At 38.2% G+C, this 72089-nt stretch overlaps 1 long non-coding RNA gene across 1 annotated transcript; it reads right to left on the bottom strand.

Annotated features, from left to right (window-relative positions):
- Positions 1 to 61317: 61317 nt before the first annotated feature.
- Positions 61318 to 63082, bottom strand: LOC131279212 (uncharacterized). The gene is made up of 2 exons (XR_009186592.1): positions 62120 to 63082; positions 61318 to 62002 (listed from the first exon to the last, which is right to left on the bottom strand). It is a non-coding gene; the product is annotated as an uncharacterized lncRNA (long non-coding RNA).
- Positions 63083 to 72089: the final 9007 nt, after the last annotated feature.

Raw genomic sequence — 72089 nt, 5'->3', positions numbered from 1 at the left:
AGTAAAGTTCCTTACATTTTGGCTCTAATTGAGAGTGATGCTTGTTTTCTTGCCAAATTTTGATCAAAATTTGGTTCCAGGTCCTGGATGAGGAAAGGTTTTCCATGGACCATCTCAAAGGTGCTAAGCTGAGGTGGATCCTAGCACCTTGTTTGCTGCTTCCCTTCTGTTAAGTAAATGCTTAGCCCTAGTAGGATGGCATGTGGGTTTGCCAGTCCATCCCAGGGTATGAGTGGGACAGATTCTGGAACAAGGGCTAGGAGGGAGACCAGGGGTAAGCATGTCCTCCACCCCCCCTGCTCCCCGGTGTGGGGTTAAGACTGAGAGGTCAACCCCAGGTCAATGTGGTGGCTTTTCAAACTAAAAGGACTGTTGCCCAGCTGTTCTTAGGCAAGGTGGCTATTCCTTTATCTTATAACCACATTCATTAACTACTTAGAAAATGAAGTTTACCAGGACTTTTAACATGGTTGATGTTTCTCTGAATATGATCTAGAATATAATAGGATATAGGTACGGTATTTAATACTAATTAATGCACTATTTAATGCATAAATTTCTTTTCAAGCTGCAATGAATAAATTTAAGTTCTAGGTTTGCAATACCATACATGTTATCTCTCAATGGGAGCAGGCCATAATGCCAATTGTGTTTAAGTTCTACTCACAGTACTCCGGTGATCATTGTTCCACTTGATATATCCTTCACACAGTCAGCATGCTGCAGCACCGTTGACCCTAGAGAGAAGTTAGGAAGGTAGGTTCCAGTATTCTACTGGCCTGATGCATAGCACACTCCAGCACTATGAAACAGTGCCAGTCTGGAGGCAATATCCATTTTACAGTTGACTATATCAAGCCATCATTGGCTGCTGCAGGAATTTGAAACTGCAAAGTAGTCTCCATCGACTTCAGGAGCACAACCAGTGATGTAGTAGATACTTTTATTGTTTTAGGGGTCAGTGACCAACCTAGACAATAATTCAAATGGAGAGGCAACGTGCAGTGTATTGAAGACCTGATTTGAATGCACAGGAGAGTTTGACAAGGCTGAAGTCTATCTCTTGATTTTAATATACTTTTTAAACACTATCGGATGAACTTTTTAGTACTCTGATTCTTACTTCTACACTTTTATCATGAAGACATAAATTACCAGGTATTTAACTTTAACAGTAGAGGAAAAACTACTTCTTCCATTTTTAAAAAAAGGGAAACTGAAGATTCCCAGTGGAATCAAGGTAACTTCTTATTACCACCACTTGAATATGCACGTTGAAGTGGCTTCCAGACAGGTTTCACTGCTATGAAGTTACTTTTGCCATTAATATCAATTTAGGTTTCTAATTAAAAATGGCTTCTTAGAACTAGCCATTTAAATGCCTCAGTTTAGAATATGCTTTTACAGACTCTTTATAATTGACCATAATCACATAGACTGGTTAATTTATCTTTGATTACAATTAGCAACCAATGGAATTTACTTTATGTATTTAAAAGAGGGCAGCTCTACATTTCTTTAAACTAAATTTCATTAGATATGAAACTAACTTTCATCACCTTAAAGATTAAAAAAATTTGTATTCTTGGTATTTGTGATCATTAGGCTATTGTGCCCAGTTGTTTGGTCAAGCAAGCACTGGGCTAACTATAATACAAGGGCATTTATGGACTTTAGTCACCATTGACTTTACTGCAGTGGTAAATCGTAGATAGCTGCTTATAATGACATCAGTCAGGGAGATTGCCATCAGCAATGAGTGATGCTTAACCCACTCAGCTGAATCCCTTAAAAAGGAAAGTGATTCCAGCATTGAGAGAGAATTTCCCAGCCCATCTTTGAAAAGCCAACATCTCCCAGAACCTGTCTAGAATCTCATTGTCTTTCATCAGCACTTCTGGTTGTAGCTTGCCTGTGGAACCTGGACTTGTGCATCCCCACAGCTGTGTGAGAGACTGATAAATCTCTTACTATCAACGGATATCCCTTGTTGATTCTGTTTCTCTAGAGAACCCGGACTAATACAGTATTTCATAAACCTAGAGAGATAACACCCAAGCTAAATAAAATAGAAACTGTTACAGTTTATGCAAGGAATGTTTGTTCTTCTTAAGGTTGTTAAAAGTTTAAATTGAAGGATTACAGGACAAACTATGACTTTTAACTCCCCAGTTTAGAAGGTAGTTTCAATCTGCCACACTTGTCTTTCCCCCACAGCTTTTGCAAAGAGAAGGGGGTAGGGTAGGTTAAAGACCTTAAGGAAAACTTTTTCCTTTCCTTAGTTTCTATATTTAGATTTCTATATTACCGTTCCGTCCTGCTCAGCCTAATTTGGGCTCCAGTAATACTTATTCACATGTATAACTGCACATTTGATTTTTCAACTTGAATAGAGCTTATCTAAGAATTTTCATTTGTTAATTTGATATCCTGATGTATGAAGTTATGTATTGAACAAGTGGGCAGACGCAGAGTTTGACACAGAAACACAGGACTCACTGTTATAATTTTCATTCTCTTATGAAATAAGTTTAACTGTAAGAAAACATTTAAAAGATTTTTTGGAGACTCCTTGTAGTTAATCTGCTTTGCACTGTGACCATGCAATTTTGTGCAAGAATTTCATTCCTTAATTAATGACTAATAACCAAAATGTCCCCAATGCTTTAATACAATTTTCCTTTGCTTCAGAATTTGTTTATTTCACTTTAGCTTTAGCAGACCTTGCATGAGCAAGACTAATTCTAATGTATACTCGCTGGTGCTATTGAAGCCTCAAGGAAACTGGTTTCTTTCATGAATTCCTGCTTTTGGGAACCCCAACAGTCAAAGCAGGAGGCCTCCTTCACTTTCCAGTCCTCAGAGATAACAGGACTCCATTGGATGCTGGACTGGAAGAGTGGACTGCGAATTCCACCAGGCAGCGATGAGAGAAAGCAGGATTACTAATACCAATAGGACAGAAGACAGGGATGTCTCAAGTTTACTTTCCTCTGAGCCACAGGAGCAGAAGCTGTGATGAAATAACCATAAGGAAAGGCAAGAGTTGAGGCTAGGCTTGAAGTGACCATGAATGAAGGTAAGTTCAGTTTAAGGTGTACACATACAATAATAGGTTTAGGCTAAATCTACCCAGTTATAATTTCAATTATTATCCTTCTGCTGTTTTATAATATAAAGGCATCTATAAATGATCTTAACTCTTAGTTACAGTTTCTAGTAAGTTTTTACCTTAAGGTGAATTGGGTATCTTTATTAACTAAGCCACAAGAATTCTATTAGTAACAACTTTGCAAAGTTTCTCTGCTTTTTTTTTAGCAGTTGAATTAATTCCACTTGTGATTTATATGTTAACTCCACTAGCAAGACAGTATTGACATTAACATTTAAAGACTTGTTTTGAGGTTACCTTTCACTGTTATCCAGTGGTAAACCCCAAATCTGATTTCCTAGGCACAAGCAAACTGACAAAATTAAACCCAAATAAGAAAGAAGAAAGAATTTTATATCCTTAGCATTTCTAGGAACGTTTTGATTTTAATTGATGGCACATGAGGCTTCTTATTTTCCAGGAGAGGTTAAGTAACTTCTCTGGATCTTAATCTCTATTTACACTTTTTATAGGCTTTATAGGCACAACTGAGTTTAAATTGAGAAGGTTGTTTCTAAAAGGGTGTTACTCAGACTTTAAGGTTTATTTTCTCATTTTTTTAAGGAGCCGTGACATGAGATTTCTGGGCCTCAAATCTATCTGTCCTCTTTTCTTACACTGATTTAACTGGAATTCAGGGTTTCATACAGAGGCTGCTCTTTGCTACACTGTGGCTATGTGGACTAGCAATATGCAGAATTTCCTGATTCTTGAGAAGACACTCCTATGGGGAGTTTGCTGGTATGCTAGAGGCTGTGTCCATTATTCTAAGAAGAATGAAGAAGCACTTTTTACTCAATCCTCTGGTGTCCCAGAGTCCTAGTCTGACTAAAACATTCACCACTTCACATAATTTGGAGCTGATGCTCTGTTCTCAGCATTCTGAGAATTTAAAAAATTTCAGAGCCTGGCCTACAGGCATCCCTGTGGTCCCGGTTCCCCTAGGTCCCTGGGGGCCGGGGGATGGGGGGAGGGCGTCTGATAATGCCAGAGATCAGACCAATGCACACAAGATGAATTGGTGGGAGACGTTTTGAGCAGTTACCCCAAATCAAAGCCCTGAGATAAGTCTCAGGGGATATTTGGCTGCTCTCTGAATGGAAGGGCTCAAGGAATGGGGGCCATTCAGAGTTTACTGTTGTGGTTCTCAGCACCCCTGACATTCCAGGGTCTGAGACTGACTGCAGTAATACCCAAACAGAAGGGGCTGAAATCTCAGGGAACATTTGGCTGCTCTCTGATTCCTGCCACCCCAGGAATCACAGAGTCCTTGACGCTGGGCATTTCCAGGGCCATTCTGGACTTGGAAGATAGATCAAATGCCTTTCAATCTGAATATTGCTCCCTCCTCCTATTCTTCCAGAGTTTTAGACGCTGTCCTAGTTTTATGATTCACTGTCTATCCCCAGTTAGGCCAGCCATCAAAAGGTCATTGAGTGATTAGAGATCAATTGTTCTAGCTAACAGGCCTTGGGGCCCTGAGGCAATCACTTCCTCACTAGCAAAGGCATTTTTAGTTTCAAAGTTTTAAGACATTCCAAAGCATTTAACACAAACCAGTAAAGAGAAATTCAGTAGAGGAGGTAGGAAGGTTAAATGTGGGTGAAAGTTAATTATACAAGGGTATTCTGGCCTGTGACCCTCCTGGGGAAGGCAACTCCCACCGCGTCCATCTTTGGCCCTGCCCGCTGCCTTCATACCACTGGTATGGTGGATAGAAAGGTGGGCCTGCAAAGGCGTGGACCCACGAAGCTCCTGGCTCTTCACCATTGCTGAGTGGCTGCTAAGGGGAGAGGGTGGAAGAAGGCAATGCCAGCCAGGCCTGAGGGCAAAGCTACCGGCTGCTAAAACGGCTTGAAAAAGAAGTTTCCAAGCACCTGGAGCTCTGCCAGGGAGCCTCTGTCTTGGCATGGTGGTGCTTTGAGCCACTGCCTTATGACCCAGCTGTCCCAGCTAGAGTCAGATCTCATAAGCCTGGGTGTGCGGCGTGGACACAGAGTTCCCACATCCTGGCCTCTTCCAGGATGACTGTGGGGACTTGTAGGTGAATCCATTTAAAATGGAGAACCAAAGAAAGAAATTAAACAGGCTGTAGGCCATGGTTTCACTCACCAATAACCTCCTGGCTCACCAAATATGTTATCGGATTTTGTCTAGGTTCTTATCTACACTGCAGAAATGAATTTCAAGAGCATGTTGAGTGAGTTAAGCCAGTAATTTATTAAGGTAGGGAGGGAAGAGAAATGGGAAAAAATAACAGATCATGGGTCCCAGGTAGAGAGGAAGGTTACAGAAAAAATCATGTAAAAATACAGAGTTCCCATATTACCTTCTACCCCATTATTAACATTTTATATTCGTCTGGTACATCGGTTGCAACTGGTGAAAGGATATTTTAATTGTACTGTTAACTCTCATCCATAATTTATATTAGGGTGTATTTTTTCCCATATACCATCCTATTAAAATCTTACTTTAGTGTGGTACATTTGCTATAATACATAAAAGAATATTTTTAATAATTGTACTATTAACTATAATCCATTGTTTTCAATAGGCTGCACTGTGTTGTACAGTTTTATGCTTTATTTTTTAATTTCTACTCTAGTAACTTATACATGATCTAAAATTTCCCCTTTTAACCACAGTCACATATATAATTCAGAGTGTTAATTAGACTCACGTTATAAAAGTTTACAATCAAACTAAATGGAAATTCTGTACAAATTAACTCTGCATTCCCTACCCCCAACCCTGTCCCTGGTAACCTATATTCTAGATTCCAGCACTATGAGTTTGTTCTAATTTTTTCATATCAATGAGATCATACAATATTTTTCCTTTAGTGTCCAGTTTATTTCACTCAACATAGTGTTTTCAGGTTCATCCATGTTGTTGTGTGAACCAGAATGCTATTCCTTTGTAATACTGAATTATATTCCATTGTAGTGTATTTACCACAGCATAGTTATCTATATATCAACTGACAGACACTTGGGCTGCTTTCATCTTTTGGCAATTGTGAATAATGCCACTGTGAACACTGGTGAGCAAATATCTGTTCAAGGTCCTGCTTTCAGTTCTTTTGGGTATATATCTAGAAGTAGGATTGCTGGGTCATATGGTAATTCTATACTTAGGTTTTTGAGGAACTGCCAAACTGTCTTCTACAGAGGCTGCACCATTTTACATTACCACCAACAATGAATGAGTGTTCCTATTTCTCCACATCTTTACCAAAACTTGTAATCATGTTTTTAATAGTAGCCATTCTAGTGGGTATGAAATGGTATCATATTGTGGTTTTGGTTTGCATTGCCCTATAGCTAATGATGTTGAGCATCATTTCATGTGCTTGTTAGCCATTTGAATATCCTCTTTGGAGACATGTCCATTCAAGTCTTTTGCCCAATTTTTAATTAGATTGTTTGTTTTTACTGTTGAGTTATAGGATTTTTTTTTACATATTCTGGATATTAAATCCTTTCTGGCTGTGTGGTTTCTTTCATTGATTAGGTTGTCTTTTCACTTTCATGATAATGTCCTTTTGATGCACAAATGTTTTGATTTTGGTGAGGTTCCATTTATCTATTTTTTTCATTTGTTGCTTGTGCTTGGATATAAAGTTTAAGATACCATTACCTAACACAAGATCTTGAAGATGCTTCCCTACATTTTTTTTTTTTTTTTGGAGTTTTATAGCCATTTCTTCTATGTAGGTCTTTGATCCATTTTGAGGTAATTTTTGTACATGGTATGAAATAGGGTCCTTCTTCATTCTTTTGCATACATATATCCAGTTCTTACAGCACCATTTGTTGCAGAGACTATTCTTTCCCAATTGAGTGCATTTGGAAGCTGTGTCAAAAATCAGTTAGCATTGATGTGAGGGTCTATTTCAGAACTTGCAATTCAATTCCTTTGGTTTATATGTCTATCCTTGTGCCAGTCCCATGCTATTTTGACCTCTATAGCTTTGTAATAAGCTTTAAGTTCAGAAAGTATGAGTCTTTAAACTTTGGTCTTCTTTTTCAAAATGGTTTTGTCTATTTAGGGCCCTTTACCCTTCCAAATAAATTTGATAATTGGCTTTTACATTTCTGCAAAGTAGGCTGTTGGAATTTGATTGGGATTGCATTAAACTTGTAAATAATTTTGAGTAGAATTGACATCTGAACAATATTTAATCTTCCAGTCCTTGAGCATGGGCTGTCCTTGAATTTATTTAGCTTTACTTTGATTTCTTTTAGCAAAATTTTGTAGTTTTCCATAAATAAGTCCCTTATATTCTTTGTTAAATTTAGTCCTAAATATTTGATTCCTTTAGTTGCTATTATAAATGGATTTTTTTCCCTTGGTCTTCTCATATTGTTCATTCCTAGTGTATAAAAGACTACTGATCTTTGCATGTTGATCTTGTACCCAACCACTTTGCTGAATTCCTTTTTTAGCTCTAGTAGCTTTGTTGTAGATTTTTCAGGACTTTCTATACATAAGGTCATGTAATCTGCAAATAGTGAACGTTTTAATTCTTCCTTTCCAATTTAGATGCCTTTTATTCCTTTTTCTTGCCTAACTGCTTTGGGTAGAAATTTCAGTAAAAAGTTGAATAACGGTGGTGACAGTGGGCATCCTTGTCTTGTTCCAGAACTTAGACAGAAAGTTTTGGTCTTTTGCCACTGAATATGACACAGGCAGTGGGTTTTCCATATACGCCTTTTATCATACTGAGGAAGTTTTCTTCCATTCCTTTTTTCTTAGTGTTTTTTTTTTTAAAGATTTATTTATTTATTTAATTCCCCTCCCCTCCCCCAGTTGTCTGTTTTCTGTGTCTATTTGCTGCGTCTTGTTTCTTTGTCCGCTTCTGTTGTCGTCAGCGGCACGGGAAGTGTGGGTGGTGCCATTCCTCGGCAGGCTGCTCTTTCTTTTCACGCTGGGCGGCTTTCCTCACGGGCGCACTCCTTGCGCGTGGGGCTCCCCCACGCAGGGGACACCCTTGCGTGGCACGGCACTCCTTGCGCGCATTAGCACTGCACATGGCCAGCTCCACACGGGTCAAGGAGGCCCGGGGTTTGAACCGCGGACCTCCCATATGGTAGACGGACGCCCTAACCACTGGGCCAAAGTCCGTTTCCCTTTTCTTAGTGTTTTGATCAATAGAGAATGCTGGATTTTGTCAAATGCCTTTTCTGCATCAATGGAGATGAAAATGGCTTTCCTTTTGTTTTGTTAATTAGTGTATTACATTAATTTACGTTCTTGTTTTGAAATTCCCTTACATACCTGGGATAAAACACACTTGATCATAGTGTATAATTCTTTTAATGTGCTGTTGGATTCAATTTGCACATATTTTTTAGGAGTTCTGTATCTATATTTATAAGAGGAATTTGCCTGTAATTTTCTTTTCTTGGAGTATCTTTATCTGGCTTTGGTATGAGGGTGATATTAGCCTAATAGTAAAAATTAGGTAGTGTTTCTTCTCTTCAATTTTGGAAGAGTTTGAGCAGGATTTGTATGAATTTTTCTCAGAAGGATTGGTAGAATTAATATGTGAAGCCACTGGGTGCTGGACTTTCCTTTCTGGGAGGTTTTGATGACCAGTTCAGTCTCTTTACTTGTAATTGGTCTGCTGAGATCTCTTTTTCTAGAGTCAGTGTAGGTTGTTTATGTGTTTCTAGGAATTTGTCATTTCATCTAAGTTGTCTGATTTGCTGGCATACAGTTATTCTTACTATCCTTTTATAATCCTTTTTATTCCTGTGGGGTCAATTTTAATGATCACCCCCCCATTTCTGATTTTTTTTTTTTTTGCATCTCCTCTCTTTTTATCTTTGTCAGTGTAGCTAAGGGTTTATCAATTTTATTGATCTTTTCAAATAACCACATTTTGGTTTTGTTATTTTTTTTTTATTGTCTATTTCATTGATCTCTGTTCATTGATCTTTGTTATTTCTTTCTTTATGCTCCCTTTGGGTTTAGTTTGCTATTCATTTTCTACTTCCTCCAAGTGTATAGTTATGTCTTTGTTTTGAGCTCTTTCTTCTTTTTTTTTTTTATATATATAATTTCTTTTTATTTTTATTTATTTATTTTTAATTATTTATTTATTTTTTAAAATTACATTATGAAAAATATGAGGTCCCATTCAACCCCACCGCCCCCACCCCCCACTCCCCCCACAGCAACACTCTCTCCCATCATCATGACACATCCATTGCACCTGGTAAGTTCATCTCTGAGCATCACTGCACCCCATAGTCAATTGTCCGCATCATAGCCCAGACTCTCTCACGTTCCATCCAGTGGGTCCTGGGGGGATCTATAATGTCCCGTAATTGTCCGTGAAGCACTATCCAGGACAACTCCACGTCCCGAAAACGCCTCCACATCTCATCTCTTCCTCCCGTTCCCCACACCCAGCAGCCACCATGGCTACCGTTCCCACACCCATTCCACATTTTCTCTGTGGACATTGGATTGGTTGTGTCCATTGCACATCTATGTCAAGTGAGGGCTTAGATTCCATATGGGTACTGGATGCACTCCTCCCGCTTCCAGTTGTAGACACTCTAGGCTCCATGTTGTGGTGGTTGACCTTCTTCAACTCCATGTTAGCTGAGTGGAGTAAGTCCAATAAATCAAAGTGTAAGAGCTGAAGTCTGTTGAGGCTCTGGGCCTGGGTGTCATATTATCAGTCCAGAGATTCAAATCCCCTACATATATCTTAAACCCAGCACCGACTACAATTCCAATAAGGTAGCATGCAAGTCTTGTGAAAAGAGATCCCCTCTGATTCCAATTCCATCACGCAGAAACACCAGGTCCAAAGAAAGGCTATCTGTCATGGCAGTGAACCCTTTCTGCCATGACCAGAGAACCCATGGCTCTCTTTATCCTTCAAAAGAACCAATACCTGGGGTTGTATCTACCTTATCTGTCTCTTAGACTCTGTTCAGTTGTACATAGGAGTATTCCTTCTGACAACCTCCAGACTCTTTTTTAGAGACTCACAGCCTTATAATCTCATTTCTCCTTTCCATTTCCCCCTTACATTAGGTCAAACAGCTTCCCGAAGTCATGTTATTATATGTAGACAGGTATATTCTGCTGTTCCGCATTGAATCTTTAATTCAAGGTCATTTTATAGTTGCTTCTTCAGCTGGTATGTGGTAGTGATCCCTCGGTGCCAGGGAGGCTCATCCCCAGGTGTCATGTCCCACGCTGGGGGGAATGCATCGCATCTACACGCTGAGTTTGGCTGTGAGAGTGGCCACATTTGAGTAACATGCAGGCTATCAGGAGGACCCCCAGGCACAATGCTACTCTAGGCCTTGTTCTTATTGCAGGTGTATAGGCTCAAAAGTGTAACCATTAGTATCATGAGCTCACTGTTGGGCCCTCCTTCCTTCTTGGTTCTTGCCCTTGCACCTGGAGGATTGCCGCTGCTCTCCCAGGGCCCACAACAGTGACCCCCCGGCCAGGAGCCCAGTACCCCACCAGCTGTTGTTTTTGTTTCCACTATGAGTATATATAGACATTACCATATACCCTGGGCATATGCCCTGTATAACTCCCTGTCAACCATATATATCCTGTCAATAACATCCCATATCAGTATTCCTCCGCTGCCATTGTTGAACCACTCTGTGATCCAAAACTTTCTGTAAAGTGAATCCCAACATAATGTCAGCTTCAGAAGAGTCTTAGATCACTGAAATTCATATATACAATATACAGTATTTCCCCAGATCCACCATAAAACCTTTTCCCTTGCACAGCAATAATCTTTTAACTTATTCATATCATATTTCCTGAAACTGATGTACAGATTCCAACACTATAGTTTTCAAACAAGGTGACATTTGTGCTTACTATGTGGTCCATATTTTAGGCTGTACAGTTTTCTAAATTTTTTAGTTATCCTATGTTTTGTCTTATGGTTTTCATTATTAGTCTGTCGTCCCCTATATGTTTTTGGTGTAATATTAGCTGTTTTATATTCATCCTCGTGTACTCTCACATAACTCCTCTTTTGCCCCCTTATTTACCTTTGTTCCATCCATTCCACATCCATTTTCCCCTCCCCTTAGGGCCCACAATGCCTGCCAATCTAATACCCTGGGAGCCGTCCTTTCTCACGAGAGATACAGTTCTCTCTATTCGATGGCATTAGTCTTCCCCAGGATATGGGTCCACCCCACCCAATGGTAGAACCCACCTTGGCAAAATGAGCCTTCAGCTATTCCCTCCGGAGTCCGTCACGCATCAGACCATACCCCCTGAGCGTCCTAACCAGGTAACCCTCCTACTTATACTTTGATACGTTTTACTCAACATTTAGTTCTCAACGAACTTCTGACACTCTCCCATATTCGTATGTTGCCCCTCCCTCCCACCTATTTCTTAGACAATATTACCCCTCTTCCCATCCCCAGCCCCCCTCAAACCCAGAAAACCCCACCCAAAGGTAACCCCTTGCCCCCATTTTGTCCCTTCTTTGTGCTCATACTTACCACCAGCTCATCACAGATTCCACCCCTGCAGACATTAACTCACATCCTTCCCCCACCCCCCGATTTCCTGTAAGCCACTTTTCCAGACTCTAGCTCTCTGAGGCAGTTAACTTATTTCATATCATTGAGGTCATATAGTATTTGTCCTTCAATGCCTGGGTTGCTTCACTCAACATAAGATTCTCAAGGTTCATCCATGTTATCACGTGTGATTGTAGTGTATTGGTTCTTACAGCTGAGTAGTACTCCATTGTGTGTATATACCACATTTTATTGATCCACTCATCTGTTGATGGACATTTGGATTAATTCCAACTTTTGGCGATAGTGAACAATGCTGCTATGAACATTGGTATACATATATCGGTTTGTGTCCTTGTTTTCAGATCTGATGGGTATATACCCGGCAGTGGTATTGCTGGGTCATATGGCAAATCTATGGATAATTTTTTGAGAAACCGCCAAACTGTCCTCCAGAATGGTTGGATCCTTCTGCATGCCCACCAGCAATGGATGAGTGTTCCCCTTTCTTCACATCCTCTCCAGCATTTGTATTCTACTGTTTTTTTCATGGCTGCCAATCTTATGGGAGTAAGATGGTATCTCATTGTAGTTTTGATTTGCATTTCCCTGATAGCTAGAGATTTGGAGCATTTTTTCATGTGCTTTTTAGCCATTTGTATTTCTTCTTTGGAGAAGTGTCTGTTTAATTCTTTTTCCCATTTTTTAAATGGGTTGTTTATCTTTTTGTTTTCAAGATATATGAGTTCTTTATATATGCAAGTTATAAGTCTCTTATCAGATATATGGTTGCCAAATATTTTCTCCCATTGTGTGGGTTCCCTTTTTACTTTCTTGACAAACTCCTTTGAGGTGCAGAAGGCTTTAATTCTGAGGTAGTCCCATTTATCTATTTGTTCTTTTGCTGCTCGTGCTTTTGGTGTGATATTCATGAAGCCATTTCCTATTACAAGGTCCTGTAGATGTTTCCCTACACTGCTTTCTAAGGTCTTTATGGTCTTGGCTCTTATATTTAGGTCTTTGATCCATCTTGAGTTGATCTTTGTATAAGGTGTGAGATGGTAATCCTCTTTCATTCTTCTACATATGGCTATCCAGTTCTCCAGGCACCATTTGTTGAATAGGCCATTCTCTCCCAGTTGAGAGGGTTTGGTGGCTTTATCGAATATTATATGGCTATATACATGAGGTTCTATATCTGAACTTTCAATTCGATTCCATTGGTCTGTGTGTCTCTCCTTATGCCAGTACCATGCTGTTTTCACTACTGTGGCTTTGTAGTATGTTTTGAAGTCAGGAAGTGTGATTCCTCCTATTTCGTTTTTCTTTTTCAATATGTCTTTGGCCTATTCAGGGCCTCTATCTATTCCAAATAAATTTCATAGTTAGTTTTTCTAGTTCCTTAAAGAAGGCTGTGTTGATTTTTATTGGGATTGCATTGAATGTGTAGATCAGTTTTGGTAGGATAGACATCTTAATAATATTCAGTCTTCCTATCCATGAACAGGGAATATTCTTCCATTTATTTAGGTCTTCTTTGATTTCCTTGAACAATCTTGTATAGTTCTCGATGTATAAGTTTTTTACCTCTTTAGTTAAATTTATTCCTAAGTATTTGATTTTTTTATTTACTATTGTGAATGGTATTTGTTTCTTGATTTCCTCCTGATCATGCTCATTATTGGTGTACAGAAATGCTACTGATTTTTGCGCATTGATCTTATAACCTGCGACTTTGCTAAACTCATTTATGAGTTCTAGGAGCTTTGTTGTAGATCTCTCAGGGTTTTCTATATATAGGATCATGTCATCTGCAAATAATGAAATTTTGACTTCTTCCCTTCCAATTTGAATGCCTTTTATATCTGGTTCTTGTCTCAGTGCTCGAGCAAGTACTTCCAAGACAATGTTAAATAGGAGCAGAGACAATGGGCATCCTTGTCTTGTTCCTGAGTTTAGAGGGAAGGATTTCAGGATTTCGCCATTGTAAACAATGTTGGCTTTCGGTTTTTCATATATACTCTTTATCATGTTCAAAAAGTTTCCTTGTATTCTGATCTTTTGGAGTGTTTTTATCAGGAAGGGGTGCTGTATTTTGTCAAATGCCTTTTCTGCATCTATAGATATAATCATGTGTTTTTTTTCTCTCAATCTGTTTATATGGTGTATTACATTGATTGATTTTCTTATGTTGAACCATCCTTGCATACCTGGAATAAATCCCACTTGGTCATGGTGTATAATTTGTTTAATGTGTTGTTGAATACGATTAGCAAGTATTTTGTTAAGTATTTTTGCGTCTAGGTTCATTAGAGAAATTGGTCTGTAATTTTCCTTTCTTGTGGTGTCTTTGTTTGGCTTTGGTACTAGGGTAATGTTGGCATCATAGAAGGAATTAGGCAGTGTTCCTTCTGTTTCGATTTTTTGGAATAGTTTCAACAGGTTTGGTGTTAGTTCTTTCCGGAATGTTTTGTAGAATTCACCTGTGAAGCCGTCTGGCCCTGGGCTCTTCTTAGTTGGGAGATTTTTAATTACTGATTCTATCTCTTTGCTTGTGATTGGTTTGTTAAGATCATCAATTTCTTCTTTCGTCAGTATGGGCTGCTTATGAGTTTCTAGGAATTTGTCCATTTCCTCTAAATTGTCATTTTTGTTGGAATATAGTTTTTCAAAGTATCCTCTTATGATAGTCTTTATTTCTGTGGGGTCAGTGGTGATATCACCTTTCTCATTTCTTATTTTGTGTATTTGCATCTTTTCTCTTTTTTTCTTTGTTAGTCTCGCTAAAGGTTTGTCAATTTTGTTGATCTTCTCAAAAAACCAGCTCTTGGTCTTGTTTATTTTTTCAAGCCTGGATATGTATGGGGTTCTAATTTACTGCTGTGAGTGGCTTTACAGTCTGTGTCTGTGGCTGGACAGACTGAGTGCTTGCTTCTGTACAACTCCCAAGCTGTGTGGGACCAAGTGAGGGGGAGGTGTCTGGACTGTTGTGTCCAGGATGAAAATATCTTACCTGATTTTGGAGATAATTTCCTTTTTTCTTTGATTCAGCATTTGCAGAATGCTTCTCCAGTCTCTATTATCTTCCAAAGTTCCTTTCAAGTAGATTTTGTCCTTTTACTAGTTGATTCTGAGGGGAGATTTTTCTAGGGTTCCAAGGAATGTTTTATATCACCATGCTGATGATGTCCCAAGTTTTATTATATTAAGTTTGATTTTACCTTAAAATATTGCTTTCTTGGTTGCCGATATTTTTGGTACCCTCTGAGATTTTGTGCCCAAGGTACAAAACATGCTTCACCCAAATTTTGGCCCTGCATACAATGGTTTGTGGAAAAAAACCCCACCAAAGTTGTTAAATGAATGATGGTGAATGAACAAATGGTATTTCAGTCACTGTAAGGGTTTTTCTGTTTCTCTCTCTAATTCTTCTCTAAGAGTGCTTTACTGGAGGGCACAGAAATGGATGATCTGTTCCAGTTTTCTTATTTTGACACAGCCATTTTTTTCAATGTTTTAAAATAATAGGCTGCATATCACAAAAAAATTTTTTCTATTGCTTAAATGATCCCATAAACATTAATTAATTGCCCTCTGGAATGAAAATTATGCATGAGGATTTCCACTATGAAATAAAGAGACCCTTTAGCCTATTTCTACTTCATTCATTTTTTTTTAAGGTTTATTTATTTATTTCCCCTTGCTCCCCCCCTTGTCTGCTCTCTGGGTCCATTTGCTGTGTGCTCTTCTGTGTCTGCTTATATTCTCATTAGGTGGCTCTGAGAACTGATCCTGGGACCTTCCAGAGTGTGAGAGGGGCGATCATTTTCTTGTGCCACCTCAGTCCCTTGCCTGCTGCATCTCTCATCGTCTCTTCTCTATGTCTCTTTTTGTTGTGTCATCTTGCTGCATCACCTCTCCGTGTGGGCCAGCACTCCTGTGCAGGGCAGCACTCCTGCACGGGCCAGCTCACCACACAGACCAGCTTGCCTGCACCAGGAAGCCCTGGGTTTTGAACCCTGGACCTCCTATATGGTAGACAGGAGCCCAATTGCTGGAGCCACATCCACTTCCCTTTACTTCATTCTTATGACAATAGTCTCTACCAGTAGCATTAGGAGCCATCAGGTGGATGATGTTGAAGACCCTAGTTTATCAAGGGCCCTCAAATAAGAGTCCATGAAGATAAAGCAGTGTCAGGAAGAACGGCATGGGGCCTGGTAGGACACTAGAAAGAAAGGGGATGAGGGAAGCGGAGCAAGTGTACGACTCCATTTTAGTTTGTATGTGTTTGAAGGAAGAATCTTCAATTTCAGCTGTGTCACCATCCACATAAGAGAAATGCTAAACCTTAAATCTTATATTTAGAGCTAAAATGATTTTCCCCTCAACTCTTTGAATTATTCAACCAAAATTCCCACTTCTCGAATTGGCTTCCTTATGAACTGCAGGGCGGGGAAATAGAAGTGTGAACTGGAAAGGCTCTGTGCTTCCCGGAAGGATAAGGGAGGCAAGTTCAGTGTGAACTCAGTGCTTATATGGTGAGAGAGGAAAACATGTTCCAGTGTGAACTGAAATCAGAATGGCAGCTTCTCCTTTTGCATTGAGAACAGAGCTCCAGGGGACAGGAAAGGGGTGCTTTCTAAACTCCAAGGAATATTCTTCCCTTTAGCATTCTAAGCCCTGTAAAATTATCCAGGGTTTGATTTCTACACAGCAGGGTCAAGGCCCCTTGACAGTCATAAGGAATGGGGTGTTTCTCTCCATTAAGTTTAGCAGGAACTTTCTCCAGCTCTGGACAGCTTCCATGAAACTTGGCATTTGGAACAGCTTCTTTCTTTTCCTTCTCTTCCCCATTTCCTTTCTGGTGCAATTTAATTTCTCCCACTAGGTAAGAGACAAAGCAGCCTGAAGGGTTCGGTTGGACACTAATTGAAGGAAGCACTCAAAAAACTCATAAATTAGGCAGAGCAGATAAGAGCCCTTTGGGAGCCCTGTGCAAAAGTCTCTACAGGAAATAGCATTAGAGCTTCCCAGTGATGAGTTAGGTGTGTTCCATCACTTCATTTGTTGCTGGGGAACATTTATTTGGGCTTAGGCAAGAGAGAACACATATTAATGCCATTTCAGCTTCTTCTTTCTGTCATACATAGTACAAGGAATGAGCATAGACCTGATTTGGAAAGTACTTAGGATGAAGAGGAAGTGGAGGACTTCAACCTATTCATCTGTCTAGTAAGTCATCGCCACCTACAGAAAGGAAAACCAACATGATTTCTGAGAATCCTAACATGCAAGCTAATTATTTTTCAAAAATTATTTTCTCCAGTAAGTATGATCAGAGATTAATATAATGAGATGTTATTTTCTGTATTCCTCCAGTTATGAATCTGTTGTTATGGATCTGAGCCAAGGTAGTTAAGATTATTGTATTCTGACTCCTGCAAAGCAATCCCTTCTCCTCTCCATTTGCCTGTCTCAAGAAAAAAGGTTGCTTATTAAACTCCAAAGCATCAGCCTCTTAGCATGTTGATTTGGAATTTTACACAGCTGAAGCTGAAACCACGGGACTTTATGAAATTGAGTTTCTCACTTGCAGTTTGAAAGTGACTTTATGAAATTGAGTTTCTCACTTGCAGTTTGAAAGTGATCTCCTCTCTCTTTCCCTTATTAATAGATACATACACTTTGGTGCTTTTCCCATTCTTTTTTTTATTTAATTTTTTGAGTAAGTGATATTTTAAGTAATAGTGCTCTTATTCTCCTGAAGCTACTTTAATGTCAGCAAGATGTTAAAGCAGCTTGGTGAAGGACATGTTAGAAATCAAGTGCTGGGTTAACCCATTCCTTATTACTGTTGGAATGTGGCCAGCTTTAGTTTCACCCAAAGGAGTTGACACAGCTGTGCTGAAGGACACTGTATGAAGTCTTGGAGTTCAATAACTCAGCAAAATAAATCAACCTGTAAATATTTATTGGACATCTACTCTGTTGGTAGAAAGAGATATCTGGGGTTGGTGCTGGAATATATTACTTATCCACAAAGAAAGAATGCAAGCTCAAAAAATTTAATAATCATTACATATGCTGGAGAGTTTTCTAGGAATCGTTCAGAGGAGCTGAGTATGTTAAGAAAAGGTCTGTACATGCTTTATGGACTGATAGACACTAAGTCTAAGTAAAGCTGCAATCAAGTATCAGATGTACCTCCATGTACCAAAATTAGAATAAAGTAAAAAAAAAAAGAAAACAAGCAAAAAACAAAACCAAAAAAATGCCTTTCTTCGGAAATACAAGGCTGGTGTTGTTGAGTTTGGCTTTTTTTGGACTGCACACTTATAGATATGCTCAGGCTAAATAGCAGAACAGATTAATAAAAGAACAGCTGTCTTCTTGGAAGCTGGCTCAGTGGTTCAACATAAAAGCATAGCACAGAGCCATAAACTCCATGGATGACCAGGGCAAGGGTCCTCAAGAAGTTTATGCTGCTTGTGGTCTGGTGGACACATGTTCATGCCTGGCCCTCTCCGTGCAGTGTGAGGATAGTGTTGAGGTTTACCTGTCATAGCAAGTTCATCTTCTGAAATGTTACTGTGCCAAGCACTGTTCTAGATAGCTTACATAAATGTTCTCATGTGCTCTCTCAGCAATCCTTGGGGATTGTTACTCAGAACTCTGTTTTACAGATGAGAAAATTGAGACTTAAATAGGTTTAGTAACTTTCCCAACGTCAAACAACTGATGAGTGGCAGTGTTAGGATTTCAATCTTGGTCTTTTTGAAATCCAAGCATGTAACTGCAACACATACTTTTATCAACTTGTGAGAGCTTCTCTGACTAGACATCATGTGTGATTTTACAAACAGCCTCCTTAGATTTATGTATGGGCCAGGTATGATAGAAGTATTTAGCAGCAGGATATTTCTTGACATGGCTTTGTGGTCATTTCTTTCCTTTCTATGCTCCCCTATATTGTATTTCATTTCTATGTAGTTATTACTTTACATGTTTTTATCACCCACCCTGACTCTGATCAATAAATGTTTATTGAATAAAAGGAGAAATGACTATTTCTTAAAACATTACAGCACTAACAGTTTGATCCTTACCCATCATCATTAATATCTAATGTTTTTTCTATTTAATATTTGGCTACAAGACAAGATCAATAATGGCTAGGTTCCATGCAATTTCTAATTCGACTTCTGGCTAATGGTAAAGTTTCTAGTAGAAGGAAGAGAACTATATTTTGCTTTTTTTTTTTTTTTAAGGAGGTTCTGGGGATTGAACCCAGGATCTCATACATATGAAGTGGTGCTCAACCACTGAGCTACATATGCTCTCCAATGAAAGTTGGCCTTTTTTGTTGGTTTGCTTTGTTTTCAGAAGGTACCAGGGATGGAATCTGGGACCTCATAAATGGGAAGCAAGTGCTCATCCAGTTGAGCTATATCTGCTCCCCAGGGAACTATATCTTAATACTGTGTTCAGGATTGTATTTCAGTGTTTGACAAATAATATACTCAAAAATTACCTGCTAAGTGATATAATTACCATAAATACCTAAAATATAATGAAAGTTTATTCTGTAACAGCTAAGTGTAAGGCACTAGTTAGGTGATGAATGGAATTTAGGAAAGCACAATAATAGTAATAGTGACCAATATTTACTGTGTACTAGGCACTGTGCTGAGGGTTTTCTCTCCATGATGTATTGTACTGAATTCTCTCCCCCAATTTCAGAGATGGGGAAAGTGACTCTTAGAGAAGTTCAGCAAATTATTTTCCCAAGGTTCCACAGCTCATTAGTGGCAGAGCCTGGATTCAAATTCAGACCAGATATTCCAAAGCCCAATTTTCTTAAGTATTTCCTAGCATTGGGAAATTTACTTATATAGGGAATCACCAAAAAATGATGCTTAATAATTAAATATGTTTTCTTTTAGCTTGAAACATATAAATGCACATTAACTCCCCTCAATTTTTGTTGTGGAGCCAAGCCTTACCATTAAGTATGAGTCAGCAAATTAGAGCACTATGTTTTCTCTCTTGCACAAACCACACCCACAGTTCATTGTCTACAACTTGCAGTTTCAGATCATATTATGTGGAGCCAGAATTTGAGGACTTTGGAAATAGCTTTTACCATAAAATCTTTACATGATTTTTCCCCCTCAGTCTGTTTAGTTGCTTCATAAACACAGATTCCAAGAGCATTTTTTTTAAAGCAACTTCTCTTTATGAAATTTCTCCAAAGTCCTCAATCTAATTCTTACCCAAACAGCTCTCTCTCTGAATGCACATTTAATAGGTTTATTCATAAAATTAAATTATGTAAAGATAACCACAAATATAACTGGAATACATAGGTCTGGGAATAAGCAGAGCAAAGTCTTGATAATCAAATTGTACTGGTGGAAGCAAAAGTGACCAAGAGATGGCCTATTAGCCAGGCACATTTGGGTCTGAAGGCATCAGCTAATGTGCTGCTCAGAGGCAACAAGGCATTGATTAATTGAGTGGAGTTTTCTTAGAGTTCTACTGATATTACATGTGTATTTTTCTTTAACAAGCTGATATGGTACTTTCTAAATACCAGTTACTGTTCTTAGTGTTTTGCAAATATTAACCCATTTAATCCACAGAAATACTCTCTTGGGTAGGGAGATTGATTACAATGGGGTACAGTCATTATCCCCATTTTACATAGGAGTAAAGTTATGCTCAGCAGGTTATTCAGGTTGCCCAAATTCATACAACTGGTAGTGGAGGAGCCAAGATTTAATCCCAGGTAGATGCTCTTAATCCAGGGCCTATCAAAAACAAGCTATTGTACTTGCTTTCCAAAAGCCTACAGTCCAGTTAGAAAAGGTCACATATGCCTTCTACTCCCAACAATTTCTATACAAATTTGCATATGATCATTATCTAAGAGGGGTCCAGGAATTCACAAATATCTTCTCTGGTAGTGTCCACTAAAGTACACAAATGAAATCTCAGTCAGCATATGGTAAGCTTCTCTTATAAAAGCCAGTTTCCATTTTTCTTTCCCTTTTCCACCACTAAATGATAATAATGAACAGGGGCATTGATTTTCTTTTGTTATACCACTTTCCCCAATTTCTCCTTTTACAAGCATTTCCTGCATATGTTACTAGTCTTTATGGCTCCCATGGGTTGGAGATGTATGCAGACCACGTGTGGGAGACCAGGGCGGCCTGAGGAGCAGACTGGGAATTCTCTGGAATGTTGTCCTGGAGCACGGCTTCAATCCTTTTCTCTCTCTGTCCTGGATTATGCGCAGTAACCTTCACAACCTCCTGGCATGCTGGGTTCAGGGTCATCAAGTAAGACCTGTGGTTTTATCTCCCAATCAAACCCCAAGTTTTAACCTGAAGCAAATACCTTTACTTCTGATGACATATCCACTATTTCTAGGGTCTATATTTATAGATCTAAAAAGAGAGGGGAAATGGATCTGAATTCTTAACTTCCAACTGGCAATAACCTCCACTCAGAAAGTGGTCTTGAGTCATCAGCACACATGCGTTATTTGTATTGAGGAAAATGATTTTAAAACTATTTAGTGTTTCTTTTTAACCAGGTAATATACACATGGTACGAAATGTTTATAGGTAGCCCCTTTCCTAATTGTGCCCTCCAGCTACCTCGCCCATCTCCAGGAAGCACAAACCATCCTCATTTCAAAGAGCATTTTAAAAAATAAATATTTAAATAGACTGAAACATGTTAATGAGTAAGATGAGGCTGAGGATAGCTAAGAAGATGAATATTTGATGCCACATTTGAATTAAAATATTGCTCGAAAATATCAGATTTGCTTGAATCTTAATATTTTGTTAATTCTGAGAATAGCTGGAACAAGAATTCTAACACAAAAATCCAATGACAAGGTCCAGCATTTGAACTATGACAGAGGACCTTTCTACCCAGAACACATATTATAATGTATTTTTCTATCAAGATGAATTGGAGTTAGAAGGTGGTATTTTATTATAAGGGAAGAGAATTAAACTGTATTCTTTAATGCTACTTTGAAGGAATCAATTTTCCATCTGTATCCAGGTTCAGTTATAAAGGTAACCAGGGATCTTTTCAAAGATGACAAAGAACCTTAGAACTCTGCAAGGCAATTATTTAAGAAATAAAAGAGAAAAAGGTTATTGCAAGATGAGGCAGTAAAGAATGACTATACCTATAGATGGGACCCCCTCCCCCCAAGTCATAACACCACAGAGGTGCAGTAGCAGGTCATCCCCTACATTTAAAAATAATTACACAAACAAAGAAAGAAAATCCCACAACCACTGCAATCCTTGTGGCCTCTGTAGAGCAGCATGTGAGCAAGGATGGAAAGAGCCTCCAACGAGCCTCCGAATAAGAATCAAGATTAAAAGCTGTGTTTGAATAACAATAAACATCCTTAAATAAACATTTTCTTGATTCTTTAAAATAAAAACCAATTAGTTCATGTCCTTTTGGAACACCTATGCCCAGTCCTGAGGAACAGAAAGGGAAAATGGGGAAGCAAATTCTGAGGCATTTCTACGGCTGTTTTTGTCTTTAATTGTTGACTCATGTTCTCAGAGTCAGGATTAGGATATTAGGAAGGGGCATGAAAACCAAGTGGCTTCTCTAAGAGGAAGTGTGTGAACAGCTTAACACTAAGTTCAGTGGAAAAATAAATCTGAAAGCACTGTTAGCCAATATGGTGATGGTTTGTCTCTAGCATGAGTTGTGTTGAAGCATCTCAGCATTAACCTTAGGCAAAAAATAAAAAGCAAGAGCTTAGTCCTGAGTTCAAGCTGATGGGGCTCAGATGTATCTCTTCAAGTTTCCATGCAAACATAAAATTGAAAGAGTTTTGTTTTTTTTTTTTCTTTCAATGAGCAAATATACTAACATGTGATATTTTGACTACTCTCTGTGCAGGGATCCTCAAGGAACTATGTTTGCTCAGCTCTGTGATGGACTTGATTTGCTTTCTCTACGGATATTCTTTCACAGAACAAAGACAGCCTTGCATTTGGTGTTAATGGCACAATACTCAGGTCACATGTGCTGTAAGATGTTTACAGACCTCCACTGTGAAAAGAGAATGTGATGGACAGCAAGAATTTATATATTATTTCTCAGAGAGGACGATGGATTTCACAAGAAAAAACTCTCAAATGATATACGGGCATCCAGTCTGTAAGTCAGGGCTGCCTGAACAGGAAGCAAATTTAATTTATAACTAATCATGATTACTTATCTCTATAGGGAAGAAAGGCAAAATTGAATTGCACAGGGAGTATCCAAGCTTATTTCTTGACTGTGGTATCCCTGCGCAGCCCTACCTATATCATTTTTAAAACAGCAGAATTGCCTTAAACAAAATTAGAAGTTATGAATTTCATTTCCTTTTATTTCTCCTGCATTTCTTAGCTCCTGGCCACTGAAACAAGCAGCAAAGGGAGGAACCAGGAATTCAGTGTACTTAAGGAATCCATAAACTAGATTTTGAAAATGCCTCTCAATATTTGTGATTTGATTAAGGTAATGCATCTCATGTTACAGAGGCTACATTCTGAAAAGCATAAATTTTGACTGTCACTGATTACCAGGTTTAAAATAGTATCCTGTGTCTGGAGTTTGGGGCTATGATTACATTCCTTCCACAATGGCCATCATTATCACCATCATCAGTATCATCACACAGAATCGCAGCTTGCCCATGTTACACATGACCTGATTTTGCCTTGCCCGAGCTGACTGACCTCTGTCTACTAACAGGCAACTGTTAGGTCTTTGACTAGCATTCAAGAGATTGTTTTCATGACTCCAACAAATGGATATTACAATTTGGGTCACTGAACCCTAATTAGCAGTGAAGCTTCTGTCATGTTTTATGCAGAAGTACAGTTTATTTGAGATGAAAATGAACAAAAAATTACAAATAGTTATTGAGCACCTGCTATGTGTCAGGCATCCTCCTGGATGTGAGAGACCAAAGTAAGCAAGACTTACACTCTTTCTGCCCTCATGGATATTATGCACCACTGAGAGAAGGAGAGCAATAAACATTCTGATAGGGACAGTATAAAGGTTCTGTTTAAGGCACAGCCAGGACACCTGTCCCAGGCTTGGCAGGTAGGGCATCAAGGAAGTTTTCATCAAGGAATTCCTGCTGATTTGAGACATGAAGGGGATGTAAGAGGCTGCCAAACAAGAGAGGCTGGGGTAAGAAACAATTGTTCCAAGAAGAAAAACCCATTCCGTTAAAAGTACTAAGCTCAAAGGGAGCAGGGAGCATCCCAGGAAATGAGAGGCATTCAATGTGGCTGAGCATAAGGACGATGGGAGGGGGATTTGAGGAAATGTAAGGCTAGAAAGCAGGGCAGAGGTCAAAGCAGATCACTCAGGGACTTATTAAGCTGGTTAGTGAATTTAGACATTATTCTAAGAGCAAGAGGAAGGCAATGAAGGGTTTCAGGAAGGAAAGCAACATAATTACGTTTGTATTTTAGACATATAATGTCTGGAGTAGAGAAAATAGGAAAGTGGTAGGGTAACCAGTTAGGAAACAATTGTAGCCATCCAAGTGAGAGATAATAGAAGCAACAATGCCAATGATGACAGAAATAAGTAAATTATTTTTAGAAATATGTAGGAGATTGAGCTATCATTTCCCTTGTTGAATTTGTGGCTGTGTGAGTATAAAACCAAGCATGAAACCAAGTTCCTGGTTTGGAAAACGGCTCACAAGAAGATGTCCCAAACTGGGAGGAAGTTGATGAGTTCTATTGTAGCAATGCTGCACTTCTTGTGTTGGTGGGAAATCCAGCTGGAAATGTCCAGGGGACTGTCAGCTCTAAGGATCTCAAATTTAGGAAGCAAATCTGGGAAAAGCTGTAGAATTGGGAATCATCCAAACATAGCCCAGAAAGAACATGTGAGAAGAGATAAAAGCAGATCTGAACAGAAGTTTAGGGGATGGGTAGATGGAGAGAAATCCATACCAGAGGCTAAAAAGGACAGCTCAGAAAGATAGAAGATGTAAAATCTGAAGAGGTCGATGCCAGAGAAACCAAGAGACCAGAGTACTTAGGAAAAGAGTATTTAGTACTACAGAGTAGTCAAATCAAACTATTTCTGAGATGTACCTATTGTATTTGGCAACAAACAGGTCTCCAATGACCGAGAAATATCAGTCTGAGTGAAGCTGTGGCAGAAAAAACCTGATGGTGATCATTTGAGGAATGGAACAAGAAGGAATGGTGACTGAGTATGAACAGCACTTTCAAGTATTTTGGTTGTAAAATCCAGGAGAGAGGTAAAACTCGTTCCTTTACAAAAATAAAATTCCTTATAACATCAGTGTTTTAGTTTGCTATGCTGCTCAAAGCAGATGCCATAAAATGGGTTGGGTTTTAACAATGGGAAATAATTAGGTTACACGCTTACAGTTTTGAGGCTGAGAAAAATGTCCAAATCAAGGCATCATCAGGTGTTGTTTTCTTCCCAAAGACTGACTGCCAGTGATCTTGAACTCCTCTGTCACATGACAAGACACATATGGTAACATCTGTTGGTCTCTCCCTTCCCTTCTGTGTTACCTTGCTTTCAGCTTTGTGCTTCAGTGACTTTTTTTTCCTCTCTGTCTCCATATTCATCCCATTTATAAAGGACTCCAGTAAAAGGATTAAGACCTACCCTGGGCCATACCTTAATTGAAATAACCTGTTCAAAAAGTCCTACTTACTATAGGTTTATACCCATTGGAATGGATTAGCTTTATTAAGAATATGACTTTCTGGGAAGTGGTATTTTGAGCACCTGCTTCCCAGTATGAGGTCCTGGGTTCAATCCTCAATACTTCAAAAAAAAAACAAAAACAAAAACAAAAACAAAAAACAGAACATAATTTTCTGGAGTATATACAGTTTCAAACCATCAAAATCAAGCTTAAATATTATTCAACAATATACAGTATTATAGTTAAAATTTGAATGATTCTTGAGAACATTTCAAAAATCCTTTTATCACAAATTCTTAAATATGTTGAACTTGTGCCAAGGCTTAGTATTCAAAATTCTAGTTTAGCATATTCCTTTTTAACTTATTCCATTTCTCTTAACTGAAAAAGTCAAATGTCACTCCTAAGGGCATATTTGGCTCCACATTATGTGGCTTTCAGCCATTTTTTACATCAAAAGCCTTTTAGATTACTGGTTTACACAGCCAAAAAAACAGAGTATGCCAACTGCTCAAAACTAATGAGAAGAAAGGTTCTGATGTACTTTGTACCTTCCTTAATATCCTTCTGCTTTTTCTACTGAGAAAGCACTGAACAACTTTAAAGTTCAACTAATTTAGCCTTCTTGGTTTATAGCCGAGGAAATAGATGCTTAGAGAGTTATTGTCCAAAAACCTAGAATATGTAAGTGGCAGAATGGAAGCCAGGATCCTGCGCAATGATTTGGGGGCATATCATGTATTTTCCCAGTGAATACATACACCTTAATGTTGACGGCACCCCTTATTAATCGGAAGGGTAAAGTTTTAAACAATGAGATAGATTCCCTCTTTACTATGATATTAATAATTATCAGCAGTCTCATGAAGTTTACATGAAATGCCAGACTCTTCTGCAGTGTTTGCTCATGTTAAGGGCTTCTTGTATAGAATCTAATGCAAACTACTGTAGTAAGAGTATTCTTTGGAATTAATTTTTACAAGAGTTTGTTTTCCTACTAAACCAAAACATGTTACCACTTCTATTGATAAGTTAACCAAGAACTTAAATAGTGATCTATCACAGTTCTGTGATTAGAAGTATTGAGCAAGTTTTCCTTCATGGGTTAGGCAAAGACTTTGCAAAACAGTAAAGATTTCTGAATAGTTTTGTGGATAGCAAGAAGCCACTCCAGGCTTCCCTAGGCTTGGTTCCATTGCACCAAATTCATGTGTTGTAGTGGTTTAAGAAAGAAATAGAACATTGCCAGGAGGAAATTGGGGAAGAAGTGTTGGAAAGAATAATAGCACAACCTAAATGACAATCTTGGCTGTTGAACTATGTAGATTTGGAGGAAATTATGTGCACATGTGCACACACATGTAGACCTTTAGTTGCAACAAAAAATGATATTGTGCAACTACTATAAGGATCCTTTAAAAACAACCCGAAAAAGAAAAAAAATGTTCTCTGACTCCTTAAAAAAAAACTGCTTTCAAATTTCCTACGTATTATTTTTTTGACCACAAGAATGGCAAGAGCTATTAAAATCAATGCCTTTTTATCTCAGTAGCAGTGTCATACCTGCCTCAAAATTTAGAAGTTGACAAAACATTTACGTGTTTTATTTTCCTTATCTCCATTTTGATTTTGGCTATATAATTTAAATGGGATGTTTCTCTTTTCTGATCAGATCTTTGTATTAATATTATTTTCATATAAAAAAACAAGAAAGGAAAAATAATGTTCATATGAATAAAATCACTGAAACAGATAAAAATTTTAAAATACTGTAAGAAAAATTAAGTCTTTTTCTAGATTCAAAAATTAAATAAAAGGTGGCAAAAATTTAAGATTCCATCACATAAAAATTCCATAGAAATAGCTCTCATTTTTGAGGTATAATCATGCTTGGGTCTGTATCATTCAATTGAAGTCTATTAGACAAAGTTAGAAATGGAGGGGGAACTGACAGTGTTCTTGTTTGTTTTGCATTGTATTGACTGGTTCAGTACATGCTAGGAAACTATGCAGAAAACGTGGCAATTGATGATTTTCTAAATGGATGAATGCAGTTAGCAGGGTTTATTGGTTTTATTTATTTATTTATTTTTATAAGAATGGAGCAGCCTTAGAAACAGATATACTCTGAGAAATGAAGAAATAATATAAAACTAAATAATTTCACAGGAACTGCTGGTCCCATTTTAATATAAAAGAAAATGTTCTCTTAAAGATTCTGAAAATCAAGATAGATCAAGGTCCTCAAAAACTACAAACTAATTAGCAAATTCTGTTGGGATTTTATTTGATTTATCATTGAAATAAAATGTGGACCATTGTTATCTCTGAAATATTGAGTCTTCCAAATCAGCAACTTGGTGCAAGACTCAATATTTCAGAGATAACAATGGTCCATATTTTATTTCAATGATAAATCAAATAAAATCCCAACAGAATTTGCTAATTAGTTTGTAGTTTTTGAGGACCTTGAAATACGGATTCTAAAATTCACAAAGGAATGTGAAGGACTAAGAATTGGCAAGTCACTCTTGAAGAAGAAAATGGTGGGAGTTTTTGTTCTCTTAACTAATACGTCTTATTATAAAGCTACAGTATCTAAGACAGTGTGCTCTTGGCCCAAGAATAGATAAATAGACAAGTGGTATTGTTCAGAGAAATCAGAAGCAGTCCCTCTCATACAAAGAGTGACTAAAGAGTAGTGAGAAAGCATGGCTTCTCAGTTAACGGTGCACTGAATATTGGATACCCATATGGGCAAAATGAATCTTGATCCTGCACCTCACACCAAAAAAAAAAAAAAAAAATCAATTCTGCATGCATTGGAAAACTACATATAAAAGGTAAAACAATAAAGCTTCTACAAGGTAAAATAGGAGGTTATCTTCATGACCTAGGGAGAGAGAGAGAGAAAGAGAGAGAGAGAGAGAGAGAGAGAGAGAGAAATCTTAAACTAGGCACAAAGGATACTTACCATAAGGGAAATTTTGATAAATTGAGCCGTGTTAAAATTAAGAACTTCTATTTGTCAAAAGACATGACAAGGAGTATCAAAAGATAAGTTAGATGGAAAATAATTCATGTTGTATCATTCCATTTATATAAACTTCAAAGAACAAGTAAAATTAAGCTTTTATGTTTAAGGGTATATATTTATGTGGCAAAATGATAAAGCAAAGTAGTGACTTCCATAAAAATAAGGGAAGTGGTCACCCTAAGTTTGGGGGAAGGGGGAAAATAAAGTAATGATTGGATGGGGTCAAGAAGGGAGTTTCTGTTCTTAATATTGGTAGAGATTATACAGTTGTTTGCTTCATGATAATTTATTAAGATGTATATTGTATAGGACACTTCTGTATGTATTTTGTATTTCACAATATACAATGCTAAAACAACGAAACAACAACAAAATCACATGAACTGACTGAATGTCCAAAACAAATAAAGAATAATGATTTGTGAACTGATATCCAATTAGAAGTGTCAGGCTGTGCTCTCAGTCCTTTATTCTTAATCTGAAACCATCAGTATATGGTTTAGGATTTTTGTGACATTGAGGGGAGCCATGATATCAGATTTTCAGGTAGTGTGAAATTGAGATAGATTCAAAATGGTCTTGACAGACTTGGGATTCTAGCCCCAAACCAAAAAGAGGAAACAGACCATGGCCCTCAGGGAATAAGGAAGTGAATGCCCCAGGGCTTCACTGCCAAGAAGTGGTTCACATGGGCCTGGCAGAACTGTCACACAGAGCTCAGTGAGTCAATCCAATGGCTCCTGGTTTAAAAGGGAATTTGAAATACCCACCCAATGGAGGAAAACATAGAACAGCAAACCCTTACAGAAGATCAGTAAAGGCAATCCACATCCAGAGCCTCCAGGACTGAAAAACAAAGAGCAGTAGCCATCTGCAGACTTCCTACCACCTGGTAAACCAGACAGCCAGAGTCGAGGAGGAATGCAAGGCCCCCTGCTATGAAGTGGTTCTTTAAGCAACATATAGATGATAATTCCTTGAGAAGGCTACTATGTGCTGAACCCTGGCCCAGATACTTCATTGCAGTCTTCAAGGGACAAAGAAGGAGGATGGTGAAGAACCAGAGCAGGGATGGTTGCTGCTGCCATGCTGATGATCACGATTGGATATTATATGACTTTGTAATAAAACGTTGGCGTTCTCACTCTACAACTTAGGTTCAGTCATTCTCATTAAATCTTCTTGCCCTATACACAAAGTCCTGGTTTAAAGAAACTTTCCTATGGGCATTTGGCACAGGGTGCACTTGGGACAGACTTCTAGGGAGTATGTGAGTGCTGATCTTCTCAGACTGTGTTATATTCGTGGGTGGAGACCCATATAATGAGCGGGAAATTGTTCTACCCCCATCCTGGGGAGACCTGATATGTTCTCAAACAGAGGGAAGCGTGTCTCTTGAGAGCATGGGTGGTTCCTAATAAGGGAGGACAGACTAGTATGTCAAGCCCTCAGCGTTGTTGCAAGTATTAATGAATCTTGTCCTTCAAGGAGTGAAGCCTGGTAGTCACTGTGGGTCCTGAGAGGAGGGGGAGGAAGGAATAGAATAGATGGAAGAGGCAGTAGTTAGGGGGCAATGGAAATGTTCTGCAAGATTTTGCAGTAATGGATACAAGCCATGTTAAATTTCACCAAAAATTTATACAAGTTTATGGTCTAAAATGTAAACCATAACGTAAACTACTGACGATGGTTAGTAGCTATGTTTCAATATTTGTACATCAGTTGTAACAAATGTACCATCCACATATAAAAGTGTCATTAATAAGGAAGGGGTAAAAGGGAGGATGTTGGGTATATGGGAGACCCATATATTCTGTATATGACTTTACTGTGACCTAAAACTTCTTTGAAAATGTAATGAAAAAAAAAAAAAGTAAGACACTGAGGAAGAAATGGAAGAAATTGCCACTGTACATATAGGACAATAGTTATTACAGTGATAAAAGGCAAAACATCAAAAAAAATAATATTTTTCATCTTTTAATACCCAAATAACTTATTTTGTACTTTATTTTAGTTTTAGGTTTTCTAAATTACTATGTATTTTATTTCTTATGTTTAAACATATCATTACTATCTTATTTTCCCAGCAATTGAATTTGGCAATATACTTGGCTTCATTTTTGAAGAAGTTTTGGATCACAAAAAGGTTACAACTATGGCAAGGGAGGAGCATTGGTGTGTGGCATCAGTGATGGGGGATACATGAGAGGAAGTTCACCTGGAAATACATATAATGTATATATATCTGTTTAAATATTCATAGGGCATTGCCACAGTGGGTGGAGATTCACACTACAGCTGAAAAAATATTGAATTCCCATCCTGTGGAACTCTGCCACATTCTGTAATGGAATAGCAACAATCCTCCAAGTACAGGGGCAATGACCAGTGAAGAAGGATGGTTTATTGATGATATTGATGACTTTGCTTATGAGATGTTTGCTCTTGAAATTGCAACTTAGCCTAGTGTTGTAGGGTGCCTAAGAGTTATGTCCTGAAAGCCTCCATGTTGCTCAAATGTGGCCATTCTCAAAGCCAAATGCAGCATATAAATGCTTTACCTTCCCTCCACCATGGGACATGACTCCCAGGGATAAACTTCCCTGGCACTGAGGGATTACTACTACGCACCAACTGATGATACAACTGGGAAAAGACCTTGAATAAAAGGGGGAAATTGTAAAGACAAATGGGTTTACATGGCTAAGAGACTCTAAAATGAGTCAGGAGGTCATCAGAGAGGTAACACTTATTCATGTCTCAGTACGATCTCAGACAATCAAAGTAGGTACTGCCTGAAATAGTGGGACTCCTGAGGGCTCCAGAGACACCCAGGTCCTGCAGTCATGGAAGATAGCTCCAGAGTTTGGTGCCTTGTCAGTGGGCCCTACTTTGGAGTTTGTACTCCTGAGTATGACAGAATTGGACTCAGATGTGACTTCTCTACACATGCCTCTTCTGTCCCTTTTATTGAACCTATAGTTGGTGCTGGAATTGTTATGTGTATGTCCAAGAGACTTGATTCTCTGGGCTGTCCATGTGCCTGCTGGGCCCTGAGCCTCAGCAGAGTTGCAACACCTACTCTCAAGTTCATTGGACTCACCCAGAACAATTAACAAGGAGGTGAGGTCGGACAACTAGCACACCAAGAAACTGAGAGAGTCTACAACTGCAAGTAGGAGAGTTTCATCCATCAGCCATATGGGATTGAAGCCCCCTCTCATGAGGTGGAGTGGGCATCACCATTCCAGAATCCTCAGGATTGGCATTTAAAATATGGGCTAGAGTGGACTTACTGGTATTCTACTATAGACTTATGGTGATTTCAGCAATGGAAGAAATTATATCATTGAGGTGGAGACAGTGGTGAATGGAGTTGCTGAAGGCAGGAAGAGGGAAAAAGAGGTATAATATGGGGGCATTTTCAGGACTTGGAATTGTCCTGAATGACATTGCAAAGACAGATACAGGACATTATATATCCTGCTATAACCTACAAAATGGAGCAGGAGAGAATGTAAACTACAATGTAAACAGTAATCCATGTTGTGTGGCAATGCTCCAAAATATGTTCATCAATTACAATGAATGTACCACAGTAATGAAAGAAGTTGTTAATGTGGGGAATAGTGGGAGGTGTGGCGAGTGGGGCATATGGGAATCCCCTGTATTTTTTTATGTAATGTTTTCTGTAATCTATGTATCTTTTAAAAATAAATAAAAAATATATTTTAAAAAATAAAGAACCTTTTCTGGTGTTGTTAAATGTAGCTACCTGAACCTACCTAACACAGGCACCATCTGACCCTACATGATGGCCAGGTGGGTTAAGCAGCCCTCCTTCAAGAATTCTGCCCCCAGCCCCAAATCCTTCCTGGCTCAGATGAGGGGCAGTTATACAACAGAGTGGTATCAGCACAGCATAGGTGAGAATTGATAGGCTAATATAATTGCTGCTTTGTTAGTGTGAGCACTCCCTCTGTCTTGTTTCCCACTGAATCTCCAGGACCAAACGCTAAACACTCAATAACTACAGATTGAAGGAGAGAATGAGTCCTGGAAAGAAGACAGGCAGGAAGGAAAATTCAGGCAAAAAGTCCTGGGATTTATGACTGGCCATGACTTTAGTATAAGAAAACAGGACTATGTGACTATTTTAACAGCAAACAGAGCCTTAGATTATAGCATCAGAAGTACTGAGTCTGGACAATGGGAAGGAAGAATTCCTTTCTGCCCTACTCAGCGCACATCTGCTGCTTCGAACTCTACACTCAGCTCATCTATAGAACACATTAATAAAGTTATATTCAGGCAAAGTGACCTGAGTAATGAGAGTTGAGGAAACTATGGCCCAAGAACAGTTAAAGAGACCAGAGCTATGTTTGGAGAGGAGAGGAAACAAAATGGCTGTGTTCCAATATTGGAAGTCTTGTTTTATAGACTTTATTTTTTAAAGAAGTTTTAGCTTTACAGAAAAATTGTGCAGACAGTACAGAGTTTCCATACACCCCCTCTCCCCTGCCCCCTTGCCTCACAGTTTCCACTATTATTAACATTGTGTATTAGTGTGGTACATTTGTTACAATTTTTTAACTAATACTGATACATTATTATTAACTAAAGTCCATATCTTACAATAGTGTTTCTTTTTTTTGTTGTATAATTATGGGTTTTGACAAATGCATAGACATACATTAACCATTACAGTTTCATACAGAATGGTTTCATTGCCCTAAAAATGCTCCGTGCTCCACCTAGTCATCCTCCCTTCCTCTCCCTGAACGCTTGTCAACCATTGATCTTTTTATTGTCTCTGTAGTTTCATCTTTTCCAGAATGTCATGTAGCTGTCTTCTTTCACTTAGCAGTGTGCATTTAAGATTCATCCAGGAAACGGACTTGGCCCAGTGGTTAGGGCATCTGTCTACCACATGGGAGGTCCGTGGTTCAAACCCCGGGCCTCCTTGACCCGTGTGGAGCTGGCCCATGCGCAGTGCTGATGCGCGCAAGGAGTGCCCTGCCACGCAGGGGTGTCCCCCGCGTAGGGGAGCCCCACACGCAAGGAGTGCGCCCCGTAAGGAGAGCTGCCCAGCGCGAAAGAAAGGGCAGCCTGCCCAGGAATGGCACCGCCCACACTTCCCGTGCCGCTGACGACAACAGAAGTGGACAAAGAAACAAGACGCAGCAAATAGACACAGAGAACAGACAACGGCGGGGGGGGGGGGAGGGGGTGTTAAATAAATAAATAAATCTTTTAAAAAAAAAGATTCATCCATATCTCTTCATGGCTCTTTATTGCTGAATAATATTCCATTTATGGATGTACCACTGTTTATTTACCCATTCTCCTGCTGAAAGACATCTTCATTGTTTCCAATTTTGGGCAATTATGAATAAGGCTGCTATAAACATTTACGTGCAGGTTTTTGCGCAGGCTCAATTTTTAACACATTTCGGTGAATACCTAGGAATGTCATAGCTGGATCATAAGTTTTTGCTTAACTTTGTAAGAAATTGTCAAGTTGCTTTACAAAGCACCTGTGCTATTATTTTGCATTCCCACCAGCAATGAATGAGAGTTCCTGCTGCTGCACATCCTCACCAGCATTTGGTATTGTCAGTGTTTGGGATTTTAGTCATTCTAAGAGGTGTGTAGTGATGTAGTAGTTTTTAAAATTCTTTAAAAGTATACAAAAAGAGCCTATACAACAACAACAAAATCTCTAGAAGATTCAGCCCAAATAATCCCAGTATGCATGGACGCCCGCTGTAGAAATATGAGATCCTTTCTGAAGTCAAGGTATTTTGAGACTAATACAGGACTGTCTCATTTATCTAAAATTCCTATTGCTAGCAAACTTACATTTTCAGAATCATGTCATTCAGATCTTTACTGGTTTTACTGCAAAATTTGGCAGGAACAAGATAATACAGCTTATCAAGGATTTAATTAACTTGGTTATCTGGATTTTTTTTCCTCCAACCTGTAGCGTATTAGAAGGAGTAAATGAAAACTAAGGTTGAGAAGATGATCGGAAGCCATGAATAATGGCAATCACAACAGTGACGGTCAAAGCCAAGTACTGGGAGAGAAGACAGGAATAAAAAGTAAATAGATATGTATTATTGCACAGTGCATTCATAAATTTTCAAAATGATGGCCCACCATCACCTAAAAATGACTTAAGGCAACTTTCACAGAACAGTAGAATTTTGAGAAAGTGGCCATTAGAAAAATTTAGATCAACCCCTTTCAATTTTTTGTTTTATTTTTTAATGAAATATAATATTCATGCAGAAAAATACCATATCAAAAGTGTTATAGCTCAATTTGTTTTCATAAACAAAACACAACTGTGTAGTCAGCATCCAGATTAAAAAAAGAAATCAAGCCCAAAATCACATAAACAAAATGAAAGTCATTTCTAGTAACCAACCTTTCCTGTCACTACACTCCCTCTCCTTTCCAGGGTGGCTGCTAGTCTCCTTCTCAGAGCGCCATTGCAGCTGGCTTCTTTTGCTCAACATGATGTGTATTTTTGTTTTTGTTTTGTTTTTAATAAAATGAATCCCTGGATGTGATTAGTGACTTGTTACACAAATAATGGACAAGTTGGAGGCCATCGCTCTTGATCTCTGGACCAAAGGTATTTTCACTTTCTCTTCTGGAAAGTTTTCCTTCCATAATGAAATCTTTAAAATCTGTTAAAGATAAATTAGAAGATAAGTTTCAGCTATGTGACCAAGCCAAGAAATAAACATATAAAAACAACAAAATTAAATGCCTAGATTAAAAATTTATTATTTTACATGAAACATTTGCCCAAATAACAATTTTGTCTGTTTACTCTCACATACCGATGAAAGTTACTATTTTTTAAAATGACAACTACAGTTTAAACTGTTTTGATTTCTTCTATGCCTCCACAAAACATATTTCACCTAATTTTTCAATTTTCGGAAGACTAAGCTACTTTCATGAACTCATGACCTGAATAATTAACTCTCATCTTTGCATAGACTTATGGCCAATGTGGGAGTAAAAATAGATGAGAAAGGAAAAAAAAAATATTTGTAAATTGAATCCTTACTGCTAAAACCAAGGTTTTATGCCTCAAAGATTAAATATGTCTTCACAAAAGTGAGGGCTACATCAGCTACACACTTGTCACTCACCAGCTGAATGCCATTCTGGGTCTTGGCCTAAAAGCTGTTAATTTTAATTTAGTGTTCTCCTTGTTTCAAAATCCAAATAATAATGTATTACTTTGGAGACAACCTAATTTATTTCTAGGGTATAAATTATAATAGGTTTATTTGCAAAAAGAAATATTCCTGAAATGGTAGATGTATTAAGAAATGCTTTAAAAATTTTAAAGAGAAATGTTTGAATTAATAATGTCCTATTTTCCCTGATGTTTCTCTCTCCAGTATGGGGAATATTGATGGATGTGATGTCCTGCAATATTCTTTTTTAGGTCTTTGAATGATCTTTTTTACTGCTATCTCTTTTACTCTGGCACAGTTCAACAATCATTTAGGACCAAATACAAATTTTGTTACTTATTGACTTAAATTTGCCCAGCAATATATAATATTGCACAATAAAGTACGCTATCAAAATTGTTTTTTCTCTCTCTACATATACTAACACAAGCTTGGAATATTAACTTTGGTTAAATATATAGTTTTTTTTCCCCAAAAAAAAGTTAAACTATGAGAAAGAAAAAATTTATCACAAGTATAAAGTGCAGAAAAGCATAACTTTAGCACACAATTGAATAGGAAAATAGCCCTTTTAGTCATACAAATAAACAGTGAGAAAAGCTATACTTTGAAACCACGTCATCTCCATTCTCAGTTCAGAGGTCTCATGTGGAGACCATTAAAAAGAAAATTATTTGCTAGTAGAAGTTAACACTTTCCTGACACTGTGTTTGTGTTATGTCTAAATTCACACTTTATAATTATGTAAGAGACATATCTAAACATGAAATTTGTAGATGTATATTTTTATGAATCACTCTGAGTCACTCTTCTTTAGGAAATATTCATTTGAAAGGAATTTAGGGTAACACTTTCAAATCTATTTTAAAAAATAATCAAACTTTGCCAAATATTTAAAATTAATTTCACTTGCTATTTGTCTTTAAAGCCCCTGTGTTAAGCTCAGGATTCCCAAACATTCTACCACAACATGGCAGGAGATCAAAAATTATCTCAAAGGTTTCACAAAATTCCTAAATCCAGATTAATTGCAATTTGAGAAAAAGTCAATAACCCATCCTTCAAATGTGAGAACCTTTATGGGCTGAATAACACTAACTGAGGTACCTAAAGAAGTTGATTTAAAGGGCTAAACAAAATTTTATTTTTTTTCTTTTTGACTCATGGACATTTCCCAATTTGGAAAATGGCATGTGGTACAGACAGCAGAACCTGTCTTGGCCCAACAAGAACAGTGGCATCAAGAAACAGCCATTACCAAGTCCCTGGAATCAGTGATGTGTATAATTGCATGTGCATTATACACATTTCCTTCCAAAAGTTCATTTGCTTGCAAGTAAGAATTCTTTTGTGTATGTGTGTACAAACCCTATCATTTTTTTATGGTTCACTTTCCCCATCTATAAAATGGTTATGGAAACTTCCATCAGCATTCCCCATATTCAATGACCTAGGAGTTTGAAAACCAGCTAGGGAGTTCAAAATGAATGACAGAGCTTAGATGTATGGAGTGAAAGGAGACTGAATATTTACTCTTCTTTTTCTATCTTCCCAAATCTGGTTATAGCCATTCCTGATCTGAGGCGGATTCCCATTTCCACTCTCATCATTTTTCATATTGGCTCATTATTGGAGAGAAAAGAAAAAGGCAGGGGAAATAATCGTAAAGTCAGAGAGGAAAGGAGAAGAGTGAATCTATTAATAAGTTGTATTTTTTAAAATAAAAAGGTGGAATACAATTTTCAATAATTTCTTATTCCTCTGTTACTGAATTGCTAGTGAGAGACTGACCAAATATTGCTGTCATTCCCTAACTCAGCCCACATGCAGATGGAAATTCAGGGTGGGATAAAGGAAGAAAAGAACAGAGAAAAGGAAAAATTAACAGACGAGAATTCCAGATGGGAAAGGATGAAGAAAGGCAAATGGCATTCTGGCTCTTGTTCTCAACTATTCATGCTTTTTCCTATGGGAGGAAAAAGAGGTGGCTCGTCCTGGATGCTCTAAGTTAGAGCAGACAATAAACCATCACTGCAGTGACAGCCGGTTTATTACTTTCCGGCTTGTGACCAAGAGGAGACCCCAGTGTGGTGGAACTAAAATTCACAATCTCATCCATGAAAGGATTTTATGTACCAGACATTTTGTTACAGGTCTTTAAAAAAAACAGCCTAATGTGTTAATATTTGAAAATAGATGCATGTAATTTGAGGGTGAGTATAAAATACCATGTGTATTAAATTAATAATGTTTCATTACTCACCCATCACAGAGTCATTATTTTAAATAACCATATTTCATTTCAGTGGACAGAGTGTAAATGAGTATGTATTTTTATGTAAAGTGGTCCTGCATCATTATTTATTCATGAGTTTTAAAAAGATCATTATTTTTGACAGACAGCTCCTGTCAAAAGATTTATGCATAAGAGCTCATGTTTCCCCACAATAATCATCAATCAATAAACTTTAGAACCTGGTACTTAAAATTCAGTGTTACAGAGATGCACATTTTGCTCTAATTAAACACATGTTTGCATTTGGAAAATAAACTGCAACCTCAGTTCAATTATATATAATCTAAAATATCAATATTGCATGTGCAGGGTGAGTCATGGTTTTACTTTGGGAATGTGCCTTGTTACATTTTAAGTGATTGCTTTGTTTCCACACACCAGACTTTTTCTGTATCCCTGTGGAATAGAAGGGGAGGCTTACAAGATTTGGCTTTTAAAGCTGTAATTGGTTATCACTGACAGTAGTTTTCTGAGCAATGATGCCAATGCTTCCTGCTTCGGGCCGTGATTTCAAGGGAACTGTAAGGAAATAGACCAGGTATCTCAGTGGCACAGAAAATAGCACATGCATTTCAATTTCAGTATGGAGCTTGGAAGATAGGTCAGGAGATGGGATGAGATGATGTACAGAAGATAACATATAATTACAAAACAGCAAAACTGTTACTGAGACTGATGACAAGCCTGTGAAAGACAGTATCTAATTTCTAAATCCCCAAAATGGACTGAAAAGCAGTAATGGAAAGACTCACTGCTCAGAGGAGAATTCATAGTGGCAATATAGCTTTAACCCCAGAGGAAATAATTGGAAAAGCTTGAAAGTCTCCTGGGACCTGTTGTCCCTTCAGGATTTCTATGGACATTCTGTTAATGTGCTTCCCTCAAATCACTCTGATTTTAGATGAACTGATGATGGTCAATATGTTGTTATCTGAAAAGCTCTTATGACTAATCTGAATTTGAATGACTGAATTAAATATATTTTCCTACTTGGCAAAGTCCATTTTCACATGTAGATTTCCAGAGTTTAGGTTATCCATTTTTGTGATGTATCGCTTTACTATCAAGCTCTCAATGCCTAGTTTCCCTTTCATCAGAGTACAGAATCTGAAAGTTGTGCATTCATCCCTCATACCTTTCCTAGCCAGCAGCTGCGGTAAAGCCGGGAGCACAGACAATGAGAGCCCCCCGGCAGGAGAGCACATTTGACCTTTGTCTGGGAGATATGCAAATTGTATTTCCAGGGCCAGTTTTTTATCCAGTGACTAAACAGCTAAGCTAATGAACAAAATGCCAGGCTTTTCCTTGATGGAGAGAGGTGGAGATAGAGAGAGGCAAGAGGGAGGAGGGAGAGGAGCAGGTCGCGGAGAGTGGGCGCTGCTTCAGGAGCAATTAGAGGAAGTATATGAGTCATGAGAAGGCTGGGATGGATGCACCAAGAAGACGTGCCATAAAGCAGGCCTGTACGACTATTACAAAATAATAGGCCCTTGTATTTTTTATTAGTTCAAGAGCTGGCCATAGAATTTCCCTCCAGGAAATTGTCAGTTAAAGAAGAACATATTATAGGGTGAAATCAAGGTCTGAGATAAGGTTCTCTGGGTAGAGCTGGAAGGAGTTGTGGGTGAAAGAGCTTTGGGGGGGGGAGAGAGAGAGAGAGAGAGAGAGAGAGAGAGAGAGACAGGGGGACAGGGGGAGAAGAGGAATCAGATCTCTGGTGAATCAGACCTTAGGACAAAAAAAAAAACCAAAAACCCTAAAAACAAAAACCTCCCAGTGAGAAATACTCTGAGTTAGGAATGTCTGAGACCAAGAGCAGGGTGTTTATCAATGCACTTAAGATTACCTACAAGAGCCTTCACGGCTGTAGCAAAAATTTATTATAAACACCAGTCTGTTCAAGGTGTGGTTTGAGAAAATTAGGAAAAGGACTCTGCTGCATGCTTGCCCTAGCACAGGAGAGGACAGTCACATTGAGAGTCTAGGGGAAGCAGAAATCTGAGATTGCTGACCAAATCCAAGGAATTCATAGGAATCCTGAGAAAGACGTCCAATGAGATTTTGTTTGAAAAAGACAGGGTTATTTAACTATGTCAAATAAAACATGCATTTTGAGTATTTTCAAAATTAAACTTGCTTTCATTTCCACATTTTGGTTATTTGGCACTTTTCATTGTAAAATACGTTTTGGGGAATGTGGTTGTAGTTCATGCTACCCATAAAGACTTAGGTCATTATAAACTTCTCGCTGAAAAATTTCCAAGGTATAGATTGAGAAGAAATGTGAAACTTATCAGATGTCAAATAGATGTGGAAGGATAGGAAGGTGCCGAGGCTCTCAGCTGCTCAGGACATCTAGTAATTTCCTGGATTGAAGGCAAAGATGTCCTTCCCCTTCATTAGGAGAAAACATTTAGTCTTTGAAGGTGTTTAATATTCTATTGGGGAGGGACTAAGAAGGTTAGGAATTGAGATTCTCTGTTTCTGTTTGTCAATACATGAAGTTTTGGGTCTGGTAGTTTGTCAGTCATTACATATGTATATATACAAATTAAGCTACAAATACATATATGTATATATATTTTAAATCATCTAATTATTTTATATTCATGTAAAATATGTATGTGCATATGTCATTGACACTCTGCTAAAGTTGGGCCTTTTCTTTGAGTTGGGAATGATTTCACATTTTTTTTCTATACAAATCTTATTCATAAGGCAAGTTTTCCAGTTTCAGTGGCTTTAAAATGGAGTGAGAAGATAAAAAAAACACTTGCACAATAATCTGATTGTTGCGTATATCTTTATGTTTATATTTTCTTCCCAGGTTTTTGTTTTGCTTTTCTAAATTTTTGCCCAGAACTTATTTGAAAATAAGTCTTTTTAAGTAAGCTTTTAAAATTGAATATATATAGAAAATATACTCAACATGAGTGTGCATAAAGTTTTTGAAACTTTTCCCCAGTGACTTTTATAACTACTACCCAGATGAAATTATTTTGGTTTCCTGCTCCTTTCTGATAACTGCATGAAGGCAACCACTATGTTTTATTTATCACCCTTTAGTGAACAATTCAAAGCATAGTGTTTAAGAGCATGAATTTTTTTATTTAATTATTTTTTTAAATTCATTTTTAAAATATTACATTCAAAAAATATGAGGTCCCCGTTCACCCCCACCGCCCCCACCCCAGCACTCCCTCCACAGCAACACTCTCCCCCATCATCATGACACATCCATTGCATTTGGTGAATACATCTCTGGGCATCGCTGCACCTCATGATCAATGGTCCACATCATAGCCCATACTCTCCCACATTCCATCCAGTGGGCCATGGGAGGATCTACAATGTCCAGTAATTGTCCCTGCAGCACTATCCAGGACAACTCCAAGTCCCAAAAATGCCTCCACATCTCATCTCTTCCTCCCATACCCCACACCCAGCAGCCACCATGGCCACTTTTTCCACACCAATGCCACATTTTCTCGATTACTAACCACAATAGTTCATGAATAGAATATCATTAAGTCCACTCTAATCCTTACTGTATTCCTCCTTCCTGTGGACCTTGGATTGGTTGTGTCCAGTCCACATCTATGTCAAGAGGGGGCTTAGATTCCACATGGATACTGGATGCAATCCTCCTGCTTTCAGTTGTAGGCACTCTTGGCTCCATGGTGTGGTGGTTGACCTTATTCAACTCCATGTTAGCTGAGATGGGTAAGTCCAATAAACCAGACTGTAGGAGCTGAAGTCTGTTGAGGTTCAGGGCCTGGCTATCATATTGTCAGTTCAGAGATTCAGATCCCCTAGATATATCTTAAACCTCAGCACCAACTACAATTCCAGTAAAGTAACAGGAAAGGTTTGTGAAAAGAGATCACATCTGAGTCCAGCTCCATCACGCAGAAACACCAACTCCAAAGAAGGGCCAACTGACATGGCAGTGAACTCCATCTGCTATGACCATAAAACCTGTGGGTCTCTTTAGCCCTCAGAAAAACCAATACCTGGGGTTGTATCTACTTTATCTGTCTCTGAGACTTCTGAGACTCTGTTCAGGTGTGCATAAGGGCAATCCTTCTGACAACCTCCAGACTCTCTTTTTAGAGACTCATAGCCATATAAACTCATTTATCCTTTCCATTTCCCCCTTAATTTAGGTCAAAAAGCATTTTTAACTCCTGTTATTATATGTAGACAGGGACATTCTGCTGGCCCATGTTGAACCTTTTATTCAAGGTCATTTTCTAGTTATGTCATCAGCTGGTACTTGGTAGTGATCCCTTGGCACCAGGGAGGCTCATCCCCGGGTGTCCTGTCCCACGCTGGGAGGAAGGCAGTGCATTTACATGCTGAGTTTGGCTTCGAGACTGGCCACATTGGAGTAAAATGGAGGCTGTCAGTTGGGAACTCTTAGGCACAGTGCTGCTCTAGGCCTTGTTCTTATTTCAGGTGTATAGGCTCACAAGCATAGTCATTAGTATCAGGGGCTCACTGTTGGACCCTCATTCCTTCCTGGTCCTTGCCGTTGCACCTAGGGGACTGCCGCTGCTCCCCTAGGGACCATGACAGAGCCCCCCCGGCCAGGAACCTGGCACCCCCCCAGCTGTTGTTTTTAATTGTTTCCACTATGAGTATATCCAAACATTTCCATGCACCCTGGACACATGCCCTGTATAACTCCCTATCAACCATAAGTCCCCTGTCAATAACATCCCATACCAGTATTCCTCCGCTGCCATTGTTGAACCATTCTGTGATCCAAAACTTCCTGAAAAGTGAAGCCCAATGTAATGTCAGGTTCCCTTAATAGTAAAATGTAATATAGCGATGAGTTTAAAGGTTAGATATAGGATACATATTGATTTGGAAAAATTCTACATCCTATCTTTTTCTTTCCTTTTTTCCTAATTACCAAGCTTCTCTTCACAAGAGCTATAGATCACAGTAATTCATATATACAATATACAGTACTCCCACATATCCAATATAAAACCTTTTCCCTTCCACAGCAATAATCTTTTAACATTTTCATACCATATTTACTGAAACTGATGTACAGATATTGAGACAATAGCTTTCAAACAAGGTAACATTTGTGTTTACATTGTGGTTTATACTTCAGGCTATACAATTTTCTAAATTTTTAGTTATCTTATGTTTTACATTATGATTTACATTATTAGTCTGTTGGCCCCTATATGTTTTTGGTGTAATATTACATGTTTTATATCCCTCCTTGCGTACTCTTGTGAAACACTTCTATTACACTCACAGTTCCATCTATTCAATATCTATTTCCCCCTCCCCTTGGGGCCCACAGTGACAGTCAATCTTCATTTCTTGAGGAGCCATGTTCAGAGATACTTGCAACAGTGTTGAGGGCTTGACTTGCTCAACTGCCCTAATGCCCTGGGAGCCACACTTTCTCTTGAGAGATACAGTTCCCTCTATTTGATGGCATTAGTCCTCCCCAGGATGTGGGTATACCTTCACTCATTATATGGGTCTCTACCCAATGGTATAACCCACTCTGGCAAAATGAGCATTTCACATATTCCCTAGGAGTCTGTCCTACATCAGATTATCCCCTTTAAGTATCTTAAACAAGTAGCTTTCCTAATTATATTTTGAAAAGGTTTTCTCAGCATTATACCTCAACCTACACCTGACAATCTCTTATGTTCGTATGTTGCCCCATCCTCCCCCCAATTTCTTGGGCAATATTACCCATCCTCCCATCCCTAGCCCCCCTCAAGCCCACAAAGCCCCACCCAAAGGTAACCCTATGCCCCCATTTTATCCCTTCCTTGTACACATACTTACCTCCAGCTTATCATAGATTTCACCCATGTAGATATCAGCTTACATCCTTCCTCTACCCCCCGATTTCCTGTAAGCCCATCTTCCAGTCTCTAGTTCTCTGAGGCAGCTTGATTTACTTATTTCATACCATTGAGATCATGTAGTATTTGTCCTTCAATGCCTGGGTTGCTTCACTCAACATAAGGATCTCAAGATTCATCCATGTTATCGCGTGTGTTTGTAGTGTATTTGTTCTTAAAGTCGAGTAGTATTCCATTGTATGTATATATCACATTTTATTCATCCACTCATCTGTTGATGGGCATTTGGGTTGATTCCAACTTTTGGCGATAGTAAACAATGCTGCTATGAACATTGGTGTGCATATATCGGTTTGTGTCCTTGTTTTCAGTTCTGCTGGGTACATACCCAGCAGTGGAATTGCTGGGTCATATGGCAAATCTATGGTTAGTTTTTTGAGAAACTGCCAAACTGTCCTCCAGAATGGTTGGATTCTTCTGCATTCCCACCAGCAGTGGATGAGTGTTCCCATTTCTTCACATCCTCTCCAGCATTTGTATTCTTCTGTTTTTTTCATAGCTGCCAATCTTATGGGAGTAAGATGGTATCTCATTGTAGTTTTGATTTGCATTTCCCTGATAGCTAAAGATTTGGAGCATTTTTTCACGTGCTTTTTAGCCATTCATATTTCTTCTTTGGAGAAGTGTCTGTTTAAATCTTTTCCCCATTTTTTCAATGGGTTGTTTATCTTTTTATTTTCAAGATATAGGAGTTCTTTACATATGCAAGTTATAAGTCTCTTATCGGATATATGGTTACCAAATATTTTCTCCCATTGTGTAGGCTCCCTTTTTACTTTCTTGACAAACTCCTTTGAGGTGCAGAAGGAAGAGCATGAATTTTTATGTCACCTGATCACTATCTTCAGTCTACCTGGGACCATGTTCAAATCACCTCCTTTAGTTTTAGTTTCCTCATCCATAAAATGGAGATATTACTAGTGTTTACATCCTACAGTGAATGTGAAAATTAAATAAAATAATGTATTTATGACACTGAACACAGGACTTGGCATATTATAAATAATCAATAAATTTTATCTACTTTTTTATCATTAAAAGAATCCATGTAACCTCCAAGCTGTAAGAATTTAAATATACAAATATTCAAGTAATCTTTAAAACATTTAGTTTCTCTTGACCTGAGTGCTTTATCACTAGCAAAGTCAATTCTGTTTCTTAAACAAATTTCATAAAACACTGAAATTGATGCTTTTCCTACTTCTTTTAAAGACTCTTTTAAATGAGGCTCATTTTGCATTAAATCAAAGGGTATTTGTGCCTGTGAGCAAAGGTAAAAGCTTTACAACAGCAAGATAGCATCTAAGAAACTTTCATCTGGACCTACCGCTTTTACTTCCTATTTCCTTTTTCTTGCAGTTTTTCAATCCCTATCTTCCTATTTCTGTTTGTTTTTATTTTTGTTTTTAGCACGCATAGTTTACACACAATAAGATGCACAGATTTTCAGTGTACAGTTCAGTGAATGTTGGCAAATGAATATACCCATATAACCACCATCCTGATCAAGAAATAGAACCTATCTATCACCCAAGAGAAAGCTTCTGTGTCTCTTTCAAATCAACACCCTGCAGTCAGTCCCTGTCCCAATTCCTATCACCTATCAATTTCTATCAGCTTAATTTTACCTATTCTATAGCTTGGGTGGCCACAGTTTGAAATGTGTCCCATGTGTTACTTTTGTACTCACACAAGCTCAGTCTTGGCAAAGTCCATCGAGGCCTCAATTTACTCTCTCAAGCTTTCTCCTGTACAATAACCTGCTGGTTTGAGCTCTACTTCTTTTGGTTATGGAAATCTCAAAGGTATCTGTCCCATTATAGAGTGGGAGACAAAACATTCCCCAGAGCTGATTATAGTTCCCCTACGGTTCCCTCCAGAAGGCAATGGTCAGAGTCTTCACTGTCTACCCAGATGCTTTGGTTTCACACCATTTTGCAAAACAGAAAACCACTGTGTTTCTTATAGAAGTAACATTACAGAGGCATAATATCACGAGGGGAGAATAGAAGACTCATAATTATATATGTGCTACCAAACTATTTGGAGAAAATTAAAAATCACCTTATCACCTGCTGCCAATCATTATACATCCAGCATTGCCTATAATGAAAAAGTAGAAGGGTGATATGACATAATCAGGGTTAAACTGGAATCCATTCTTCCTGAAAAGGTTTAGAAATCATTGCTCCAAAATGTGTATGATACATGTACCACAAAGTGTGCCAAAGGTGATGCATTTAGTTGCAGCAATACAGTATTAGATTTTATGTGATCTATATATCTTTAAAAAAAAAAAGATTAAAAAAAGAGATAAAACAATTTAAAAATACAATATTAGAGCCTTTATATTTACTTCTATTTTCCCTCACCCTTAAAAAACTTATTTTTGAATGTGTATGTTTTAAATGCACGTATTAATAACATAATGCTACAAAAGGGCATGTTTTAATTTATAAATAGGTATGGATTTTAGGAACTGTGGGGCCCCAATGTATTTTTAATGGAATGGGGTGTATTCATAATAGTTGGGTGTACACTTCAGGTGGACCAGATGTACACTTGCTGCTTTGTCAGAAAGCTCATTTGTCTCTACATAGTTAAATAATGTGGTTGGTCTCAGGATACCATTTACTCCCTAGCGGATTTTTCTCTTCTTATTCAATTTTGAAGTAAATACATGCCTTAAATATTTTGTTGTATTGTATTTCTGCTTTTGTAGCCCTTAACTGAGGGCAGTGGGAATAATGGAAACGAATCTTAGAGGCATAAAATCTTGTTTTTCCAGTATCTCTGTTCCAAACTTTGAGAGGGTTTTAGGGGCCTTATTTTCTACAGTAGAAGATACTGTGAAATTATTTGTAACTAAATTTTCATATATACTACGCAGCTTTTGTGTTGCCTTTCAGAAATCTCTATGTGGAGAGTCTAGCTAATTTCATCTCAGTTCCCTAAGGATGGAAAGGTAGAAGGAAACTCTCAAGGGCAATTGACTGTTGGGAAGAAGAGAAATGAGTAAAAGAGAGCCTGAAATTCTTAGGCACCATCAATGTCCTTACAAAATGCATCCATGGTAGCCAAGGTTAGGTATGTTTTCTTTAAACCATCTATTTGGCCTTCAAAAGAGCATTGTGGACTGTGTTTACAAAACAGATATCATTGATACAATTTCAGTTAGTTTATTCCTTCCAGGAGGACTGCTTGGCCATAATAACTATCTGGCCATAGTTCTTGTCTGTTCTTCCAGGTGAGCAATTTTATAAAATTGTACACTTTTTAGTTACCTAAAGTAATTGTTACTGTAGAAATTCAGGAAATATACACTTTTCTTAAAAAAGTAGATTTGTTCAATTGTTTTGACATGAAGAAATATCAAGAGAAATTGTCTTAGCATGTCTGTTTATAAAACTTAAATTTCAGAAAAGGCCAAATCAAAGTGGCAGAAATATGTTCATATATAAATCTCATATAACCAAGGCAGATGGGTATTTTTGATAATACTAAAGCAAAACGTGTTAAGGAGATGTAATATTTTATATAAGATGTTAGTAGCAGTATAATGATATTGATCATTTAAAAATCTTTTGGTAATTGATTGTATTGCCACGATGGATATATATCTATTATTCTTTATTATTTTCAATGGCAAACATAATAGGTTGGAAATGCAGAACCAGTGACCTGGGGGAGAACATCACTGTAACCCTGAATCCTGGCTTTTCACTTACATATAATGAACTTTCCAGTGCTAAGACAATGTTAATTCATAAGCCCTTGGTACCAAATCCCTGCTCTGTGACTTCTGAATTGTGTAAATTTTCAATAGACTCAACAGGAGGTCACCCATGGTCAATGGAGCAGCGTATTTCACGAGATCTGCTATTTACATGTGTCCCAAAAAATCTGACACTTGAGTAGAAATTCCCTTGCTTAACCTCATCTAAGATCCGTAGGAAAAATTATATAGACTTCCTTTCTTTTCTTCATGACAAACTTTGGTGGTGCTCTTAAGATCGTAAAGATGCTCTCCCTTTAAAGAAGAAATCTTGTTAGTCATTCTGAATTACTTTTGACTCATTCAGACCAATAAAAAGATTAATAAATGCAATAGCCCTCTGGAGCACGCCTAAAGGAGAAAACTACAATAACACTTCAAAGAAAAGATTGCTATCAGAGAAATATGTGTGATTACACAAATCCACGGCCACAGTGATGAATTATTATGCTTTCTGCAACTCTTTCAGCTGAAGAAAAGTTATGCTATGAATAGCTTCCTCTGTGATGCTTGCAATTTCAGGGGGCAATGGATTTGCCAGGCCATTTTCACTAATGGCCTTCAGGAGGAAGATTGTTTAACATGGCATGTTGAAAGCAAATTTGATCCAAACATGCTGTGGCGTTCAGAATGTCAAGCCCTTCAGAAATGTAGAGCACTCAAGACAGTCCCACATGATCAAAAATGGCACCAGCATCAATTAATGCCAACAATCACAATTAGGAAATCACAGATGAGTAGGGACATGAGAGGCTCTAATTTCCCTTTGCCTGGGATCTCTGTTCCTGGTGACACCTGTCATGTTTCATTGTTATGAATACTTTTGGAGGTTAGTCACCATCTTTGTGAAAATTGCATTTCTGACCAGAGCTCCCCAGGCAGAGGAGTGTCAATTTATCTTCATTTGGAATGGGTCTCCAGACAGACTCTAAGGGCTCCCAGAGATGGAAGAAGAGTGCAAAGAATTGACTAGCCACAGCCATGTAGTTTAATGCAGACTTGCTGTAAAAGTAAGATTAGTTGATACATAGGGAAATCAGTGTCATGTGAACTGTGAGGAAATATGGCAGTAATGCTTAGAGATGCCTCCCCATTATCATTCAATAAATTAGGATCAAGGGATGCAATCCTACACTTTTGGACTGTAATGTAAAGATTTAGAAATATTAATACAATTTCATATCCATACTAAGAATATTATATGGAAAAATTGAGTGCACCTGATCAAAGCAGAATGATCTTTTATTCTTTTAATTAAAAAAAAAAGGCAGATTCTGTCTAGGGTTGCCAACATGTCAATTTTAGGGGGAGAGTGAGGGCAGGAGTTAAGAGTTAGACTAGGCCAGAATAAAGAATATGTAGTCAGACACACATGCACATACACACAGGTACATGAACATACACACATTCATACTTTTGCACTTCATGTTAAGTAGCATCTGTAGGTAAAAAAATTAAGTGAGGAAACACGTTTTTAGATATACTAGCATTAACAAAAATCCAGAGTGTAATTGCCTCTGTCCTTCACTTTCTCATGAAGAAATAAAGATGTTCAAGACTGCGATACAGGGTGGCAGACTTGGCCCAGTGGTTAGGGCATCCGTCTACCACATGGGAGGTCCGCGGTTCAAACCTGGGGCCTCCTTGACCTGTGTGGAGCTGGCCCATGTGCAGTGCTGATGCGCACAAGGAGTGCAGTGCCACGCAGTGGTGTCCCCCTCGTAGGGGAGCCCCACGTGCAAGCGCAAGGAATGTGTCCTGTAAGGAGAGCTGCCCAGCGCAAAAGAAAGTGTAGCCTGCCCAGGAGTGGTGCCGCACACACGGAGAATTGACACAACAAGATGATGCAACGAAAAGAAACACAGATTCCCATGCTGCTGACAGCAACAGAAGAGGACAAAAAAGACGCGGCAAATAGACATAGAGAACAGACAACTGGGATGGGGGGGAGGGGAGCGAAATAAATAAATAAATCTTAAAAAAAAAAAGACTGCAATACATTTCTTTTTAATTAAAAGAGCTTGGAAATTCCAGAAGTTGATAGATCAATTTGAGAACTTTGTGCTGAGTTAATGAAATATTGTTTTTGTTTCCTTCATTGCTACTTCCAATCTTTTGTAAAAGCATTTTTCTAGGTCTTGAGGTTTTCTCTTCAGAGTGCTCAGCAAAGGATGCTTTTTAAGATCATAACTTTACATGGGGTCGGTATTTTTTTCCTTACCTGATAGAATTGAGTTTAATACAGTGTAATCTTGATGGATGATCCTAAGAAGTTGATCAAATCTCATCTTTCCATTAATCTAATATTACTGTCATAGATGTGGTATCAGCAGTTTATCTTTGGCACTAATCAGATTTAATTTTCATCCAAAGTTCAATTGGGTTTTTGTGTGTGTGTTTTAAGATTTATTTTTTAATTTATTTCTCTCCCCTTCTTCCCCCTGTTGTCTGCTTTCCGTGTCCATTTGCTGTGCGTTTTTCTGTGTTTGCTTGCATTCTCAGTGGCACCAGGAATCTGTGTCTCTTTTGGTTGTATCATCTTGCTGTGTCAGCTGTCCATGTGTGCGGCGCTACTCCTGGGCAGGCTGTGTTTTTTTCACTTGGGGCGGCTTCTTGTCCCTGCACTCCTTGCGCATGTTGCTCACCTACATGGGGGACACCCCTGAGTGGCACAGCACTCCTTGCACACATCAGCACTGCATGTGGGCCAGCTTACCACATTGGCTAGGAGACCCTGGGTTTGAACCCTGGACGTCCCATGTGGTAGGCGGATGCTCTATCAGTTGAGCCAAATCCACTTCCCCAATTGGGTTTTAGCTTCTATATTTTTTCCTTGCTCTGCCAACATTGTTCTGGAGGTTAGGGTCCGATGAAGGGCCTTCTTCAGGTCTCTCATGTTTTGACATTTGTCTAATTGCTTCTCTTTACATTATATATAGGATGACTATGAACCAGAGGCAAGAGGCAATGAGAACTTTACAAAGCTAATAGTGTAGAGGGGTGGAAAAATTTAGGACCTTAAGTTTAATCAGACAGTTTCCAAATTCGTAAAGTGGGGTATTTAGTAATATTTCCATCATAGCACTGTAGCAGATTGATATAATTGATGAATTTGAATTCCAAAAAGAAATATTGGATTATGCTTGCAATCTGCTCTGTACCTGGGCATGACTGAGTTATGATTAGGGAGGGAGTTGAGTCCCCACCCAAGGCACAGATAAGAGGCATGGTGAAGAACAAAGTTGAGGGCTCTTAATGTTGGAGTTTTGATGTTGGAGTTTGATGCTAAAGACTTAAACAACAGCCCTGGGAAGTCAGCATGCAGAGCAAAGAGAAGCCAGCCACAGGAAGGAAGGAAACTTGAAGCCAGAGTATAGCAAGCCCCAGGAACGTAGGAACCCAGAAAGCCTGAACCCTGCAGACATTGGCAGCCATCTTGCTCCAAATAGACTTTGGTGAGGGAAGTAACTTATTCTTTATGGCCTGGTATCTGTAAGCTCCTACCCCAAATAAATACCCTTTATAAAACCAACCGGGAAACGGACTTGGCCCAGTGGTTAGGGCGTCCGTCTACCACATGGGAGGTCCACAGTCAAACCCCGGGCCTCCTTAACCCGTGTGGAGCCAGCCCATGCGCAGTGCTGATATGCGCAAGGAGTGCCGCCCTATGCAGGGGTGTCCCTGGCGTAGGGGAGCCCCACGCACAAGGAGTGCACCCGTAAGGAGAGCCGCCCAGCACGAAAGAAAGTGCAGCCTGCCCAGGAATGGCGTTGCCCACACTTCCCGTGCCGCTGACGACAACAGAAGCGGACAAAGAAACAAGATGCAGCAAATAGACACAGAGAACAGACAACGGTGGGGGTGGGGGGGGGGAGGTGGGGAGGTGGGGGGGGAGGTGGGGGGTGGGGGGGAGTTAAATAAATAAATATATCTTTTAAAAAAAAGACTGTTTTCCAATCCTCCATATACATGGAAAATATTTTTTAAAAAAGACTGCTTTCCAATCCTCCATATACATGGAAAATATTTTAAAAAATAAAAAAATAAAACCAACCAGTTTCTGGTATTTTGCATCAGCACACCTTTGGCTGATTAATACAAGCTATGATGTTGATTAAATGAAATGGATGCTTGACTCAAAGTAGATGCTGAGAAATGGTTATTATTCATATGAAGTTTAAAGACTGAAAGTTAATGTTAAGGAACAGTTTTAACTGAGCTAACAGTGTTCCCAATAAGCCCACAAAACTAGAAATTCAGATTCAGGCACTGTTATTAGACATTTTTTTGCCTAAAAGTATTCAAATCATTTTATGACCATAATAGCAAAGGTATCCAATAAATATTTGAAGAATGAAAGAATGATCTCCTGTAAAAATAAAAAATCCCCAGTGAACCAATTCAATAACTTGTTTCACATCACTAGAAATTTCTTTTTTTTTAAATTCAAGGACTCAGGGATATACCATTCATATTTATTCTTGATACCTAGCACAGTACCTGTAGTATTTTGTCTCTTAGCAAATATTGAGTGAATGATCGCGTGAACAAATGAATGAATGCCATGGAGACACAACTGATGTTTAACTAAAGCATGAAGGAAGAAAGTCCACACTCTTTCCTGTATTGGATCCTGGTGTTCTAGGACCAACAGATTGCCTGAGTTGCTTGGAGAGAGAGTGACTGCCGTGCAGTGAGCACTGTCAGCCCCTCCTGTGCTTTATCCTACCAACCAATCCAACTTTGCCCCCCAAGTCCGAGCCTCAGGCCATCCAGAGAAGATCTCTTTGGCTGCATACTGAGGCCTCATATTTGGAGCAACATTTGCACTGAACCCTTCTTACAAAGCAAGGAGGTAAGACTTCACTATCCTGAACAAAGCTCTTTTACCTTCCCCAGAAAGGGATTTCTCACATTTACTGAGATCTGCCTCCCTTTTCATCCACACTCAGAACTATGAAAGCACTCATAAAAGAAAATATAAGAAGTAAAAAGAGAAGTACTCAACCATCTAGTGATTTTTGTCTACATGGTACTAAGCATATCTTTGTTTGCAACTTTTTATCATCAGGAAATTCACATATCTAGATGATTGACAAAATTCAATTAGATTCAAAGCAACAAATATTTTTGAGAGGCAACTATGTGGCAGGCACTGTGGGCAATGAAAAATGGGACAATGTGCCTGCTTTCTTATAAAAACTATTTTAAAATGTATCCCCTTTCCTTCCGCCTCTTCTAACTCTACCATTCTACCATTCACATACACATCATCCTTTAGATTTGAATTCCTCAGGGATTTTATATACACTTACAAATTATGATCAGCTGAGGAAAGGACCCATATCATATTCCTCTGTGTGTTCTCTGCCATGCTCAAAAAAACCCACATTTTTGATACTGAAATTAACTCAAAATGGATCAACAATCTAAATATAAGAGCTAAAGTCATGAAACTGTTATAAGAAAACATAGAGGGGGAAATCTCCAGGACCTTGCATGAGGCAGTGGATTCTTAAAGATGACACCAAAAGCATAAGCAACAAAGAGAGAAAAATAGATAAATTAGACTTCATCAAAATAAAAAAAAACTTTGTACATCAAAGGGCATTATCAAGACATGAAAAGGAAACCTAAAGAATTGGACAAAGTATTTGGAAATCATATATCTGGTGAGACTTTAATATCCAGGATGTATAAATAACTCCTACAACTCAACAACAAAAGCAACCAGTTAAAAAGTAGGTAAGGCTTGAATAGAGATTTCTTCCAAGAGGATACACAAATGACTAATAAGCACATTAAAAGATGCTCAACATCATTAACCGTTAGGGAAAGGCAAATCAAAACCACAATGAGATACCACTTCATACCCACTAGGATGACCATTATCTAAAAATAAAAAAGAAAATAACAAATTGTTGGTGAGGATGTGGAGAAATTAGAATCTTTGTGTATTGTTAGTAAGACTATAAAATGGTTCAGTCACTGTGGAAAATGGTTTGACAGTTCCTCCAAAAATTAAACAAAGAACTACCATATGGCCTGGCAATTAACTCTTAGGAATAAACCCCAAAGAATGGAAAGCAGAGACAAACAGATTCTTGTATACCAATGTTCGTAGCAGCATTATTCACAATAATGAAGAACACAAGTGACCACAGATTAAAAAATTGATAAAGCCACACAATAAAATACTATGCAGCTATAAAAAGGAATGAAGATCATGTAAATACTACAGGATGGATGAACTTTGAAGAAATCATGCCAAGTGAAATAAACTACACACAAAAGTACAAATACTACATGGTTATACTTACATGAAATATCTAGAATAAGGAAATTCACAGAGACAGAAAGTGGATTAAAGGTTTCCAGAGGCTGGGAGTAGGAGGAATGGGAAGTTATTGCTTAATGGGTAAAGAGTTTCTGTTTGGAACAATGAAAAACTTTTAGTAATGGAAGGTGGTAATGGTAGCTCAATATTGTAAAAGTAATTAATGACACATTTTTACACTTAAAAAGGTTAAAATGGCAAATTATTTGTTACCACAATTAAAAAAAGGTTTGCTAAATTAAGGAGAAAGAAAGAATGGTTGATGGTGTAAGCTGATGTTATATAATAATGCTTTGAAGAAGAAATAATTTTTTCAAGAAGGAGTTCTAAAGTCTTTTCCTTTCCATTTGGAAAACGTGGTGTGGTGTGCAGAGTATTTAATTTTCTGTGTACACAGTATTTTGGTGGAGAGGAGAAAATGAACAGAAGATAAGGACCGTGATCGTGAATACTTGTGGGAAAGCTGCAGGGTGAGCTGAACTCCTTGTAGAGTTGGGGGAGGTGGTTGAGAGGAGTGATGGTTGCCCTCTTGCTCTCAAGGCTGAAGGCTGTTTATATGCCCCCCAGTCAAGAGAGAATTTATTTGGAAAAGAATGAAAGTAGGACAATACCAATCAAAAAGTGTTAATACCAAATATCATCCTTGTTAAGTATGCTGGGATAGGTATCCTCTGACTTACTGTTCTTGTTTGTCTTAGAGCTGTGCTGTCTCATGCAATAGCCACTAGCCAAGGTGGCTATTTAAATTTTAATTAGTTAAAATTAAATACAATTTATCCAGTGATAAAAAAAAATGTTATCAAGCCACAGAAAGACATAAAGAAAGTTTCAATGCATATTATTAAGTGAAAGAAGACTGTCTGAAATGGATACATATTTTATGATTATAACCTTTTTTAAAATTAATTAATTTATTTTTATTTATCCCCTCCCCTCCTCGAAGCTTGCTTGCTGTCTGCTCTCTGTGTCCATTCCCTGCACATTCTTCTGCTTGTCTGCTCTTCTCCCTTTGTTGTGTCATCTTGCTGCATCAGCTCTCCATGGGTGCAGGCCGTCAGCTCTCTGCGGGTGTGGGCCATCAGCTCTCCAAAGGTGTGGGCAGGCTTGTCTTCACAAGGAGACCCTGGGACGTGAACCCAGGGCCTCCCATATGGTAGATGGGAGCCCAATCAATTGAGCCACAGCCACTTCCCGATTATAACCTTTTGATGTTCTGGAAAGGCAAAACTATAGAGATGATAAAAAGATGAGTGGTTGCCAAGGGTTCTGGGGGGAGGGAAGGATGCATGGGAAATTGCCAGGAATTTTAGGGTAATGAGATGATTTTGTATGATATTATAATGGTGAATATATAACATTATGTATTAGTCAAAACCTATAGAACTATAAAACATGAAGAGTGAAACCTAATGTAAACTATGGAGTTAATAATGCAAAAATAGCAGTTCATCAATTGTAACAAACATAACACGCATTAATGCAAGGTGTTAATTATAGGGGAAATTGTACAGGTAGTGGAGAAGAGATATATGGATATTCTCTGGGTTTTTTTCTGCTCAATTTTACTGTTATACTAAAATTGCTCTAAAAAAATAAAGTCAAATAAGTTTAAAAAAAAAATTAATTCAGATGACCAGCAAGATGGCAGTGGAGTAAGGAGCTCCTAGAGTCAGCTCCTGCTACAAGGCAGTTAGTAAACACCCAGAGCTATCTGAAGCTATCTGAAGCACCTGTTAGGGGGCTTCAAGAGACCAGAAGAGCATTTTGCCACATCCTTGAAGGAAAGGAAGCAGGTGACTTCCCCTCTGCAGAGAAGATTCATAAGGAGAGCACTCCAGGCCACAGAGGCCAGTGCTGACCCTCCACTGGAGGCACAAGCCACCTCAGGAGCTGTTCCGAAGCTGGAATTGAAAGTTCCACTTACCAAAAAGGGGGAAGGAAGAGATGGTTGGGCACCACTTCAGTTACTGATGAATAAATGCAGCAGGCTAACGTATAATCCTAAGAACAGCTAAAGTTTGAGCCTGTCCAAGTCAGAAAGAGGCCGGGAGCCACCATCTTAACTCTGCACTCAGCAAGAGGGGAAGTAGGGTGGACTGAAAATCATGGTGCTGGTGGGGACTGGCTTCTTTCCATCCAGATCAGATTGCAGCTCTAGCTTAGAACCCAGCCTCACCTATGGCAGGGAGGAAGCTGGGGGACCTCCACCAGCCTCTCCAGGAAATTACTAGCCAAGCCATGGAGGCTGGTGATTATCCTACTCTGGCAGAAGGAGCCACCTCAGGAGCTGTTCTGTGGCTGGAATTGGAAGTTCCATTTCCGAAAAAGAGGGGAAGAGGAGACTGTTGACTGCTGATTTTGGCTACTGATTGGCAGACTTGGCTGGCTAAGGTATAATCCTAGGAACAGCTGAGGTATAAATCTGTCCAAGTCAGAAAGAGGCTGGTGGCCACTATTTTGACTCCAACCCCAGCATGAGGGGAAACTGGGCTGACTTGAAAATCACAATGACAGTAGGAACCAGTTTCTTTCACCAAGATTGGCCTGCAGCTCTAGGCTAGAACCCTGCACCAGCCTATCTAGGTAATGGCAGGTACATTTGGCTGGCACAGAATGAATAATCGGAATTTGAATAATTAGAAATTTACTGGGGCAACTGTGGTCATCTTGGCCCTGCACAGCATAGATTGCTGCCCAAACCTGCAGCTCCATCCCCACCCCAGGCAGGAGAGTAAGGAGCATGAAGGTTCATCAGTCTCTCTGGGTAACCACAGTCTAGGCCTGCATGACTTGGAATATTCCATACAGCTGTGACTCTGTCCCTACTCCTGCAAAGGAGAAAGTTGGGAGACACTTGATTGGTTCCTGGGGCAAATGAGGGCAACTAGAAGTTCCACAACTTAGAGCATCAAGTACATCCTTGGCTCCTACTATGCAAACTGTAAGGGGGAAAAGGGCAAGAAGCCCTAAACTAAAGAGAAAAACTCTTCCCAGAATAAATAGTCTAGTAAACCAGATGCCAAGATACCAACAAAAAATTATAATCCACACCAAGAAACAGGAAGCTATGGCCCAGTTAAAGGAACAAGATAAGCCTCCAGATGACATAAAGGAGTTGAGACAAATAATCACAGATGTTCAAACAAATCTCCTTAATAAATTCAATGAGATGGCTAAAGAGATTAAGGATATTAAGAAGATACTGGATGAGCACAAAGAAGAATTTGAAAGCACACAGAAAAATAGCAGATCTTAGAGTTGAAATTGTAAAAAATTGGAATCATGTAATAGCAGATTTGAAGAGGCAGTAGAAAGAGTTGGTGAGCTTGAAGAAATGGCCTCTGAAAGTGAACACACAAAAGAACAGATGAAGAAAAGAATGGAAAACAAATTGAACAAGGCCTCAGGGAACTAAATGACAGCAAAAGGCATGCAAACATACATGTCATAGGTGTCCCAAAAGGAGAAGAGAAGGGAAAAGGGGCAGAAGGAATATTTGAAGAAATAATGGTAGAAAATTTCCCAACCCTATTAAAGAGCATAGATATCCACATCCAAGAAGCAAAATGTGCTCCCATCCAAAAAAATCCAAACAGACCAACTCCAAGACACATACTCATCAGAATGTTAAATGCCAAATACAAAGAGAGAATTCTGAAAAAAGCAAGAGAAAAGCAATCCATAACATATAAGGGATTCCCAATAAGATCAAGTGCTGATTTCTCACCAGAAACCAGACAGTGGTCTGATATATTTAAGATACTATAAGAGAAAAACTTACAGCCAAGAATCTTATATCCAGCAAGACTGTCTTTCAAAAATGAGGACAAGATTAGAATATTCACAGATAAACAGAAACTGAGAATTTCTAAGCAAGAGCCCATATTTTCTGGAAATATTAAAGAGTGTGCTAGAGCCTGAAAAGAAAAGACAGAAGAGAGAGGCCTAGAAGAGAGTCTAGAAGTGAAGATTATATCAATAAAAGTAACTAACAGTGTCAAAGGAGTGGTGAAAATAAAATATGACAGATAAAACTCAAATAGTCAGGAATAAACTTAACCAATGATGTAAAGCACTTGTATTCAGAAACTGCAACTCTGTTAAATTTAAAAAGCCCTAAATAACTGGAAGAAGATTCCATGCTCATGGATTGGAAGAGTAAATATCATTAAGATGTCAATTCTACTCAAATTGATATACAAATTCAATGCAATCCCAATAAAAAAATCCACCAACATTTCTAAAAATAATTGAAAACACAATTATCAAATTTATATGGAAGGGTAAGGGGTCCTGAATAGAAAAGAAAAGTGGATCCTCATTTCCAGACATTAAATCCTTTCACCTAGCTATAGTGGTAAAAACAGCATGGTACTGGCATAAGGACAGACACATAGACTAATGGAACCAAATTTACAGTTCAGAAACAGACCCTCACACGTATGGTCAAGTGATTTTTGACCAGACTGTCAAACCCACACAGCTCATGCAGAACAGTCCATTCAACAAATGATGCTGAAAGAACTGGATATAGATAGCCGAGAGAAAGAAAAGACCTGGTGGTAGAAGGTGGTGGACTACTGATGTTTAATGTATGTAGAAGTTTTAATTAGCTTCACTGTAAAAGTATGGAAATGTATAGAGTGGACGGTAACACATAGTGAGTAACAGTTTATAAATGGGGATTGGCTGAAAACGATAGTCTAGGTATTTAAATGTCAATTGACAGACGGCTAGAGAATAATCTAGGAACTGAATAGCACAGTAAACCAAGAGGTGGATGAGAATTGTGGTTGATGGCACAGATGCAAGAGTGTCCTTTGTTAGCTAGAGCAAATGTACATCACTACTGCAGTATGGTTGGAATGTGGAGAAGCATGGGGAAAAATACAACTGGAGTAACCTATGGATGGTGATTATCAGTAATAATATAATATTCTTGCATCTATGCCAAAGATGTACTGCCAAAGATGTGTTGATAATGGAAAATGTGAGCCAAATGTACATTATAGATGTTGTAACAATCAGATGATATTATCTTATCTGTAATAATTGTTCCACCACAGTGTGGTGTGTTGATAGAGGAGTGTTGTTGGGGAATTCTGCACATGATTGTTTTATAAGTTGACAACTTTTGTTTAAAAAAATATATAAAAAATAATAATAGGGTGGATTGGGGGAAAAACACACCAAATGTAAGATAAGGACTATAATTAGTAGTAAGATTTTGACAATATTCTTTCATAATTTGTAACAAACATCTCATGACAATGCAAGGTGTTGGTGGAGGGTTGATGTATGAGACCCCCATATGATGTTATCCATGTTTGCTTTTTAAGTTCACAACTTCTACTATACACTTAATTGTTTATGTATGTTCATATATAAATGATATAAAGATTAAAGCAATAGGGTAGGTTGGGGGAAAATACTTTGGTTAGTGGTAATATTTTAACAATGTTCTTTAATCATTAATTAAAAAGGTTTAACAACAATGCAAGTTATTGGTGGTAGGAGTTATGAGAGTCCTGTATGATGTTTTGTATGTTTGTTTTGTAAGTTTACAACCATTACCATACACTTATTGTTTATGTATGTTTATGTATGAATGATATAGTTCAATAATTTAATTTTAAAAATTAAAAAATAATTCAAACTTCATTTCCTCAAACTAGCCACAGTTCAAGGGCTCTGCATTAATGTGACTAATAACTACCATATTGGACAGACAATTTAGACACGTCCATCATCATGGAGGGTTCTATTCGACAGTTTACAGGAGAGAAGAAACAGTGTGATTTAGTGGAGTGGGCTCAGGTGTTAGAAATTCATAATCCTAGCCCTAAAGTCAACTTGTTGCATGGCCTTATGATGGTTATCTAACCTCTCTGATCTTTGTTTTCCTCAACCTTTAAGTAAAATATAATAAAGCCCATCATGGGGACTTTCATGAATATTAAAGTTATGAAAAAAGCCTAGCTTGGTGTCTGATGCAGAGTAACTGCCCATAATAAATTTGTTGTTAAGATGGTGCATAATAAGAAATGCTAAAACAAATAAATTAATTAAAGACTCTAAATTGTGAAAACTGAATTATCAAATTTCTGGCTGAGAAGGTCAATATTTAAGGAGAACCTGCGAGCAACATTTCAATTTTATTGTTGTGTGCGCCTTCCCCAAATGCAGTTGGTATAATGGGTCTATACTTCGGCCTGACTATACTATACCTTTGTAATTAGTTTGGAAAGTATAAGGCATTAGGTGATTTTTTTCATGCGCATAGAGGGCTGGATGGAAATGTTAAATATCCATTTTAAATGCATGATGAACTCTAAGTGTGAGCATCCCTTTCCTATCCAAAATATATTCTTTTGTGCAATTATTAATTTAAGATTCTTTTTCCCTGCTTAATATGCAAAATGTACTGTGACAAAAGGTAGCCCCAGGCAGGAAAAAATAATGGCCAGAATTGCTCATTACAATTAGAATGAAATAATGCTTTCTAGAAAACAATGTTTTCTTTGGGTTTCCCTATCCTGATAGGAAACTGTGAAAATTGAAGCTCTATTGAATTCATCCTTTCGTTTCACTTCAAATGCATTCCTGACAGCCATTTAAAAAGTCTTTCTCCAAACTGAAATTAATATTTTCCAGACTGGTTTTGAGAATAGCAGCTTGTTTGCCTGATTCACTAGCAACCAACCCAATAATAACTATCACTGCATAACAAAGCCAATGGGGGCATGTGGGGCCAGAGGGGGGATGGTGATAAATAATCCTGACTCCTGGTTTATTTCTCTTGGCCCGTCAAGCAATAACACTGCTTTTGTACTTCAGTCAATTCCAATTGTTCTACTCTGTCTCCATGCAGTGTCTTTTCGTTAAGATGACAAATTCCTTTGCAAAATGTCTTCTCTTCCTTTTAGCAAACCAGGATGATGCTATGTGCTCTGCAGCTCTGGCTCATGTTCCAGAACCCGATGTGGTTACTTCCTACTCTGTCTCCTCAGGATAGAGGAAGGGCTGTTTTGGTCAAGTTAAGGCCACGTTGTGTGACTGGCATATTGTCAACATTTTGCTTGAGAATTATATCTGTCATGCTGGATTATACAACAGCTTATGAATGTGTTTTGAAATTATTTAGTTCGAAGGGACTTTATTGCAGCATCTGTCACCCAGCAAAAAACAATTTCTCCTGTGCATTGTTCAGACAACTTTCCTCATATTGTTGTAGAAGTCAAAGAGGTTCAATTATTTGCATATAGAAAGGCCAGGACTCAGGAATAATTTTTGGGAAGGAAATATGATTTATTTATGACCGGCTGGGCTCAGAGCTTCTCATTCCAAAATCCAAGGCCGAACAAGATTTTTGAATTCCTTTTATACAGAGGAAGGGCCAAATGGTTCTTTGTTTCAGTGCTCAATAAGCTTGAATTAGCATATATCTTCCACATCCTAGGTAAGCTTTTAGCATGGACTTCATACATTCTAGATAAGCTTTTGCACATTTTGGCTCGCATTTTCCCTGAATATTTAAAGTTTATAGAGTTTGCATTGCTAAACTGTCTCTCCAGGGACTGGAGTTGTTGTCATGGTTACCAAGGGCAGGGCTGCAGTTCTCACTGTCCCAAACGCACTGCTCAGAAAACATACACTTCAGGTTATCAATGAAAATATGAACAGCCCCCCACCTATAGCCTACATCATTCCCCCTTTATGCCGAAGCTTAGTAAGCTAAGCTTCGGCATAATTATTGTTGGAGGTATGAAGTGGGTGTCTGTTTTGATTGATTACTCCACTTATCAATTTTCAGTGAGGATCTAAAGATGAAGTTCCTGGGTAGCACCCAGGGTTTATCCTGTTTTTAGAAGTTTACATCCTGGACAGTAGAATCCTGGGTGAGGACCCCCTGCAGTCATCCCGGGGCCACCGGTGCTCACGTGGATTTCCAGTCAGGCTCCAGATCCATCTGTGAATTTAATTTTGCCCTTAAAGGTGTTTACACCTTTAATCTTAAAGGGGTGCTGAAGGGAAATGATTTCTTTTCTGTAACTACTTCCTGCTGACCATGGGTTGTAGTCATTACCTAGCAAGGTGTAAAAACTTTATTTTATTTTGACTGGAGGAAGATGGAGCTGGCATTCTGTACAAAGCTGGATGAAGTTTTCTTACGGTTAATAAGATGTTTATTCTGAAAGAAACAAACTTAATTAAAATTTTGGAATACCCGGTTTTAAAAGAGGACATTAGATTACAGAGGTAGACAAGGTTAGGTGCCTATAAAGATGGCACCCTTTTTAAAAAGTTGGTGGGAACAGTATATATATATATATATATTTTTTTTTTTTTAAGTTATTTATTTTCAGAAAGAAATTGCAACAGATACTTAGCTTTGTTTTGAAAACGCATTTCAGGCTGTTTAATGATTGGCACTCATGTGCTCTGTCAGATGCTCCTGGTGAACTGGCACCTTTTGGGCAGTTGATTTCATTCAGGATTACTGCACCAAGTTGGAAATTCTTTAGTTTTTAGCTGTGGGAGTGATCAGAACTACAGAATAAAGTTTTTTTACATTTTGGTTTTTAATTGTACAATTTCTGGTAATTTTGGCTGTTCAATAGGTGACTCATTATTAGCAAGAAAGCCTCATTTTTGCTACACTGTAGAGTACAGTAGAATAGTAGGTTGGCTGAGCTTGGTACCAATTAACTGGCTACCTGCAAGCCACTGGTGGCCCCATTGTTTTTCAGCTAAGACCACCACCTTATTTTATAGACATGTTTATTAACAATTTAGAAAATGCAGTTACCAGGAATTTAACATGTTTAATATATTTTTCTACCTGATCCAGAATAGAAAAGATAACGTTATAATAATTAGGTATATATTTAGTACAGGATAAAAGTACAGGACTTAATATTAATTAATGTATTACTTAATGCATAAGGATTCTGAGTTGCAATTAATAGTTTTAAGTTTTAGGTTTGTAATACTTTACATGTTATCTCTCCATGGGAGCAGGCCATAATGCCAACTGTGTTTAAGTTTTACTTACAGTATCCTGGTAATCATGGCTCCACTTAGCATGTTCTTCACACAGTGAGAAAGTCGCAGCATCGTTGATCCTAGAGAGAGTTTCCAGTATTCCACCAGACTGGTGCATAGTGCTCTCTGGCACTATGGAAGAGTGCCAGTCTGGAGGCGATATCCATTGTATGCTTGGGTGTACTGAGTTATCCTTGGCTGTACTGAGTTATCCTTGGCTGCTGCAGGAGCTTGAAACTGCAACGTAGTTTCCATTGACTTCAGGAGCATAACAAGAAGCTGATACAGCAAATATTTCCATTTGAGGGGTCAGTGACCAGCCTTGCCAATAACTCACATGCAGAGGCAACCTGTAATGTATTCAAGGCCTGGTTTGAATGCACAAGAGAGTTTGACAATGTTAAAGTTTATTCCTTGATTTTATATATTTCAAACATTTTAATGCAACTCATCATATATCAGATGATTTTGTTTCCTTATACAGTTTTACCATGAAGATAATAGTAGGTATTTTACTTAGTAATATAGGGGAGAAAAACTATTTTTCATTGTTAAAATGAAAATGGAAGATTCCCAGTAGAATCAAGATAACTTTTCATTACTATTTACTTAAATATGTGCCTTGTGGTGACTTTCAGACAGGTTTTATTACCACGAAGTTACTTTTTGCCATCAATTACCAATCCAGGTTTTTAGTTAACAATGAATTCTAGACCCATTTAAATGTTTCAGTTTGGAAGATGTTTTTACAAACTTTTCACAATTAATCACAACCACATAGACTAGTTAACTTACACATAAATAAATTTATTAAATTACAATTACCAACCAAAGAAGTTTATTAATTTAAGAGAGCATATCTACAATTTTCTTCTTTAGCTTAATTTCATTAACATGAAATTACAATTTTCATTACTCCAAAGATTTTGCACATATAATGTTAATTGACTTAATGGGTAATTTATAAACTAAGGGAGATTACACCCAAGCTAAATAAAACTGAAATCATTATAGTCTATGCAAGGAACGCTCTCCCCCCTTTCCCTACAGGAAGCCAAAACCTCTTTTCTTTGTTTAAGTTCTGAAACTGTGAATAATTTTAAAAGCATACTGACTACCAGGTTCTGAAACACATTACAATCACATAATTTGTTTAATCATAATCCAGGAAAGATCTCTCCATAGCTTTTATGGACCTTCCTTTACTTACTGAAATTTGGCAATGGAACCACTAACCACCCTTATTTTAAGGCTGTCAAAAGGTTTAAACTGGGGACTTACAGGGCAAACTGATTCTTAATTCCCCATCCTAGTAGAGGGGTTTAATCTGCCACACCTAGTCCCACCCTCAAAACTCTTGTAAAGAGAAGACCCTTTCCCAATAGTTCCTATAATCTGATTTCTATATGACCTTTCTATCCTGCTCAGTCTAATTTGGGCTCCAGGAATATTTATTTACATATATAACTGCATATTTAACTAACAATTTGAATAGAGCTCTTTTAAGAATTTTCATTTGTTAATTTGATATTATTATCCCAGTGTATAACAATATACACTGAGCAAATAGGCAGACACGAATAGAGTTAGACACAGAAACACAACTCATTGATGTTACTTATAATTTGCATTATTTTATACACCATTTAGTCTAATTTGGGTTTTAGAAATATATATATATATTACTTATATAACTGCATATTTAATCCCAACAATTTGAGCAAATAGGTAGACATGAATAGTGTGACATAGAAACACAACTTACTCAAAACTTTCATTTTTTATAGAACAAGTGTGACTGCAAAATAATTGAAGATTTCTAAAAGGTGTTTTCTTAATTTGGCCTATAACTATGCAGTTTTACATGAGAATTTTGCTCCTTAACTAATGGCTTATAACCAAAATGTTCCCAATGCTTTAACACAATTTTCTTTTGTTTCAGATCTTTATATTTTACTTTGAATTTAGCAGAATATTGGATGAGCAACAAGACTAATTCTATGTATATTTACCGAGGCTATCAAAGCCTCAGGGAAACTGGTTTCTCTCATGAATTACCACTCATGGGAACCCTGACGGTCAAGGCAGGGGGCCTCCTTTCTTTTTTTAGTCCTTGGAGATGAAAAACTCCAGTGGACGTTTAACCTCGAGGGCTAAGAAGTCTACCAGGCAGCAATTTAGTTCCCACTTGGAATCATGAGCGAAAGCAGGGTTATTAATATCAGTAGGACAGGAGACAGGGATGTCCCACATTTAGGTCCGTGGTTCAAACCCCGGGCCTCCTTGACCCGTGTGGAGCTGGCCCATGCGCAGTGCTGATGTGCGCAAGGAGTGCTGTGCCACGCAAGGGTGTCCCCCACGTAGGGGAGCCCCACGCGCAAGGAGTGCGCCCCGTAAGGAGAGCCGCCCAGCACGAAAGAAAGTGCAGCCTGTCCAGGAATGGTGCCGCACACACGGAGAGCCAACACAGCAAGATGACACAACAAAAAGAGACACAGATTCCCCATGCCACTGATAAGGATAAAAGTGGTCACAGAAGAACACACAGAGAATGGACACAGAGAGCAGACAACTGGGGGGGGAGGGGAAGGGGAGAGAAATTAAAAAATAAATAAAATTTATAGAGTTTGTGTTGCTAAACTGTCTCTCTGGGACTGGAGTTGTCATGGTTACCAAGGGCAGGCTATAGTTCTCACTGTCCCAAACACACCACTCAGAAAACGTACAGCTCAGGTTAGCTACAAAAATATGAACAGCCACCCCCGCCCCCGCATAGCCTACATCAATATTAATCAAGAGACTAAATTATACATTAATTTTTAAAAATTTTTCTGAATACATAAGGTATGCTCTTATGACACCATTTAATCAAAAGTACCCATAATTAAAATGAATAATAATAATAAAGCTAACATTTGTTGAGCTCCTACAATGTGCCAGCTCCTGTCCTAAGTGCTTTATTAGAGTTTAATATAGGAACAAGTTTCCAAATTATTGAAGATGTCCAAAATAGAGGAAGCTGAATTTGTTCAGCAAGGGACAAGCTTTCAAAGTATTTAATATAATGTATTAAATAATGTACAAACACTGAATACATTCTCTTGAGAAATAGTTCCACCTAACTTTGAAGAAGACAGTAACAAAAACCCCTCTCAATTTGATGGAAACTTTAAGGTGGGGTAATGCTTAGAACTGTTACTTTGGCTTGCTGAACTGAGAAGATTTTAAGAAAGCAGGTCAGGGTGTTTAGATAAAAACTGTAGGTGATTAAAAGTGGCTGGTGTTGAGTCCTCAATTCTAGGAAATCCCTCCCCCTTCAGAGCGTCAGTGTTCTCTTGATGTGCGTGATTCTTTTTTTTTTCCTCACTATGTAGTTGGTTTTACTGCAATGAACTCTACCAGTAACCTTTTGTGTCCTAGATAATTGGCTGCATGGAGCTCAGGGTGTACTGCTGCCATCCACCGATTTCCGGGGGAGCCAGCCAGTTTCAAATCTGCCAGTTCCTAGCTTTCCAGCCCCGAGTATATTTCACTAATCCTTTTGTGCCTCCATTATGCCATTTGTATAATGAGGATGATAATGATAGTATTTATCTCATAAGGTTATTGTGACCACTAAATACCTTAATGTATATAAAGTACTTAGAAAGGTGCCCAGCATTTGGCTCTTTGAGTCATGAAATACACCTCTTATTTATTTCCTGACTGACCTGATTTTCCTTGGTTTCTGTTTCGGCTTGGCCTCTTCATTTATCAGGGACGACAACATAAACCATGGCTAGGGCTTTTTAATGCATCCAACAGCCAAAAACATTTGGGAACTGGAATATAAATACAGCCATCATTTTGCCTCCAGAACCATTTACCCTGAAATTAAAATAACCCTATTGACTCTATAGAGTCCATTATTTACTTTTTTATGTTTAACAACTGTTTTAAAAGATAAGTTGGACAAGTAGTTCTGGGTGAGATAACCAGGCAGAGAAATACTGAGTACAGGAAAAAGGACAGAGCTGGCCTGAATATTTCAAATTGGGGGAAAAAATGGTGTAATGGGATTGGTCCATTTTTAAGCCTTTCATTGCTGAAGTTTTGATGGCAATAGTTCCAACCAGATTTGGGAACAGCAGAGTTGTCTCAATGACAGAATCAGAAAAGCAGGAGAGATATTGAAGGCTACATGTTAAACATGGCAAACAATTTGTAACATAATTCCTCCAGGCATTGAATCCATGGCCTGCATATACCCACTAATAGTAAATTAATAGACTTTGAATCCTGCATGAAACCCACACTGACTGACTTCCCTCCCTTGAAACTGACTCATATAGTCTTCTATTTGTCCATAACACCTTGTGACAACCTTCAATAACACACTGTTTTATTCTATTATGATTATCTACTTACATCTATGGTCTTTCATATTGGGCAGTAAGAGAAGTTTCTTGGGAGCATGAACTATGACTTGCTAATTATAGCATGTGCTCAGTAAATATTTGTAGAGTAGAGACTACGTGTTGCCTTGTCTCTTTTCAATCTTATGCCCTTGCATATAGCTTAGAGGGCAAAGGTTTCTAGTTAAGGAGACAAATTGTCATTAGCAATTTTAATCAACAGGAGACTTCAGAAAAGTGTTCATACAAGCTATTATTTAATATGACTCGGTTTAAATGGCTACCAAAACTGGAATTTGAGTGGGCAAGAACTTCACATGGATTCTGTGATTTTTCTACATAGACTTTAGGGTGATGCCCAGAAAGAATGGCTGACCCTTAATGCCTATGTAATACTGTTGAATAAATTTAGGAGCTCCTTATAAGTAAGGCACTGGGCTAATTTTCTATTTCTCTATGTTGCATTGAGAGCTTCTCAGATGTTTCAACATAAGTACCTTTGTCCTTTAAGGGACTTGGTCTCTTGAAAGCCCATTGATCATTTCCATCTTCTACCCTCAACAGGGGGTATACATTAAAAAGCTTCCTCCACAAAGGAAGCCCCATTCTCCGGCTCCTTTCTTCACTGACTCACATCAAATCTGCTCTCATTATACAGATGTTCTGGTAATTGAGAGCAGAGAAAGGCATCCTGTGGTGGGCAGGCAAGCAGAAGAGAATGAGATGGCCACATTCACACAAGATACACTCCTTTTGCTTCAAATGCAATCATCTTTGCAATGAACCTTTATGTATTAGCATAAAGGAAACTTGAAAAGACTGCTTTTAATAGATGCAGATTCTCAGGGTGAACTCCTCTTTCAGGACACCTTGGCTGGAGCAGCTGAGTAGCTTCTGGGAGCAGATTGAGGATATGATGGTTTCCCGTTTCTACAGTAATGCACTAGGGAGTGCTTGATGCAAGTTTGTTTATTGAGGCCTGAAACTCATGCCAAGATGAAAGTTCTTGGTGTTCTTGGTATGAAGAGAATTATTTATTCTCAGGGACTAAACAATACATAGAAAGCATGCTGTAAGTTGCACTGTAATCAAAGCAACAATGGCAATTATTAGGAAGAAGGTAACCATAGTGGTGACTAAAAAGCATTTGGAATGCTTTTACAAATGTGTTCCATATTGAATGAAAAACAAACCAGTCCAAGACAATCTCACAATCAATATTGAAAATACTTAATTAGCAGAAACTAAGACTAGTATGAAGAAAAGAGAAACTAAAATCAACACATCATGGTTATTCAAGGCAGAAGAGTGTAATTGTTGAAAGAACCAGACTTCCTGGGTCTTAATTCTGGATCTTTTATTTATTATCTCTCAGCAATAATACTTCTCTGGGTCTCAGCTTCTTTACCTGAAAACGGGGATGATAGTAATAGCCCTTATCTAGTTGGTTGTTATTAAGATTATATGAGGAATATGGTGTCAGAATAGGTAGGTAGGGTTCAGCTCTCTCACAAAAACAATGGAGGAAGGGCAAAAAGCTGTCCAAGGGAACTTTTTTGGGGATGTACAGACCAGGATAGTGTTGCTCACACTCCAGGAGGGATAAGGACAGAAAGCCAAAGAAGCTGAATTGAGAACCATGAGTTATTAATCCCTGAAGCTGGTAATGGCACTATCTCCCACCCTTAAGGCAAACAACCTGGATAAAACCCAGGGCCACTGCAGTCAACTAAGTGGGGAATAGACATCTTCCTACCTGGGAGGATGGAGGGTATGGTAGAGGGCAGAGAATGGTTTCTCTTTGATGAATTTGGCCAGCAAAGCCTGCTTTGAATCTTAGATCTGGCCAGACCAGAATCATTGTCAAGTGGAGGTTGAAAGAATTACCTCTGTGGGAAGGTTCTCTGATAAGTGCCATCTGCTTGCCACCTGGGAAAATGCCAGGAAGAAAACCACTCTGTGATGTCTCTTATCCCAAACTCTTGGGAGTGAATCTATGCCCCATTAGAGAGTCCCTGGCCCTATTTTGATAATTTCAGCTGGGAAATTTTAAAGACTCAGAATAAATTGAACCAAAAATCAAAAGAGAGCCATGAAATAAAAGAGATAGGTAAGAGGGAGCAATTGACCATCACAGTAAATTCACCAACATAATCAGAAACCTAAACCATCAGCAAAAAATTACAAGTCATACTAAGAAATATGAAGAGATGACCCAGCCAAAGAAACAAACCAAAAAACCAAAAATTCTTTTGAGACACAGGATTTAAGATAACTAATCAATGATAATCACACAAATCTCCTAAATCAATTCAAGGAGTTGAAGAAAAGCATGACCAAAGAGATAAAGAATATTAAGACACTGGCTAAACATAAAGAAGAATTTGAAGTGCTGTAAAGAAAAGTAACAGAGCTTATGGGAATGAAAGGTACAATGAATGAGATTAAGTACACATTAGAGGCATATAACAATAGATTTGAATTGATGAAAGACCGAATTAGTGAAATCAAGGACAGAACATCTGAATTTGAAAAGACAGGAGAAGAGAATGATAAAAGATTGGAAAAAATTTAACAAGGTCTCAGGGAACTGAATGGCAATGCAAAATACACAAACATACATATTATCAGTGTACCAGAAACTGAAGAGACTAAGAGAATAATAAAGAAGCAGAAAGAATATTTGAGGAAGTAATTCCTGAAAGTTTCCCAACCCTTACGAAAGATGTAAATATCAATATCTAAGAAGGACAATGCACCCCAAACAGAATAAATCCAAATAAACTTATTCTGAGACAACTACTATGCAGAAGGACAAATACCAGAGATGAAGAGCAGATTATGAAAGCAGCAAGAGAAAATAAATGCATCACATGCAAGAGAACCTCAATAAGACTAAGTACCAATCTCTCATCACAAACTATGGAGGCAAGAAGAAAGTGCTATGATGTACTTAGGTACTGACAGAGAAAAACTGCCAACCATGAATTCTTTATTAACGACCTTCAAAAATGAGGATGAGTGTAAAGTCTTCTCAGATGAACAAAAACTGAGAGAGTATATTACCAAAAGACCAGATTTATAAGAGATACTAAAAGAAGTGCTGTGAAGGACAAGAGACTTGGGGAAGAGTGTAGAAATTAAGATTATTAGGAAAGGTAACTTACAGTGTAAAAAGACAAACAATATTAAGATATGACAACAGAATGCCAAAAGATAAAATGGATGAAATATGTAATGCTCTTACAGTAATAACATTGAATGTTAATGGATTGAATTCCCCAATCAAAAGATAGAATGAGAGAATGGATTTTAAAAATAAGTCATCTATATGCTATCTACAAGAGACTCACCTCAGACATGAGAACACAGCCTGGTTGAAAGTGAAAGGCTAGAAAATGATATTCATTGCAAATAGTAATAAAAAAAGATCTGGAGTAATGATACTAATGTTGGACAAAATCGATTTTAAATGCTAAACTGCTATAAGAAGTGAAAAAGGTCATTATATATTAATAAAAGGGGCAATTCACCAAGAAGAAATAACTATAATAAATATTCATGCACCTACCCTGGTCACCCCAAGATACATGTGGCACACATTGGCAAAACTGAAGGGAGAAAAAGACATCTCTACAAAAACAGTTGGAGACACAGTATACCACTCTCAGCATTGGATAGAACATCTGGACAGAGGATAAATAAGGAAGTAGAGAGCTTGAATAATATGATAAATGAACTAGATCTAACACATTTATAGAGCATTATACCCCACAACAGCAGGATATACATTCTTCTCAAGTATTCATAGATCCTTCTCCAGGATAGACTATATGTTGGGTCACAAGACAGGTCTCAATAAATGTTAAAAGACTGAAATTATACAAAGCAGTTTCTCTGATCATAATGGAATGAAGCTGTTAATCAATAATGGATGAGAAAAGGGAAAATTTGCAAATATATGGAGATTAAACAATACCCTCTAATAATGAGTGGGTCAAAGAAGAAATTGCAAGAGAATTCAGGAAGTATCTTGAGACGAATGAAAATGAGAATGCAGTGTATCAAAACCCATGGGATTCAACAAAGACAGTGCTGAGAGGGAAACATAGCTCTCAATGCTCACTTTAAAAAATAAAGAAAAAGCTGAAATCAATGATCTAACTGCACACCTGGAGAAACTAGAAAAAGAACAGCAAACTAATCCCAAACAAAGGAAAGAAATAAAGATCAAAGCAGAATAAATGAAAGTGAGAACAACAACAAAAACAAAACAACAGAGAAAATCAACAAATCAGCAAATTGGATCTTTGAGAGGATCAACAAACTCCTAGCTAGACTGACAAAGAAAAAAAGAGAGAAGATTTAAATAAATAAAATCAGAAATGAGAGGGGGGACATTACCACTGACACTGCCAAAACAAGAGAGATTGTAAGTGAATACTATAAACAACTGTATGCCTACAAACTAGAAAACATACAAGAAATAGACAAATTCCTAGAAACACACAAACAACCTACACTGACCCTGAAGGAACAGAAGACCTCAACAAGCCAATCGCAAGTGAATAGACTGAAGCTGTTGTCAAAGACTTTTAAAGAAGTAAAGTCCAGGAC

The sequence above is a fragment of the Dasypus novemcinctus genome, chromosome 7 (genome assembly GCF_030445035.2).
Source record: "Dasypus novemcinctus isolate mDasNov1 chromosome 7, mDasNov1.1.hap2, whole genome shotgun sequence".
NCBI lineage: Eukaryota > Metazoa > Chordata > Mammalia > Cingulata > Dasypodidae > Dasypus > Dasypus novemcinctus.
The sequence above is the reverse complement of the archived record's forward strand: the minus strand, read 5'-3'. Positions and strand labels throughout refer to the sequence as shown.